This window comes from Melospiza georgiana, chromosome 3 (genome assembly GCF_028018845.1).
Source record: "Melospiza georgiana isolate bMelGeo1 chromosome 3, bMelGeo1.pri, whole genome shotgun sequence".
Classification (NCBI taxonomy): domain Eukaryota; kingdom Metazoa; phylum Chordata; class Aves; order Passeriformes; family Passerellidae; genus Melospiza; species Melospiza georgiana.
The window spans coordinates 105,580,716-105,649,784 of NC_080432.1; the positions used below are offsets into that span (position 1 = coordinate 105,580,716).

General features: G+C 53.9%; 14 protein-coding genes across 14 annotated transcripts; all 14 read right to left on the reverse strand.

Annotated features, from left to right (window-relative positions):
• Nucleotides 1-4,310: 4,310 nt before the first annotated feature.
• Nucleotides 4,311-7,781, reverse strand: LOC131081086 (inositol 1,4,5-trisphosphate receptor-interacting protein-like 1). The gene is given in 5 exon segments (XM_058019948.1): nt 4,311-4,749; nt 4,751-5,647; nt 5,756-5,882; nt 6,700-6,773; nt 7,579-7,781. Coding segments are annotated over 5 exon segments (1,740 nt in total).
• Nucleotides 7,782-10,635: 2,854 nt separating this feature from the next.
• LOC131081087 (inositol 1,4,5-trisphosphate receptor-interacting protein-like 1) lies at nt 10,636-12,244 on the reverse strand. Its single transcript, XM_058019949.1, is given in 3 exon segments — nt 10,636-11,074; nt 11,076-11,972; nt 12,081-12,244. Coding segments are annotated over 3 exon segments (1,500 nt in total).
• A 1,558-nt stretch (nt 12,245-13,802) lies between these two features.
• Nucleotides 13,803-16,366, reverse strand: LOC131081088 (inositol 1,4,5-trisphosphate receptor-interacting protein-like 1). Its single transcript, XM_058019950.1, is given in 4 exon segments — nt 13,803-14,241; nt 14,243-15,139; nt 15,248-15,374; nt 16,267-16,366. Coding segments are annotated over 4 exon segments (1,563 nt in total).
• A 3,830-nt stretch (nt 16,367-20,196) lies between these two features.
• On the reverse strand, nt 20,197-21,499 carry LOC131081089 (inositol 1,4,5-trisphosphate receptor-interacting protein-like 1). The gene is given in 2 exon segments (XM_058019951.1): nt 20,197-20,566; nt 20,568-21,499. Coding segments are annotated over 2 exon segments (1,302 nt in total).
• A 1,785-nt stretch (nt 21,500-23,284) lies between these two features.
• LOC131081090 (inositol 1,4,5-trisphosphate receptor-interacting protein-like 1) lies at nt 23,285-24,659 on the reverse strand. Its single transcript, XM_058019952.1, is given in 2 exon segments — nt 23,285-23,726; nt 23,728-24,659. Coding segments are annotated over 2 exon segments (1,374 nt in total).
• A 1,783-nt stretch (nt 24,660-26,442) lies between these two features.
• Nucleotides 26,443-28,998, reverse strand: LOC131081091 (inositol 1,4,5-trisphosphate receptor-interacting protein-like 1). The gene is given in 4 exon segments (XM_058019953.1): nt 26,443-26,884; nt 26,886-27,748; nt 27,881-28,014; nt 28,770-28,998. Coding segments are annotated over 4 exon segments (1,668 nt in total).
• Nucleotides 28,999-29,599: 601 nt separating this feature from the next.
• LOC131081092 (inositol 1,4,5-trisphosphate receptor-interacting protein-like 1) lies at nt 29,600-32,157 on the reverse strand. Its single transcript, XM_058019954.1, is given in 4 exon segments — nt 29,600-30,041; nt 30,043-30,936; nt 31,045-31,171; nt 31,929-32,157. Coding segments are annotated over 4 exon segments (1,692 nt in total).
• Nucleotides 32,158-32,758: 601 nt separating this feature from the next.
• Nucleotides 32,759-34,133, reverse strand: LOC131081094 (inositol 1,4,5-trisphosphate receptor-interacting protein-like 1). The gene is given in 2 exon segments (XM_058019955.1): nt 32,759-33,200; nt 33,202-34,133. Coding segments are annotated over 2 exon segments (1,374 nt in total).
• A 1,782-nt stretch (nt 34,134-35,915) lies between these two features.
• LOC131081095 (inositol 1,4,5-trisphosphate receptor-interacting protein-like 1) lies at nt 35,916-38,473 on the reverse strand. Its single transcript, XM_058019956.1, is given in 4 exon segments — nt 35,916-36,357; nt 36,359-37,252; nt 37,361-37,487; nt 38,245-38,473. Coding segments are annotated over 4 exon segments (1,692 nt in total).
• Nucleotides 38,474-39,074: 601 nt separating this feature from the next.
• LOC131081096 (inositol 1,4,5-trisphosphate receptor-interacting protein-like 1) lies at nt 39,075-42,538 on the reverse strand. Its single transcript, XM_058019957.1, is given in 5 exon segments — nt 39,075-39,516; nt 39,518-40,411; nt 40,520-40,646; nt 41,626-41,822; nt 42,336-42,538. Coding segments are annotated over 5 exon segments (1,863 nt in total).
• Nucleotides 42,539-45,390: 2,852 nt separating this feature from the next.
• LOC131081097 (inositol 1,4,5-trisphosphate receptor-interacting protein-like 1) lies at nt 45,391-48,854 on the reverse strand. Its single transcript, XM_058019958.1, is given in 5 exon segments — nt 45,391-45,832; nt 45,834-46,727; nt 46,836-46,962; nt 47,942-48,138; nt 48,652-48,854. Coding segments are annotated over 5 exon segments (1,863 nt in total).
• A 2,852-nt stretch (nt 48,855-51,706) lies between these two features.
• On the reverse strand, nt 51,707-53,081 carry LOC131081098 (inositol 1,4,5-trisphosphate receptor-interacting protein-like 1). Its single transcript, XM_058019959.1, is given in 2 exon segments — nt 51,707-52,148; nt 52,150-53,081. Coding segments are annotated over 2 exon segments (1,374 nt in total).
• An 8,172-nt stretch (nt 53,082-61,253) lies between these two features.
• Nucleotides 61,254-62,556, reverse strand: LOC131081099 (inositol 1,4,5-trisphosphate receptor-interacting protein-like 1). The gene is given in 2 exon segments (XM_058019960.1): nt 61,254-61,617; nt 61,619-62,556. Coding segments are annotated over 2 exon segments (1,302 nt in total).
• Nucleotides 62,557-64,411: 1,855 nt separating this feature from the next.
• On the reverse strand, nt 64,412-66,897 carry LOC131081100 (inositol 1,4,5-trisphosphate receptor-interacting protein-like 1). The gene is given in 4 exon segments (XM_058019961.1): nt 64,412-64,778; nt 64,780-65,676; nt 65,785-65,911; nt 66,669-66,897. Coding segments are annotated over 4 exon segments (1,620 nt in total).
• Nucleotides 66,898-69,069: the final 2,172 nt, after the last annotated feature.

A 69,069-nucleotide genomic window follows, 5' to 3' on the forward strand; every position in this document is an offset into this window, starting at 1 on the left:
CAGGCCTGCCCCACCCTCCATCTCTACCGCACCTCTGGGAATCCTAATGGCCCCTGGCAAGCAAAGACCTGACATGCAAATACAGCAGACCCATGGGTCGCATGGACACCCTGGCTCTTCCCTTCACAAAACATGTAGGAGGCCTCAAAGCCTTCCTAATCGCAAAGTGGGTAACATGACCAATGAATGCTTTGTTCCTGGAAGTCTTCTGCTCAAAGATAGAACTGCTTGCCTTGCTGCTGACATGTGTGCTTTTGGGGTCACTCTTGGAACCTGTGTGACACCCCTGGGTGTGTAGTAATGAATGGCCTGGAAGTGACATGGCGCTTCTCCATATCAGCATCTCTCTTCCGGCTGTGCCATGGCCAGAGGACCTTGATTCCCTGGGGACGCTTCGTAAGGATGATGAGCACCTGTGGGGGAGGCGATTTCCAGCAGGCAATTCTCACTGCAGACACAGCACAATAGCACAGCGTTCTGCATGTGCAACAAGTTCATTTCTGCAGTGCCAAAGGCCAGCAGAGCATCTGGGATGGGCCCAACCTTCATTGTCACCCCAGTGAACACAAGGAGTCACAGCAGCGGTGGCTCATGTCTGGTGCCTGCCCAGCCACAGCTGCCAGGGAGTTTTGGAGCCCAGGTGGGATGGCCAGCATGGCATCAGAAGGCAAGGACAACACAGGGCAAAATCATCTTTGAAGCCACCGTGGTCATCAGTGGCTGCTGCACCAGGAAGACAACTGAGAGGAGCAACACGAAGGGATTATTTTGTGTGTTTATTAAAAAACTCTCGTTAATAACAGTGCCTACTCCCACCCAATCACAAATTCACAACTAGTAGAATATACAAATGCACTACTTCTGCTCAAGTTCAAGAACAGCTTGCACAATCCAGATTCTGGAATAGCCCAATTTATTGAAACAAATTAAAAGAAGGATGGGGATTCCTGAAGGCACTAACTACAGGCTATTAACGTATATCTACAGAAAAAGCAGTAACTAGAGTGTCCGAATACCTATGGTACATTCACTAACTACTGGGTCCTCATATATATATATAATAAATGCACTAATTATGGGAGAATAATAAATATAGTAAGAGCATTAATTACAGAGTTCTAATATATACAGCACAAAGTAAATGCACTAACTACGGGAGGTTAATATATACAGGGTCTGTCAAGAGGCCCCACAGGCACAGCTCTGTGCACCACGATCTCTTCCAATGGCTGTGGATGAGCAGTTGTTCAAACCGGTGCTGCAGGCAATTGTAGTCCTGCACGGCCTTCCTTTGGGTATCTGGACTTCTGGCCAGGTGCTCAAGGAGACTGGGTGCTACAGCCACCTGGAAGCCAGAGGGCAAGCTGATCTCCGTAGGAAAGCTCTCATTGCCGATGACAAAGTTGTGAAGCTGTTTTATCTCCAGTGAGCAGCGGAGGGACTTCAGGATAGCCATCTCTCGCTGCCCAAAATCACTCCTGCCCCACCCTGTCAGGGGTACAGTGCTCAGGAGGTGGATCACCACTGTCTTCAGGACACAGCTGGAGAAACCTACACCCATCAGGAAGCCCTTGAGGAGCTGCAGGCTGGGAGACCTGTCTGGAAATGTGCCTGAAGAATTTTGCCTCTGCCACGGCGTAAGTCTCCAGCCACGTTGTGCTTGGGATGCCTACTTCTGTAGGCTGGCTGCTCACAAAGACATCTGAGTCTCCTTGCTGCACGGCAAAGAACATCTCAACCGTGAAGCTTTCCTTGTCTTTGCTCAGCTGAAATTTGCAGGAGCGGCTGGAGGGCTGCAACCTTAAACGCCAGTGGCACGATTCAGGCAACAGCAGCCAGGCGACTCTCACAAACCCATAGAACCAGTGGACAGTTTTCTCCACATCTAGATAGCAGCCGGTGCACAGGGTGTGCAGGAGGCTGGGGTCCTGTTTCCTTCTCAACTCCTCCTCGGGGTGGTGGAGGAAACACAGCATGTCCTCCTCCAGCCTCTCCCTCCTGCAGGTGCACACCCGCTCTACACGGACACAGAAGTTCCTCTGGACCACTCCTGCAGTGTCCAGCTCCAGGTGGAAGGCATGTCCTGGAGGGGGACTCAGGGGAACAAGCAAACGGTACACAACATCTTGTGCATGGGGACTGCAGCCTTCAAAGGCGCTGCCCACTCCCATGGCTGGTTGTGGCACCGGGTAGAAACTGTTGGACAAGCCTTCTCCAAAGACGTGGATGAGTTTGTCCACCAGGTCCACGATCATGGAGAATCCTTTGTCCAGATCCAGAACAGGCAACTCCTGTATGCCCTCCTCTAAAAGGCTTCCAAGCTTCCTTTGCACATTGATACCATCATCTTCTTCTCCGTTAGCCATCTCCTGCTTGTCATCGACATTGCGCTCTTCCACATTTCCAACAACGTTCCGTCTTTCTTCCTCCTCCACCAAGTTGCTGCTGGACCTCTCCTTGTGACTGCGGTTGTCTGGATCACATTGACTTTTCCCATGTCCAAACCACAGCACCAAGAGAAGCACGAGGATTCCGCTCAGAGCCCAGAAGTGCCACCCAGGCAGGGCTCCCCAGGCCCCACCACTCTGCTCCGGCTTCATCTGCTCCAGCTCCTGAATCAGCTGAGTCATCTGCTGCTCCAGATACTCAGCACGCTGCTGCATGCGCTCCAGGGTGGCCTCATCCAGCCCATCCCCGGCCTGCTGCGGGTACTGGGTGAGGCCTTGCACAAGCAAGAGAAGGAATGTAATGGCAAACATGGCCTGGGACACTGAGCAGGGCTTCAGTGGGGATGGGAGGGAGCTACTGATAGGGCAAGTGGGGAGAGGAGCCCCAGGGATCTCAAGGCAGGACAGAGGGGGCCCAGGGGCTGGCAGCCTGCCAGGCCTGTGCCGCTGCCCCAGCACCGGCACAACGGGCCTGGACAAAGGCCCTGCCACCAGGGACTGGCCTCTGGATGCCCGCTGAGAAGCCGCTCCCCGAATACTCGCGTTTCTGCCGTGGGCCTCTCTCCGCGTTCAGCACAGCCTCCTGTCTGCGTGCACGCTCGCCGCTCGCCGAGGCTGCACTGGGGCAGCGTTACCTGCTGCTCCTCCTGGCAGCTGCCCCCATTGTCACACTGCGGCTGTGATGTCACACATGCCAGTGTGCATCCAGGCCAGGCCTGCCCCACCCTCCATCTCTACCGCACCTCTGGGAATCCTAATGGCCCCTGGCAAGCCTAGACCTGACATGCAAATACAGCAGACCCATGGGTCGCATGGACACCCGGGCTCTTCCCTTCACAAAACATGTAGGAGGCCTCAAAGCCTTCCTAATCGCAAAATGGGTGACGTGACCCATGAATGCTTTGTTCCTGGAAGTCTTCTGCTCAGAGATAGAACTGCTTGCCTTGCTGCTGACATGTGTGCTTTTGGGGTCACTCTTGGAACCTGTGTGACACCCCTGGGTGTGTAGTAATGAATGGCCTGGAAGTGACATGGGGCTTCTCCATAGCAGGATCTCTCTTCCGGCTGTGCCACGGCCAGAGGACCTTGATTCCCTGGAGATGCTTCGTAAAGATGATGAGCAGCTGTTGGGGAGGAGATTTCCAGCAGACAATTCTCACTCCCGACACAGCACAATAGCACAGCATTTTGCATGTCCAACAAGTGCATTTCTGCAGTGCCAAAGGCCAGCAGAGCATCTGGGATGGGCCCAACCTTCATTGTCACCCCAGTGAACACAAGGAGTCACAGCAGCGGTGGCTCATGTCTGGTGCCTGCCCAGCCACAGCTGCCAGGGAGTTTTGGAGCCCAGGTGGGATGGCCAGCATGGCATCAGAAGGCAAGGACAACACAGGGCAAAATCATCTTTGAAGCCACCGTGGTCATCAGTGGCTGCTGCACCAGGAAGACAACTGAGAGGAGCAACACGAAGGGATTATTTTGTGTGTTTATTAAAAAACTCTCGTTAATAACAGTGCCTACTCCCACCCAATCACAAATTCACAACTAGTAGAATATACAAATGCACTAGTTCTGCTCAAGGTCAAGAAGAGCTTGCACAATTCAGATTCTGGAATAGCCCAGTTTATTGAAACAAATTCAAAGAAGGATGGGGATTCCTGAAGGCACTAACTACAGGCTGTTAACGTATATCTATAGAAAAACCAGTAACTAGAGTGTCCGAATACCTATGGTACATTCATTAACTACTGGGTCCTAATATATATATATATAATAAATGCATCAATTATGGGAGATTAATGAATATAGTAAGAGCATTAATTACAGAGTTCTAATATATACAGCACAAAGTAAATGCACTAACTACGGGAGGTTAATATATACAGGGTCTGTCAAGAGGCCCCACAGGCACAGCTCTGTGCACCACGATCTCTTCCAATGGCTGTGGATGAGCAGTTGTTCAAACCGGTGCTGCAGGCAATTGTAGTCCTGCACGGCCTTCCTTTGGGTATCTGGATTTCTGGCCAGGTGCTCTAGGAGACTGGGTGCTACAGCCACCTGGAAGCCAGAGGGCAAGCTGATCTCCGTAGGAAAGCTCTCATTGCCGATGACAAAGTTGTGAAGCTGTTTTATCTCCAGTGAGCAGCGGAGGGACTTCAGGATTGCCATCACTCGCTGCCCAAAATCACTCCTGCCCCACCCTGTCAGGGACACAGTGCTCAGGAGGTGGATCACCACTGTCTTCAGGACACAGCTGGAGAAACCTACACCCATCAGGAAGCCCGTGAGGAGCTGCAGGCTGGGAGACCTGTCTGGAAATGTGCCTGAAGAATTTTGCCTCTGCCACGGCGTAAGTCTCCAGCCACGTTGTGCTTGGGATGCCTACTTCTGTAGGCTGGCTGCTCACAAAGACATCTGAGTCTCCTTGTTGCACGGCAAAGAACATCTCAACCGTGAAGCTTTCCTTGTCTTTGCTCAGCTGAAATTTGCAGGAGCGGCTGGAGGGCTGCAACCTTAAACGCCAGTGGCACGATTCAGGCAACAGCAGCCAGGCGACTCTCACAAACCCATAGAACCAGTGGACAGTTTTCTCCACATCTAGATAGCAGCCGGTGCACAGGGTGTGCAGGAGGCTGGGGTCCTGTTTCCTTCTCAGCTCCTCCTCGGGGTGGTGGAGGAAACACAGCATGTCCTCCTCCAGCCTCTCCCTCCTGCAGGTGCACACCCGCTCTACACGGACACAGAAGTTCCTCTGGACCACTCCTGCAGTGTCCAGCTCCAGGTGGAAGGCATGTCCTGGAGGGGGACTCAGGGGAACAAGCAAACGGTACACAACATCTTGTGCATGGGGACTGCAGCCTTCAAAGGTGCTGCCCACTCCCATGGCTGGTTGTGGCACCGGGTAGAAACTGTTGGACAAGCCTTCTCCAAAGACGTGGATGAGTTTGTCCACCAGGTCCACGATCATGGAGAATCCTTTGTCCAGATCCAGAACAGGCAACTCCTGTATGCCCTCCTCTAAAAGGCTTCCAAGCTTCCTTTGCACATTGATACCATCGTCTTCTTCTCCGTTAGCCATCTCCTGCTTGTCATCGACATTGCGCTCTTCCACATTTCCAACAACGTTCCGTCTTTCTTCCTCCTCCACCAAGTTGCTGCGGGACCTCTCCTTGTGGCCACGGTTGTCTGGATCACATTGACTTTTCCCATGTCCAAACCACAGCACCAAGAGAAGCACGAGGATTCCGCTCAGAGCCCAGAAGTGCCACCCAGGCAGGGCTCCCCAGGCCCCACCACTCTGCTCCGGCTTCATCTGCTCCAGCTCCTGAATCAGCTGAGTCATCTGCTGCTCCAGATACTCAGCACGCTGCTGCATGCGCTCCAGGGTGGCCTCATCCAGCCCATCCCCGGCCTGCTGCGGGTACTGGGTGAGGCCTTGCACAAGCAAGAGAAGGAATGTAATGGCAAACATGGCCTGGGACACTGAGCAGGGCTTCAGTGGGGATGGGAGGGAGCTACTGATAGGGCAAGTGGGGAGAGGAGCCTCAGGGATCTCAGGGCAGGACAGAGGGGCCCCAGGGGCTGGCAGCCTGCCAGGCCTGTGCCGCTGCACCAGCACCGGCACAAAGGGCCTGGACAAAGGCCCTGCCACCAGGGACTGGCCTCTGGATGCCCGCTGAGAAGCCGCTCCCCGAATACTCGCGTTTCTGCCGTGGGCCTCTCTCCGCGTTCAGCACAGCCTCCTGTCTGCGTGCACGCTCGCCGCTCGCCGCTCGCCGAGGCTGCACTGGGGCAGCGTTACCTGCTGCTCCTCCTGGCAGCTGCCCCCATTGTCACACTGCGGCTGTGATGTCACACATGCCAGTGTGCATCCAGGCCAGGCCTGCCCCACCCTCCATCTCTACCGCACCTCTGGGAATCCTAATGGCCCCTGGCAAGCAAAGACCTGACATGCAAATACAGCAGACCCATGGGTCGCATGGACACCCTGGCTCTTCCCTTCACAAAACATGTAGGAGGCCTCAAAGCCTTCCTAATCGCAAAGTGGGTAACATGACCAATGAATGCTTTGTTCCTGGAAGTCTTCTGCTCAAAGATAGAACTGCTTGCCTTGCTGCTGACATGTGTGCTTTTGGGGTCACTCTTGGAACCTGTGTGACACCCCTGGGTGTGTAGTAATGAATGGCCTGGAAGTGACATGGCGCTTCTCCATATCAGCATCTCTCTTCCGGCTGTGCCATGGCCAGAGGACCTTGATTCCCTGGGGACGCTTCGTAAGGATGATGAGCACCTGTGGGGGAGGCGATTTCCAGCAGGCAATTCTCACTGCAGACACAGCACAATAGCACAGCGTTCTGCATGTGCAACAAGTTCATTTCTGCAGTGCCAAAGGCCAGCAGAGCATCTGGGATGGGCCCAACCTTCATTGTCACCCCAGTGAACACAAGGAGTCACAGCAGCGGTGGCTCATGTCTGGTGCCTGCCCAGCCACAGCTGCCAGGGAGTTTTGGAGCCCAGGTGGGATGGCCAGCATGGCATCAGAAGGCAAGGACAACACAGGGCAAAATCATCTTTGAAGCCACCGTGGTCATCAGTGGCTGCTGCACCAGGAAGACAACTGAGAGGAGCAACACGAAGGGATTATTTTGTGTGTTTATTAAGAAGCTCTCGTTAATAACATTGCCTACTCCCACCCAATCACAAATTCACAACTAGTAGAATATACAAATGCACTACTTCTGCTCAAGTTCAAGAACAGCTTGCACAATCCAGATTCTGGAATAGCCCAATTTATTGAAACAAATTAAAAGAAGGATGGGGATTCCTGAAGGCACTAACTACAGGCTATTAACGTATATCTACAGAAAAAGCAGTAACTAGAGTGTCCGAATACCTATGGTACATTCACTAACTACTGGGTCCTCATATATATATATAATAAATGCACTAATTATGGGAGAATAATAAATATAGTAAGAGCATTAATTACAGAGTTCTAATATATACAGCACAAAGTAAATGCACTAACTACGGGAGGTTAATATAAACAGGGTCTGTCAAGAGGCCCCACAGGCACAGCTCTGTGCACCACGATCTCTTCCAATGGCTGTGGATGAGCAGTTGTTCAAACCGGTGCTGCAGGCAATTGTAGTCCTGCACGGCCTTCCTTTGGGTATCTGGACTTCTGGCCAGGTGCTCAAGGAGACTGGGTGCTACAGCCACCTGGAAGCCAGAGGGCAAGCTGATCTCCGTAGGAAAGCTCTCATTGCCGATGACAAAGTTGTGAAGCTGTTTTATCTCCAGTGAGCAGCGGAGGGACTTCAGGATAGCCATCTCTCGCTGCCCAAAATCACTCCTGCCCCACCCTGTCAGGGACACAGTGCTCAGGAGGTGGATCACCACTGTCTTCAGGACACAGCTGGAGAAACCTACACCCATCAGGAAGCCCTTGAGGAGCTGCAGGCTGGGAGACCTGTCTGGAAATGTGCCTGAAGAATTTTGCCTCTGCCACGGCGTAAGTCTCCAGCCACGTTGTGCTTGGGATGCCTACTTCTGTAGGCTGGCTGCTCACAAAGACATCTGAGTCTCCTTGCTGCACGGCAAAGAACATCTCAACCGTGAAGCTTTCCTTGTCTTTGCTCAGCTGAAATTTGCAGGAGCGGCTGGAGGGCTGCAACCTTAAACGCCAGTGGCACGATTCAGGCAACAGCAGCCAGGCGACTCTCACAAACCCATAGAACCAGTGGACAGTTTTCTCCACATCTAGATAGCAGCCGGTGCACAGGGTGTGCAGGAGGCTGGGGTCCTGTTTCCTTCTCAACTCCTCCTCGGGGTGGTGGAGGAAACACAGCATGTCCTCCTCCAGCCTCTCCCTCCTGCAGGTGCACACCCGCTCCACACGGACACAGAAGTTCCTCTGGACCACTCCTGCAGTGTCCAGCTCCAGGTGGAAGGCATGTCCTGGAGGGGGACTCAGGGGAACAAGCAAACGGTACACAACATCTTGTGCATGGGGACTGCAGCCTTCAAAGGTGCTGCCCACTCCCATGGCTGGTTGTGGCACCGGGTAGAAACTGTTGGACAAGCCTTCTCCAAAGACGTGGATGAGTTTGTCCACCAGGTCCACGATCATGGAGAATCCTTTGTCCAGATCCAGAACAGGCAACTCCTGTATGCCCTCCTCTAAAAGGCTTCCAAGCTTCCTTTGCACATTGATACCATCATCTTCTTCTCCGTTAGCCATCTCCTGCTTGTCATCGACATTGCGCTCTTCTACATTTCCAACAACGTTCCGTCTTTCTTCCTCCTCCACCAAGTTGCTGCTGGACCTCTCCTTGTGACTGCGGTTGTCTGGATCACATTGACTTTTCCCATGTCCAAACCACAGCACCAAGAGAAGCACGAGGATTCCGCTCAGAGCCCAGAAGTGCCACCCAGGCAGGGCTCCCCAGGCCCCACCACTCTGCTCCGGCTTCATCTGCTCCAGCTCCTGAATCAGCTGAGTCATCTGCTGCTCCAGATACTCAGCACGCTGCTGCATGCGCTCCAGGGTGGCCTCATCCAGCCCATCCCCGGCCTGCTGCGGGTACTGGGTGAGGCCTTGCACAAGCAAGAGAAGGAATGTAATGGCAAACATGGCCTGGGACACTGAGCAGGGGTCCAGTGGGGATGGGAGGGAGCTACTGATAGGGCAAGTGGGGAGAGGAGCCCCAGGGATCTCAAGGCAGGACAGAGGGGGCCCAGGGGCTGGCAGCCTGCCAGGCCTGTGCCGCTGCCCCAGCACCGGCACAACGGGCCTGGACAAAGGCCCTGCCACCAGGGACTGGCCTCTGGATGCCCGCTGAGAAGCCGCTCCCCGAATACTCGCGTTTCTGCCGTGGGCCTCTCTCCGCGTTCAGCACAGCCTCCTGTCTGCGTGCACGCTCGCCGCTCGCCGAGGCTGCACTGGGGCAGCGTTACCTGCTGCTCCTCCTGGCAGCTGCCCCCATTGTCACACTGCGGCTGTGATGTCACACATGCCAGTGTGCATCCAGGCCAGGCCTGCCCCACCCTCCATCTCTACCGCACCTCTGGGAATCCTAATGGCCCCTGGCAAGCAAAGACCTGACATGCAAATACAGCAGACCCATGGGTCGCATGGACACCCAGGCTCTTCCCTTCACAAAACATGTAGGAGGCCTCAAAGCCTTCCTAATCGCAAAATGGGTGACGTGACCCATGAATGCTTTGTTCCTGGAAGTCTTCTGCTCAGAGATAGAACTGCTTGCCTTGCTGCTGACATGTGTGCTTTTGGGGTCACTCTTGGAACCTGTGTGACACCCCTGGGTGTGTAGTAATGAATGGCCTGGAAGTGACATGGGGCTTCTCCATATCAGCATCTCTCTTCCGGCTGTGCCACGGCCAGAGGACCTTGATTCCCTGGAGATGCTTCGTAAAGATGATGAGCAGCTGTTGGGGAGGAGATTTCCAGCAGACAATTCTCACTCCCGACACAGCACAATAGCACAGCATTTTGCATGTCCAACAAGTGCATTTCTGCAGTGCCAAAGGCCAGCAGAGCATCTGGGATGGGCCCAACCTTCATTGTCACCCCAGTGAACACAAGGAGTCACAGCAGCGGTGGCTCATGTCTGGTGCCTGCCCAGCCACAGCTGCCAGGGAGTTTTGGAGCCCAGGTGGGATGGCCAGCATGGCATCAGAAGGCAAGGACAACACAGGGCAAAATCATCATGGAAGCCACCGTGGTCATCAGTGGCTGCTGCACCAGGAAGACAACTGAGAGGAGCAACACGAAGGGATTATTTTGTGTGTTTATTAAAAAACTCTCGTTAATAACAGTGCCTACTCCCACCCAATCACAAATTCACAACTAGTAGAATATACAAATGCACTAGTTCTGCTCAAGGTCAAGAAGAGCTTGCACAATTCAGATTCTGGAATAGCCCAGTTTATTGAAACAAATTCAAAGAAGGATGGGGATTCCTGAAGGCACTAACTACAGGCTGTTAACGTATATCTATAGAAAAACCAGTAACTAGAGTGTCCGAATACCTATGGTACATTCATTAACTACTGGGTCCTAATATATATATATATAATAAATGCATCAATTATGGGAGATTAATGAATATAGTAAGAGCATTAATTACAGAGTTCTAATATATACAGCACAAAGTAAATGCACTAACTACGGGAGGTTAATATATACAGGGTCTGTCAAGAGGCCCCACAGGCACAGCTCTGTGCACCACGATCTCTTCCAATGGCTGTGGATGAGCAGTTGTTCAAACCGGTGCTGCAGGCAATTGTAGTCCTGCACGGCCTTCCTTTGGGTATCTGGATTTCTGGCCAGGTGCTCTAGGAGACTGGGTGCTACAGCCACCTGGAAGCCAGAGGGCAAGCTGATCTCCGTAGGAAAGCTCTCATTGCCGATGACAAAGTGGTGAAGCTGTTTTATCTCCAGTGAGCAGCGGAGGGACTTCAGGATTGCCATCACTCGCTGCCCAAAATCACTCCTGCCCCACCCTGTCAGGGACACAGTGCTCAGGAGGTGGATCACCACTGTCTTCAGGACACAGCTGGAGAAACCTACACCCATCAGGAAGCCCGTGAGGAGCTGCAGGCTGGGAGACCTGTCTGGAAATGTGCCTGAAGAATTTTGCCTCTGCCACGGCGTAAGTCTCCAGCCACGTTGTGCTTGGGATGCCTACTTCTGTAGGCTGGCTGCTCACAAAGACATCTGAGTCTCCTTGTTGCACGGCAAAGAACATCTCAACCGTGAAGCTTTCCTTGTCTTTGCTCAGCTGAAATTTGCAGGAGCGGCTGGAGGGCTGCAACCTTAAACGCCAGTGGCACGATTCAGGCAACAGCAGCCAGGCGACTCTCACAAACCCATAGAACCAGTGGACAGTTTTCTCCACATCTAGATAGCAGCCGGTGCACAGGGTGTGCAGGAGGCTGGGGTCCTGTTTCCTTCTCAGCTCCTCCTCGGGGTGGTGGAGGAAACACAGCATGTCCTCCTCCAGCCTCTCCCTCCTGCAGGTGCACACCCGCTCTACACGGACACAGAAGTTCCTCTGGACCACTCCTGCAGTGTCCAGCTCCAGGTGGAAGGCATGTCCTGGAGGGGGACTCAGGGGAACAAGCAAACGGTACACAACATCTTGTGCATGGGGACTGCAGCCTTCAAAGGTGCTGCCCACTCCCATGGCTGGTTGTGGCACCGGGTAGAAACTGTTGGACAAGCCTTCTCCAAAGACGTGGATGAGTTTGTCCACCAGGTCCACGATCATGGAGAATCCTTTGTCCAGATCCAGAACAGGCAACTCCTGTATGCCCTCCTCTAAAAGGCTTCCAAGCTTCCTTTGCACATTGATACCATCGTCTTCTTCTCCGTTAGCCATCTCCTGCTTGTCATCGACATTGCGCTCTTCCACATTTCCAACAACGTTCCGTCTTTCTTCCTCCTCCACCAAGTTGCTGCGGGACCTCTCCTTGTGGCCACGGTTGTCTGGATCACATTGACTTTTCCCATGTCCAAACCACAGCACCAAGAGAAGCACGAGGATTCCGCTCAGAGCCCAGAAGTGCCACCCAGGCAGGGCTCCCCAGGCCCCACCACTCTGCTCCGGCTTCATCTGCTCCAGCTCCTGAATCAGCTGAGTCATCTGCTGCTCCAGATACTCAGCACGCTGCTGCATGCGCTCCAGGGTGGCCTCATCCAGCCCATCCCCGGCCTGCTGCGGGTACTGGGTGAGGCCTTGCACAAGCAAGAGAAGGAATGTAATGGCAAACATGGCCTGGGACACTGAGCAGGGCTTCAGTGGGGATGGGAGGGAGCTACTGATAGGGCAAGTGGGGAGAGGAGCCTCAGGGATCTCAGGGCAGGACAGAGGGGCCCCAGGGGCTGGCAGCCTGCCAGGCCTGTGCCGCTGCACCAGCACCGGCACAAAGGGCCTGGACAAAGGCCCTGCCACCAGGGACTGGCCTCTGGATGCCCGCTGAGAAGCCGCTCCCCGAATACTCGCGTTTCTGCCGTGGGCCTCTCTCCGCGTTCAGCACAGCCTCCTGTCTGCGTGCACGCTCGCCGCTCGCCGCTCGCCGAGGCTGCACTGGGGCAGCGTTACCTGCTGCTCCTCCTGGCAGCTGCCCCCATTGTCACACTGCGGCTGTGATGTCACACATGCCAGTGTGCATCCAGGCCAGGCCTGCCCCACCCTCCATCTCTACCGCACCTCTGGGAATCCTAATGGCCCCTGGCAAGCAAAGACCTGACATGCAAATACAGCAGACCCATGGGTCGCATGGACACCCTGGCTCTTCCCTTCACAAAACATGTAGGAGGCCTCAAAGCCTTCCTAATCGCAAAATGGGTGACGTGACCCATGAATGCTTTGTTCCTGGAAGTCTTCTGCTCAGAGATAGAACTGCTTGCCTTGCTGCTGACATGTGTGCTTTTGGGGTCACTCTTGGAACCTGTGTGACACCCCTGGGTGTGTAGTAATGAATGGCCTGGAAGTGACATGGGGCTTCTCCATATCAGCATCTCTCTTCCGGCTGTGCCACGGCCAGAGGACCTTGATTCCCTGGAGATGCTTCGTAAAGATGATGAGCAGCTGTTGGGGAGGAGATTTCCAGCAGACAATTCTCACTCCCGACACAGCACAATAGCACAGCATTTTGCATGTCCAACAAGTGCATTTCTGCAGTGCCAAAGGCCAGCAGAGCATCTGGGATGGGCCCAACCTTCATTGTCACCCCAGTGAACACAAGGAGTCACAGCAGCGGTGGCTCATGTCTGGTGCCTGCCCAGCCACAGCTGCCAGGGAGTTTTGGAGCCCAGGTGGGATGGCCAGCATGGCATCAGAAGGCAAGGACAACACAGGGCAAAATCATCTTTGAAGCCACCGTGGTCATCAGTGGCTGCTGCACCAGGAAGACAACTGAGAGGAGCAACACGAAGGGATTATTTTGTGTGTTTATTAAAAAACTCTCGTTAATAACAGTGCCTACTCCCACCCAATCACAAATTCACAACTAGTAGAATATACAAATGCACTAGTTCTGCTCAAGGTCAAGAAGAGCTTGCACAATTCAGATTCTGGAATAGCCCAGTTTATTGAAACAAATTCAAAGAAGGATGGGGATTCCTGAAGGCACTAACTACAGGCTGTTAACGTATATCTATAGAAAAACCAGTAACTAGAGTGTCCGAATACCTATGGTACATTCATTAACTACTGGGTCCTAATATATATATATATAATAAATGCATCAATTATGGGAGATTAATGAATATAGTAAGAGCATTAATTACAGAGTTCTAATATATACAGCACAAAGTAAATGCACTAACTACGGGAGGTTAATATATACAGGGTCTGTCAAGAGGCCCCACAGGCACAGCTCTGTGCACCACGATCTCTTCCAATGGCTGTGGATGAGCAGTTGTTCAAACCGGTGCTGCAGGCAATTGTAGTCCTGCACGGCCTTCCTTTGGGTATCTGGATTTCTGGCCAGGTGCTCTAGGAGACTGGGTGCTACAGCCACCTGGAAGCCAGAGGGCAAGCTGATCTCCGTAGGAAAGCTCTCATTGCCGATGACAAAGTGGTGAAGCTGTTTTATCTCCAGTGAGCAGCGGAGGGACTTCAGGATTGCCATCACTCGCTGCCCAAAATCACTCCTGCCCCACCCTGTCAGGGACACAGTGCTCAGGAGGTGGATCACCACTGTCTTCAGGACACAGCTGGAGAAACCTACACCCATCAGGAAGCCCGTGAGGAGCTGCAGGCTGGGAGACCTGTCTGGAAATGTGCCTGAAGAATTTTGCCTCTGCCACGGCGTAAGTCTCCAGCCACGTTGTGCTTGGGATGCCTACTTCTGTAGGCTGGCTGCTCACAAAGACATCTGAGTCTCCTTGTTGCACGGCAAAGAACATCTCAACCGTGAAGCTTTCCTTGTCTTTGCTCAGCTGAAATTTGCAGGAGCGGCTGGAGGGCTGCAACCTTAAACGCCAGTGGCACGATTCAGGCAACAGCAGCCAGGCGACTCTCACAAACCCATAGAACCAGTGGACAGTTTTCTCCACATCTAGATAGCAGCCGGTGCACAGGGTGTGCAGGAGGCTGGGGTCCTGTTTCCTTCTCAGCTCCTCCTCGGGGTGGTGGAGGAAACACAGCATGTCCTCCTCCAGCCTCTCCCTCCTGCAGGTGCACACCCGCTCTACACGGACACAGAAGTTCCTCTGGACCACTCCTGCAGTGTCCAGCTCCAGGTGGAAGGCATGTCCTGGAGGGGGACTCAGGGGAACAAGCAAACGGTACACAACATCTTGTGCATGGGGACTGCAGCCTTCAAAGGTGCTGCCCACTCCCATGGCTGGTTGTGGCACCGGGTAGAAACTGTTGGACAAGCCTTCTCCAAAGACGTGGATGAGTTTGTCCACCAGGTCCACGATCATGGAGAATCCTTTGTCCAGATCCAGAACAGGCAACTCCTGTATGCCCTCCTCTAAAAGGCTTCCAAGCTTCCTTTGCACATTGATACCATCGTCTTCTTCTCCGTTAGCCATCTCCTGCTTGTCATCGACATTGCGCTCTTCCACATTTCCAACAACGTTCCGTCTTTCTTCCTCCTCCACCAAGTTGCTGCGGGACCTCTCCTTGTGGCCACGGTTGTCTGGATCACATTGACTTTTCCCATGTCCAAACCACAGCACCAAGAGAAGCACGAGGATTCCGCTCAGAGCCCAGAAGTGCCACCCAGGCAGGGCTCCCCAGGCCCCACCACTCTGCTCCGGCTTCATCTGCTCCAGCTCCTGAATCAGCTGAGTCATCTGCTGCTCCAGATACTCAGCACGCTGCTGCATGCGCTCCAGGGTGGCCTCATCCAGCCCATCCCCGGCCTGCTGCGGGTACTGGGTGAGGCCTTGCACAAGCAAGAGAAGGAATGTAATGGCAAACATGGCCTGGGACACTGAGCAGGGCTTCAGTGGGGATGGGAGGGAGCTACTGATAGGGCAAGTGGGGAGAGGAGCCTCAGGGATCTCAGGGCAGGACAGAGGGGCCCCAGGGGCTGGCAGCCTGCCAGGCCTGTGCCGCTGCACCAGCACCGGCACAAAGGGCCTGGACAAAGGCCCTGCCACCAGGGACTGGCCTCTGGATGCCCGCTGAGAAGCCGCTCCCCGAATACTCGCGTTTCTGCCGTGGGCCTCTCTCCGCGTTCAGCACAGCCTCCTGTCTGCGTGCACGCTCGCCGCTCGCCGCTCGCCGAGGCTGCACTGGGGCAGCGTTACCTGCTGCTCCTCCTGGCAGCTGCCCCCATTGTCACACTGCGGCTGTGATGTCACACATGCCAGTGTGCATCCAGGCCAGGCCTGCCCCACCCTCCATCTCTACCGCACCTCTGGGAATCCTAATGGCCCCTGGCAAGCAAAGACCTGACATGCAAATACAGCAGAACCATGGGTCGCATGGACACCCTGGCTCTTCCCTTCACAAAACATGTAGGAGGCCTCAAAGCCTTCCTAATCGCAAAGTGGGTAACATGACCAATGAATGCTTTGTTCCTGGAAGTCTTCTGCTCAAAGATAGAACTGCTTGCCTTGCTGCTGACATGTGTGCTTTTGGGGTCACTCTTGGAACCTGTGTGACACCCCTGGGTGTGTAGTAATGAATGGCCTGGAAGTGACATGGCGCTTCTCCATATCAGCATCTCTCTTCCGGCTGTGCCACGGCCAGAGGACCTTGATTCCCTGGAGACGCTTCGTAAGGATGATGAGCAGCTGTTGGGGAGGAGATTTCCAGCAGGCAATTCTCACTGCCGACACAGCACAATAGCACAGCGTTCTGCATGTCCAACAAGTGCATTCCTGCAGTGCCAAAATCCAGCAGAGCATCTGGGATGGGCCCAACCTTCATTGTCACCCCAGTGAACACAAGGAGTCACAGCAGCGGTGGCTCATGTCTGGTGCCTGCCCAGCCACAGCTGCCAGGGAGTTTTGGAGCCCAGGTGGGATGGCCAGCATGGCATCAGAAGGCAAGGACAACACAGGGCAAAATCATCATGGAAGCCACCGTGGTCATCAGTGGCTGCTGCACCAGGAAGACAACTGAGAGGAGCAACACGAAGGGATTATTTTGTGTGTTTATTAAAAAACTCTCGTTAATAACATTGCCTACTCCCACCCAATCACAAATTCACAACTAGTAGAATATACAAATGCACTACTTCTGCTCAAGTTCAAGAACAGCTTGCACAATCCAGATTCTGGAATAGCCCAATTTATTGAAACAAATTAAAAGAAGGATGGGGATTCCTGAAGGCACTAACTACAGGCTATTAACGTATATCTACAGAAAAAGCAGTAACTAGAGTGTCCGAATACCTATGGTACATTCACTAACTACTGGGTCCTCATATATATATATAATAAATGCACTAATTATGGGAGAATAATAAATATAGTAAGAGCATTAATTACAGAGTTCTAATATATACAGCACAAAGTAAATGCACTAACTATGGGAGGTTAATATATACAGGGTCTGTCAAGAGGCCCCACAGGCACAGCTCTGTGCACCACGATCTCTTTCAATGGCTGTGGATGAGCAGTTGTTCAAACCGGTGCTGCAGGCAATTGTAGTCCTGCACAGCCTTCCTTTGGGTATCTGGACTTCTGGCCAGGTGCTCAAGGAGACTGGGTGCTACAGCCACCTGGAAGCCAGAGGGCAAGCTGATCTCCGTAGGAAAGCTCTCATTGCCGATGACAAAGTTGTGAAGCTGTTTTATCTCCAGTGAGCAGCGGAGGGACTTCAGGATAGCCATCTCTCGCTGCCCAAAATCACTCCTGCCCCACCCTGTCAGGGACACAGTGCTCAGGAGGTGGATCACCACTGTCTTCAGGACACAGCTGGAGAAACCTACACCCATCAGGAAGCCCGTGAGGAGCTGCAGGCTGGGAGACCTGTCTGGAAATGTGCCTGAAGAATTTTGCCTCTGCCACGGCGTAAGTCTCCAGCCACGTTGTGCTTGGGATGCCTACTTCTGTAGGCTGGCTGCTCACAAAGACATCTGAGTCTCCTTGCTGCACGGCAAAGAACATCTCAACCGTGAAGCTTTCCTTGTCTTTGCTCAGCTGAAATTTGCAGGAGCGGCTGGAGGGCTGCAACCTTAAACGCCAGTGGCACGATTCAGGCAACAGCAGCCAGGCGACTCTCACAAACCCATAGAACCAGTGGACAGTTTTCTCCACATCTAGATAGCAGCCGGTGCACAGGGTGTGCAGGAGGCTGGGGTCCTGTTTCCTTCTCAACTCCTCCTCGGGGTGGTGGAGGAAACACAGCATGTCCTCCTCCAGCCTCTCCCTCCTGCAGGTGCACACCCGCTCCACACGGACACAGAAGTTCCTCTGGACCACTCCTGCAGTGTCCAGCTCCAGGTGGAAGGCATGTCCTGGAGGGGGACTCAGGGGAACAAGCAAAGGGTACACAACATCTTGTGCATGGGGACTGCAGCCTTCAAAGGTGCTGCCCACTCCCATGGCTGGTTGTGGCACCGGGTAGAAACTGTTGGACAAGCCTTCTCCAAAGACGTGGATGAGTTTGTCCACCAGGTCCACGATCATGGAGAATCCTTTGTCCAGATCCAGAACAGGCAACTCCTGTATGCCCTCCTCTAAAAGGCTTCCAAGCTTCCTTTGCACATTGATACCATCGTTTTCTTCTCCGTTAGCCATCTCCTGCTTGTCATCGACATTGCGCTCTTCTACATTTCCAACAACGTTCCGTCTTTCTTCCTCCTCCACCAAGTTGCTGCGGGACCTCTCCTTGTGGCCACGGTTGTCTGGATCACATTGACTTTTCCCATGTCCAAACCACAGCACCAAGAGAAGCACGAGGATTCCGCTCAGAGCCCAGAAGTGCCACCCAGGCAGGGCTCCCCAGGCCCCACCACTCTGCTCCGGCTTCATCTGCTCCAGCTCCTGAATCAGCTGAGTCATCTGCTGCTCCAGATACTCAGCACGCTGCTGCATGCGCTCCAGGGTGGCCTCATCCATCCCACCCCCGGCCTGCTGCGGGTACTGGGTGAGGCCTTGCACAAGCAAGAGAAGGAATGTAATGGCAACATGGCCTGGGACACTGAGCAGGGCTTCAGTGGGGATGGGAGGGAGCTACTGATAGGGCAAGTGGGGAGAGGAGCCCCAGGGATCTCAGGGCAGGACAGAGGGGGCCCAGGGGCTGGCAGCCTGCCAGGCCTGTGCCGCTGCCCCAGCACCGGCACAAAGGGCCTGGACAAAGGCCCTGCCACCAGGGACTGGCCTCTGGATGCCCGCTGAGAAGCCGCTCCCCGAATACTCGCGTTTCTGCCGTGGTCCTCTCTCCGCGTTCAGCACAGCCTCCTGTCTGCGTGCACGCTCGCCGCTCGCCGAGGCTGCACTGGGGCAGCGTTACCTGCTGCTCCTCCTGGCAGCTGCCCCCATTGTCACACTGCGGCTGTGATGTCACACATGCCAGTGTGCATCCAGGCCAGGCCTGCCCCACCCTCCATCTCTACCGCACCTCTGGGAATCCTAATGGCCCCTGGCAAGCAAAGACCTGACATGCAAATACAGCAGACCCATGGGTCGCATGGACACCCTGGCTCTTCCCTTCACAAAACATGTAGGAGGCCTCAAAGCCTTCCTAATCGCAAAGTGGGTAACATGACCAATGAATGCTTTGTTCCTGGAAGTCTTCTGCTCAAAGATAGAACTGCTTGCCTTGCTGCTGACATGTGTGCTTTTGGGGTCACTCTTGGAACCTGTGTGACACCCCTGGGTGTGTAGTAATGAATGGCCTGGAAGTGACATGGGGCTTCTCCATAGCAGGATCTCTCTTCCGGCTGTGCCACGGCCAGAGGACCTTGATTCCCTGGAGATGCTTCGTAAGGATGATGAGCAGCTGTTGGGGAGGAGATTTCCAGCAGGCAATTCTCACTCCCGACACAGCACAATAGCACAGCATTTTGCATGTCCAACAAGTGCATTTCTGCAGTGCCAAAGGCCAGCAGAGCATCTGGGATGGGCCCAACCTTCATTGTCACCCCAGTGAACACAAGGAGTCACAGCAGCGGTGGCTCATGTCTGGTGCCTGCCCAGCCACAGCTGCCAGGGAGTTTTGGAGCCCAGGTGGGATGGCCAGCATGGCATCAGAAGGCAAGGACAACACAGGGCAAAATCATCATGGAAGCCACCGTGGTCATCAGTGGCTGCTGCACCAGGAAGACAACTGAGAGGAGCAACACGAAGGGATTATTTTGTGTGTTTATTAAAAAACTCTCGTTAATAACAGTGCCTACTCCCACCCAATCACAAATTCACAACTAGTAGAATATACAAATGCACTAGTTCTGCTCAAGGTCAAGAAGAGCTTGCACAATCCAGATTCTGGAATACCCCAATTTATTGAAACAAATTCAAAGAAGGATGGGGATTCCTGAAGGCACTAACTACAGGCTGTTAACGTATATCTACAGAAAAAGCAGTAACTAGAGTGTCCAAATACCTATGGTACATTCACTAACTACTGGGTCCTCATATATATATATAATCAATGCACTAATTATGGGAGATTAATAAATATGGTAAGAGCATTAATTACAGAGTTCTAATATATACAGCACAAAGTAAATGCACTAACTACGGGAGGTTAATATATACAGGGTCTGTCAAGAGGCCCCACAGGCACAGCTCTGTGCACCACGATCTCTTTCAATGGCTGTGGATGAGCAGTTGTTCAAACCGGTCCAGTAGGCAATTGTAGTCCTGCACAGCCTTCCTTTGGGTATCCGGACTGCTAGCCAGGTGCTCAAGGAGACTGGGTGCTACAGCCACCTGGAAGCCAGAGGGCAAGCTGATCTCCGTAGGAAAGCTCTCATTGCCGATGACAAAGTTGTGAAGCTGTTTTATCTCCAGTGAGCAGCGGAGGGACTTCAGGATAGCCATCACTCGCTGCCCAAAATCACTCCTGCCCCACCCTGTCAGGGGTACAGTGCTCAGGAGGTGGATCACCACTGTCTTCAGGACATAGCTGGAGAAACCTACACCCATCAGGAAGCCCGTGAGGAGCTGCAGGCTGGGAGACCTGTCTGGAAATGTGCCTGAAGAATTTTGCCTCTGCCACGGCGTAAGTCTCCAGCCACGTTGTGCTTGGGATGCCTACTTCTGTAGGCTGGCTGCTCACAAAGACATCTGAGTCTCCTTGCTGCACGGCAAAGAACATCTCAACCGTGAAGCTTTCCTTGTCTTTGCTCAGCTGAAATTTGCAGGAGCGGCTGGAAGGCTGCAACCTTAAACGCCAGTGGCACGATTCAGGCAACAGCAGCCAGGCGACTCTCACAAACCCATAGAACCAGTGGACAGTTTTCTCCACATCTAGATAGCAGCCGGTGCACAGGGTGTGCAGGAGGCTGGGGTCCTGTTTCCTTCTCAGCTCCTCCTCGGGGTGGTGGAGGAAACACAGCATGTCCTCCTCCAGCCTCTCCCTCCTGCAGGTGCACACCTGCTCCACACGGACACAGAAGTTCCTCTGGACCACTCCTGCAGTGTCCAGCTCCAGGTGGAAGGCATGTCCTGGAGGGGGACTCAGGGGAACAAGCAAACGGTACACAACATCTTGTGCATGGGGACTGCAGCCTTCAAAGGCGCTGCCCACTCCCATGGCTGGTTGTGGCACCGGGTAGAAACTGTTGGACAAGCCTTCTCCAAAGACGTGGATGAGTTTGTCCACCAGGTCCGCGATCATGGAGAATCCTTTGTCCAGATCCAGAACAGGCAACTCCTGTATGCGCTCCTCTAAAAGGCTTCCAAGCTTCCTTTGCACATTGATACCATCGTCTTCTTCTCCGTTTGCCATCTCCTGCTTGTCATCGACATTGCCCTCTTCCACATTTCCAACAACGTTCCGTCTTTCTTCCTCCTCCACCAAGTTGCTGCGGGACCTCTCCTTGTGGCCGCGGTTGTCTGGATCACATTGACTTTTCCCATGTCCAAACCACAGCACCAAGAGAAGCATGAGGATTCCGCTCAGAGCCCAGAAGTGCCACCCAGGCAGGGCTCCCCAGGCCCCACCACTCTGCTCCGGCTTCATCTGCTCCAGCTCCTGAATCAGCTGAGTCATCTGCTGCTCCAGATACTCAGCACGCTGCTGCATGCGCTCCAGGGTGGCCTCATCCAGCCCATCCCCGGCCTGCTGCGGGTACTGGGTGAGGCCTTGCACAAGCAAGAGAAATAATGTAATGGCAAACATGGCCTGGGACACTGAGCAGGGGTCCAGTGGGGATGGGAGGGAGCTACTGATAGGGCAAGTGGGGAGAGGAGCCCCAGGGATCTCAGGGCAGGACAGAGGGGGCCCAGAGGCTGGCAGCCTGCCAGGCCTGTGCCGCTGCCCCAGCACCGGCACAAAGGGCCTGGACAAAGGCCCTGCCACCAGGGACTGGCCTCTGGATGCCCGCTGAGAAGCCGCTCCCCGAATACTCGCGTTTCTGCCGTGGGCCTCTCTCCGCGTTCAGCAAGGCCTCCTGTCTGCGTGCACGCTCGCCGCTCGCCGAGGCTGCACTGGGGCAGCGTTACCTGCTGCTCCTCCTGGCAGCTGCCCCCATTGTCACACTGCGGCTGTGATGTCACACATGCCAGTGTGCATCCAGGCCAGGCCTGCCCCACCCTCCATCTCTACCGCACCTCTGGGAATCCTAATGGCCCCTGGCAAGCAAAGACCTGACATGCAAATACAGCAGACCCATGGGTCGCATGGACACCCTGGCTCTTCCCTTCACAAAACATGTAGGAGGCCTCAAAGCCTTCCTAATCGCAAAATGGGCGACGTGACCCATGAATGCTTTGTTCCTGGAAGTCTTCTGCTCAGAGATAGAACTGCTTGCCTTGCTGCTGACATGTGTGCTTTTGGGATCACTCTTGGAACCTGTGTGACACCCCTGGGTGTGTAGTAATGAATGGCCTGGAAGTGACATGGGGCTTCTCCATAGCAGGATCTCTCTTCCGGCTGTGCCACGGCCAGAGGACCTTGATTCCCTGGGGACGCTTCGCAAGGATGATGAGTAGATGTTGGGGAGGAGATTTCCAGCAGGCAATTCTCACTGCCGACACAGCACAATAGCACAGCGTTCTGCATGTCCAACAAGTGCATTCCTGCAGTGCCAAAGCCCAGCAGAGCATCTGGGATGGGCCCAACCTTCATTGTCACCCCAGTGAACACAAGGAGACACAGCAGCGGTGGCTCATGTCTGGTGCCTGCCCAGCCACAGCTGCCAGGGAGTTTTGGAGCCCAGGTGGGATGGCCAGCATGGCATCAGAAGGCAAGGACAACACAGGGCATAATCATCTTTGAAGCCACCATGGTCATCAGTGGCTGCTGCACCAGGAAGACAACTGAGAGGAGCAACACGAAGGGATTATTTTGTGTGTTTATTAAAAAACTCTCGTTAATAACAGTGCCTACTCCCACCCAATCACAAATTCACAACTAGTAGAATTTACAAATGCACTAGTGCTGCTCAAGTTCAAGAAGAGCTTGCACAATCCAGATTCTGGAATAGCCCACTTTATTGAAACAAATTAAAAGAAGGATGGGGATTTCTGAAGACAATAACTAGAGGCTATTAACATATATCTACAGAAAAAGCAGTAACTAGAGTGTCCGAATACCTATGGTACATTCACTAACTACTGGGTCCTCATATATATATATATAATCAATGCACTAATTATGGGAGATTAATAAATATGGTAAGAGCATTAATTACAGAGTTCTAATATATACAGCACAAAGTAAATGCACTAACTACGGGAGGTTAATATATACAGGGTCTGTCAAGAGGCCCCACAGGCACAGCTCTGTGCACCACGATCTCTTCCAATGGCTGTGGATGAGCAGTTGTTCAAACCGGTGCTGCAGGCAATTGTAGTCCTGCACGGCCTTCCTTTGGGTATCTGGACTTCTGGCCAGGTGCTCAAGGAGACTGGGTGCTACAGCCACCTGGAAGCCAGAGGGCAAGCTGATCTCCGTAGGAAAGCTCTCATTGCCAATGAAAAAGTGGTGAAGCTGTTTTATCTCCAGTGAGCAGCGGAGGGACTTCAGGATAGCCATCACTCGCTGCCCAAAATCACTCCTGCCCCACCCTGTCAGGGGTACAGTGCTCAGGAGGTGGATCACCACTGTCTTCAGGACACAGCTGGAGAAACCTACACCCATCAGGAAGCCTGTGAGGAACTGCAGGCTGGGAGACCTGTCTGGAAATGTGCCTGAAGAATTTTGCCTCTGCCACGGCATAAGTCTCCAGCCACGTTGTGCTTGGGATGCATACTTCTGTAGGCTGGCTGCTCACAAAGACATCTGAGTCTCCTTGCCGCACGGCAAAGAACATCTCAACCGTGAAGCTTTCCTTGTCTTTGCTCAGCTGAAATTTGCAGGAGCGGCTGGAGGGCTGCAACCTTAAACGCCAGTGGCACGATTCAGGCAACAGCAGCCAGGCGACTCTCACAAACCCATAGAACCAGTGGACAGTTTTCTCCACATCTAGATAGCAGCCGGTGCACAGGGTGTGCAGGAGGCTGGGGTCCTGTTTCCTTCTCAGCTCCTCCTCGGGGTGGTGGAGGAAACACAGCATGTCCTCCTCCAGCCTCTCCCTCCTGCAGGTGCACACCTGCTCCACACGGACACAGAAGTTCCTCTGGACCACTCCTGCAGTGTCCAGCTCCAGGTGGAAGGCATGTCCTGGAGGGGGACTCAGGGGAACAAGCAAACGGTACGCAACATCTTGTGCATGGGGACTGCAGCCTTCAAAGGCGCTGCCCACTCCCATGGCTGGTTGTGGCACCGGGTAGAAACTGTTGGACAAGCCTTCTCCAAAGACGTGGATGAGTTTGTCCACCAGGTCCACGATCATGGAGAATCCTTTGTCCAGATCCAGAACAGGCAACTCCTGTATGCGCTCCTCTAAAAGGCTTCCAAGCTTCCTTTGCACATTGATACCATCGTCTTCTTCTCCGTTAGCCATCTCCTGCTTGTCATCGACATTGCCCTCTTCCACATTTCCAACAACGTTCCATGTTCCTTCCTCCTCCACCAAGTTGCTGCTGGACCTCTCCTTTTTGCCACGGTTGTCTGGATCACATCGAGTTTTCCCATGTCCAAACCACAGCACCAAGAGAAGCATGAGGATTCCGCTCAGAGCCCAGAAGTGCCACCCAGGCAGGGCTCCCCAGGCCCCACCACTCTGCTCCGGCTTCATCTGCTCCAGCTCCTGAATCAGCTGAGTCATCTGCTGCTCCAGATACTCAGCACGCTGCTGCATGCGCTCCAGGGTGGCCTCATCCAGCCCATCCCCGGCCTGCTGCGGGTACTGGGTGAGGCCTTGCACAAGCAAGAGAAGGAATGTAATGGCAAACATGGCCTGGGACACTGAGCAGGGGTCCAGTGGGGATGGGAGGGAGCTACTGATAGGGCAAGTGGGGAGAGGAGCCCCAGGGATCTCAGGGCAGGACAGAGGGGGCCCAGGGGCTGGCAGCCTGCCAGGCCTGTGCTGCTGCCCCAGCACCGGCACAAAGGGCCTGGACAAAGGCCCTGCCACCAGGGACTGGCCTCTGGATGCCCGCTGAGAAGCCGCTCCCCGAATACTCGCGTTTCTGCCGTGGGCCTCTCTCCGCGTTCAGCACAGCCTCCTGTCTGCGTGCACGCTCGCCGCTCGCCGAGGCTGCACTGGGGCAGCGTTACCTGCTGCTCCTCCTGGCAGCTGCCCCCATTGTCACACTGCGGCTGTGATGTCACACATGCCAGTGTGCATCCAGGCCAGGCCTGCCCCACCCTCCATCTCTACCGCACCTCTGGGAATCCTAATGGCCCCTGGCAAGCATAGACCTGACATGCAAATACAGCAGACCCATGGGTCGCATGGACACCCGGGCTCTTCCCTTCACAAAACATATAGGAGGCCTCAAAGCCTTCCTAATCGCAAAATGGGTGACGTGACCCATGAATGCTTTGTTCCTGGAAGTCTTCTGCTCAGAGATAGAACTGCTTGCCTTGCTGCTGACATGTGTGCTTTTGGGATCACTCTTGGAACCTGTGTGACACCCCTGGGTGTGTAGTAATGAATGGCCTGGAAGTGACATGGGGCTTCTAAATAGCAGGATCTCTCTTCCGGCTGTGCCACGGGCAGAGGACCTTGATTCCCTGGGGATGCTTCGTAAGGATGTTGAGTAGCTGTTGGGGAGGAGATTTCCAGCAGGCAATTCTCACTGCCGACACAGCACAATAGCACAGCGTTCTGCATGTCCAACAAGTGCATTCCTGCAGTGCCAAAGCCCAGCAGAGCATCTGGGATGGGCACAACCTTCATTGTCACCCCAGTGAACACAAGGAGTCACAGCAGCGGTGGCTCATGTCTGGTGCCTGCCCAGCCACAGCTGCCAGGGAGTTTTGGAGCCCAGGTGGGATGGCCAGCATGGCATCAGAAGGCAAGGACAACACAGGGCAAAATCATCATGGAAGCCACCGTGGTCATCAGTGGCTGCTGCACCAGGAAGACAACTGAGAGGAGCAACACGAAGGGATTATTTTGTGTGTTTATTAAAAAACTCTCGTTAATAACAGTGCCTACTCCCACCCAATCACAAATTCACAACTAGTAGAATATACAAATGCACTAGTGCTGCTCAAGTTCAAGAAGAGCTTGCACAATCCAGATTCTGGAATAGCCCAATTTATTGAAACAAATTAAAAGAAGGATGGGGATTCCTGAAGGCACTAACTACAGGCTATTAACATATATCTACAGAAAAAGCAGTAACTAGAGTGTCCGAATACCTATGGTGCATTCACTAACTACTGGGTCCTCATATATATATATAATCAATGCACTAATTATGGGAGATTAATGCATATAGTAAGAGCATTAATTACAGAGTTCTAATATATACAGCACAAAGTAAATGCACTAACTACGGGAGGTTAATATATACAGGGTCTGTCAAGAGGCCCCACAGGCACAGCTCTGTGCACCACGATCTCTTCCAATGGCTGTGGATGAGCAGTTGTTCAAACCGGTGCTGCAGGCAATTGTAGTCCTGCACGGCCTTCCTTTGGGTATCTGGACTTCTGGCCAGGTGCTCTAGGAGACTGGGTGCTACAGCCACCTGGAAGCCAGAGGGCAAGCTGATCTCCATAGGAAAGCTCTCATTGTCGATGACAAAGTGGTGAAGCTGTTTTATCTCCAGTGAGCAGCGGAGGGACTTCAGGATAGCCATCACACGCTGCCCAAAATCACTCCTGCCCCACCCTGTCAGGGGTACAGTGCTCAGGAGGTGGATCACCACTGTCTTCAGGACACAGCTGGAGAAACCTACACCCATCAGGAAGCCCGTGAGGAGCTGCAGGCTGGGAGACCTGTCTGGAAATGTGCCTGAAGAATTTTGCCTCTGCCACGGCGTAAGTCTCCAGCCACGTTGTGCTTGGGATGCCTACTTCTGTAGGCTGGCTGCTCACAAAGACATCTGAGTCTCCTTGTTGCACGGCAAAGAACATCTCAACCGTGAAGCTTTCCTTGTCTTTGCTCAGCTGAAATTTGCAGGAGCGGCTGGAGGGCTGCAACCTTAAACGCCAGTGGCACGATTCAGGCAACAGCAGCCAGGCGACTCTCACAAACCCATAGAACCAGTGGACAGTTTTCTCCACATCTAGATAGCAGCCGGTGCACAGGGTGTGCAGGAGGCTGGGGTCCTGTTTCCTTCTCAGCTCCTCCTCGGGGTGGTGGAGGAAACACAGCATGTCCTCCTCCAGCCTCTCCCTCCTGCAGGTGCACACCCGCTCTACACGGACACAGAAGTTCCTCTGGACCACTCCTGCAGTGTCCAGCTCCAGGTGGAAGGCATGTCCTGGAGGGGGACTCAGGGGAACAAGCAAACGGTACACAACATCTTGTGCATGGGGACTGCAGCCTTCAAAGGCGCTGCCCACTCCCATGGCTGGTTGTGGCACCGGGTAGAAACTGTTGGACAAGCCTTCTCCAAAGACGTGGATGAGTTTGTCCACCAGGTCCGAGATCATGGAGAATCCTTTGTCCAGATCCAGAACAGGCAACTCCTGTATGCCCTCCTCTAAAAGGCTTCCAAGCTTCCTTTGCACATTGATACCATCGTCTTCTTCTCCATTTGCCATCTCCTGCTTGTCATCGACATTGCCCTCTTCCACATTAACAACAACGTTCCGTCTTTCTTCCTCCTCCACCAAGTTGCTGCGGGACCTCTCCTTGTGGCCACGGTTGTCTGGATCACATTGACTTTTCCCATGTCCAAACCACAGCACCAAGAGAAGCATGAGGATTCCGCTCAGAGCCCAGAACTGCCACCCAGGCAGGGCTCCCCAGGCCCCACCACTCTGCTCCGGCTTCATCTGCTCCAGCTCCTGAATCAGCTGAGTCATCTGCTGCTCCAGATACTCAGCACGCTGCTGCATGCGCTCCAGGGTGGCCTCGTCCAGCCCATCCCCGGCCTGCTGCGGGTACTGGGTGAGGCCTTGCACAAGCAAGGAAGGAATGTAATGGCAAACATGGCCTGGGGCTCTGAGCAGGGCTTCAGTGGGGATGGGAGGGAGCTACTGATAGGGCAAGTGGGGAGAGGAGCCTCAGGGATCTCAGAGCCGGACAGAGGGGGCCCAGGGGCTGGCAGCCTGCCAGGCCTGTGCCGCTGCCCCAGCACCGGCACAAAGGGCCTGGACAAAGGCCCTGCCACCAGGGACTGGCCTCTGGATGCCCGCTGAGAAGCCGCTCCCCGAATACTCGCGTTTCTGCCGTGGGCCTCTCTCCGCGTTCAGCACAGCCTCCTGTCCGCGTGCACGCTCGCCGCTCGCCGAGGCTGCACTGGGGCAGCGTTACCTGCTGCTCCTCCTGGCAGCTGCCCCCATTGTCACACTGCGGCTGTGATGTCACACATGCCAGTGTGCATCCAGGCCAGGCCTGCCCCACCCTCCATCTCTACCGCACCTCTGGGAATCCTAATGGCCCCTGGCAAGCAAAGACCTGACATGCAAATACAGCAGACCCATGGGTCGCATGGACACCCGGGCTCTTCCCTTCACAAAACATGTAGGAGGCCTCAAAGCCTTCCTAATCGCAAAATGGGTGACGTGACCCATGAATGCTTTGTTCCTGGAAGTCTTCTGCTCAGAGATAGAACTGCGTGCCTTGCTGCTGACATGTGTGCTTTTGGGGTCACTCTTGGAACCTGTGTGACACCCCTGGGTGTGTAGTAATGAATGGCCTGGAAGTGACATGGGGCTTCTCCATAGCAGGATCTCTCTTCCGGCTGTGCCACGGCCAGAGGACCTTGATTCCCTGGAGATGCTTCGTAAGGATGATGAGCAGCTGTTGGGGAGGAGATTTCCAGCAGGCAATTCTCACTGCCGACACAGCACAATAGCACAGCGTTCTGCATGTCCAACAAGTGTATTTCTGCAGTGCCAAAGCCCAGCAGAGCATCTGGGATGGGCCCAACCTTCATTGTCACCCCAGTGAACACAAGGAGTCACAGCAGCCGTGGCTCATGTCTGGTGCCTGCCCAGCCACAGCTGCCAGGGAGTTTTGGAGCCCAGGTGGGATGGCCAGCATGGCATCAGAAGGCAAGGACAACACAGGGCAAAATCATCTTTGAAGCCACCATGGTCATCAGTGGCTGCTGCACCAGGAAGACAACTGAGAGGAGCAACACGAAGGGATTATTTTGTGTGTTTATTAAAAAACTCTCGTTAATAACAGTGCCTACTCCCACCCAATCACAAATTCACAACTAGTAGAATATACAAATGCACTACTTCTGCTCAAGTTCAAGAACAGCTTGCACAATCCAGATTCTGAAATAGCCCAATTTATTGAAACAAATTAAAAGAAGGATGGGGATTCCTGAAGGCACTAACTACAGGCTATTAACATATATCTACAGAAAAAGCAGTAACTAGAGTGTCCGAATACCTATGGTACATTCACTAACTACTGGGTCCTCATATATATATATAATAAATGCACTAATTATGGGAGATTAATGCATATAGTAAGAGCATTAATTACAGAGTTCTAATATATACAGCACAAAGTAAATGCACTAACTACGGGAGGTTAATATATACAGGGTCTGTCAAGAGGCGACACAGGCACAGCTCTGTGCATGACGATCTCTTCCAATGGCTGTGGATGAGCAGTTGTTCAAACCGGTGCTGCAGGCAATTGTAGTCCTGCACGGCCTTCCTTTGGGTATCTGGACTTCTGGCCAGGTGCTCAAGGAGACTGGGTGCTACAGCCACCTGGAAGCCAGAGGGCAAGCTGATCTCCATAGGAAAGCTCTCATTGTCGATGACAAAGTGGTGAAGCTGTTTTATCTCCAGTGAGCAGCGGAGGGACTTCAGGATAGCCATCACACGCTGCCCAAAATCACTCCTGCCCCACCCTGTCAGGGACACAGTGCTCAGGAGGTGGATCACCACTGTCTTCAGGACACAGCTGGAGAAACCTACACCCTTCAGGAAGCCCGTGAGGAGCTGCAGGCTGGGAGACCTGTCTGGAAATGTGCCTGAAGAATTTTGCCTCTGCCACGGCGTAAGTCTCCAGCCACGTTGTGCTTGGGATGCCTACTTCTGTAGGCTGGCTGCTCACAAAGACATCTGAGTCTCCTTGCCGCACGGCAAAGAACATCTCAACCGTGAAGCTTTCCTTGTCTTTGCTCAGCTGAAATTTGCAGGAGCGGCTGGAGGGCTGCAACCTTAAACGCCAGTGGCACGATTCAGGCAACAGCAGCCAGGCGACTCTCACAAACCCATAGAACCAGTGGACAGTTTTCTCCACATCCAGATAGCAGCCGGTGCACAGGGTGTGCAGGAGGCTGGGGTCCTGTTTCCTTCTCAGCTCCTCCTCGGGGTGGTGGAGGAAACACAGCATGTCCTCCTCCAGCCTCTCCCTCCTGCAGGTGCACACCTGCTCCACACGGACACAGAAGTTCCTCTGGACCACTCCTGCAGTGTCCAGCTCCAGGTGGAAGGCATGTCCTGGAGGGGGACTCAGGGGAACAAGCAAACGGTACACAACATCTTGTGCATGGGGACTGCAGCCTTCAAAGGCGCTGCCCACTCCCATGGCTGGTTGTGGCACCGGGTAGAAACTGTTGGACAAGCCTTCTCCAAAGACGTGGATGAGTTTGTCCACCAGGTCCACGATCATGGAGAATCCTTTGTCCAGATCCAGAACAGGCAACTCCTGTATGCCCTCCTCTAAAAGGCTTCCAAGCTTCCTTTGCACATTGATACCATCGTCTTCTTCTCCGTTTGCCATCTCCTGCTTGTCATCGACATTGCCCTCTTCCACATTTCCAACAACGTTCCGTCTTTCTTCCTCCTCCACCAAGTTGCTGCGGGACCTCTCCTTGTGGCCACGGTTGTCTGGATCACATTGACTTTTCCCATGTCCAAACCACAGCACCAAGAGAAGCACGAGGATTCCGCTCAGAGCCCAGAAGTGCCACCCAGGCAGGGCTCCCCAGGCCCCACCACTCTGCTCCGGCTTCATCTGCTCCAGCTCCTGAATCAGCTGAGTCATCTGCTGCTCCAGATACTCAGCATGCTGCTGCATGCGCTCCAGGGTGGCCTCATCCAGCCCATCCCCGGCCTGCTGCGGGTACTGGGTGAGGCCTTGCACAAGCAAGAGAAGGAATGTAATGGCAAACATGGCCTGGGACACTGAGCAGGGGTCCAGTGGGGATGGGAGGGAGCTACTGATAGGGCAAGTGGGGAGAGGAGCCTCAGGGATCTCAGGGCAGGACAGAGGGGGCCCAGGGGCTGGCAGCCTGCCAGGCCTGTGCCGCTGCCCCAGCACTGGCACAAAGGGCCTGGACAAAGGCCCTGCCACCAGGGACTGGCCTCTGGATGCCCGCTGAGAAGCCGCTCCCCGAATACTCGCGTTTCTGCCGTGGGCCTCTCTCCGCCTTCAGCACAGCCTCCTGTCTGCGTGCACGCTCGCCGCTCGCCGAGGCTGCACTGGGGCAGCGTTACCTGCTGCTCCTCCTGGCAGCTGCCCCCATTGTCACACTGCGGCTGTGATGTCACACATGCCAGTGTGCATCCAGGCCAGGCCTGCCCCACCATCCATCTCTACCGCACCTCTGGGAATCCTAATGGCCCCTGGCAAGCAAAGACCTGACATGCAAATACAGCAGACCCATGGGTCGCAATGGACACCCGGGCTCTTCCCTTCACAAAACATGTAGGAGGCCTCAAAGCCTTCCTAATCGCAAAATGGGTGACGTGACCCATGAATGCTTTGTTCCTGGAAGTCTTCTGCTCAGAGATAGAACTGCTTGCCTTGCTGCTGACATGTGTGCTTTTGGGGTCACTCTTGGAAGCTGTGTGACACCCCTGGGTGTGTAGTAATGAATGGCCTGGAAGTGACATGGGGCTTCTCCATAGCAGGATCTCTCTTCCGGCTGTGCCACGGCCAGAGGACCTTGATTCCCTGGCGACGCTTCGTAAGGATGATGAGCAGCTGTTGGGGAGGAGATTTCCAGCAGGCAATTCTCACTGCCGACACAGCACAATAGCACAGCGTTCTGCATGTGCAACAAGTGCATTTCTGCAGTGCCAAAGCCCAGCAGAGCATCTGGGATGGGCACAACTTTCATTGTCACCCCAGTGAACACAAGGAGTCACATCAACGGTGGCTCATGTCTGGTGCCTGCCCAGCCACAGCTGCCAGGGAGTTTTGGAGCCCAGGTGGGATGGCCAGCATGGCATCAGAAGGCAAGGGCAACACAGGGCAAAATCATCTTTGAAGCCACCGTGGTCATCAGTGGCTGCTGCACCAGGAAGACAACTGAGAGGAGCAGCAGGAAGGGATTATTTTGTGTGTTTATTAAAAAACTCTCGTTAATAACAGTGCCTACTCCCACCCAATCACAAATTCACAACTAGTAGAATATACAAATGCACTAGTGCTGCTCAAGTTCAAGAAGAGCTTGCACAATCCAGATTCTGGAATAGCCCAATTTATTGAAACAAATTAAAAGAAGGATGGGGATTCCTGAAGGCACTAACTACAGGCTATTAACATATATCTACAGAAAAAGCAGTAACTAGAGTGTCCGAATACCTATGGTGCATTCACTAACTACTGGGTCCTCATATATATATATAATCAATGCACTAATTATGGGAGATTAATGCATATAGTAAGAGCATTAATTACAGAGTTCTAATATATACAGCACAAAGTAAATGCACTAACTACGGGAGGTTAATATATACAGGGTCTGTCAAGAGGCCCCACAGGCACAGCTCTGTGCACCACGATCTCTTCCAATGGCTGTGGATGAGCAGTTGTTCAAACCGGTGCTGCAGGCAATTGTAGTCCTGCACGGCCTTCCTTTGGGTATCTGGACTTCTGGCCAGGTGCTCTAGGAGACTGGGTGCTACAGCCACCTGGAAGCCAGAGGGCAAGCTGATCTCCATAGGAAAGCTCTCATTGTCGATGACAAAGTGGTGAAGCTGTTTTATCTCCAGTGAGCAGCGGAGGGACTTCAGGATAGCCATCACACGCTGCCCAAAATCACTCCTGCCCCACCCTGTCAGGGGTACAGTGCTCAGGAGGTGGATCACCACTGTCTTCAGGACACAGCTGGAGAAACCTACACCCATCAGGAAGCCCGTGAGGAGCTGCAGGCTGGGAGACCTGTCTGGAAATGTGCCTGAAGAATTTTGCCTCTGCCACGGCGTAAGTCTCCAGCCACGTTGTGCTTGGGATGCCTACTTCTGTAGGCTGGCTGCTCACAAAGACATCTGAGTCTCCTTGTTGCACGGCAAAGAACATCTCAACCGTGAAGCTTTCCTTGTCTTTGCTCAGCTGAAATTTGCAGGAGCGGCTGGAGGGCTGCAACCTTAAACGCCAGTGGCACGATTCAGGCAACAGCAGCCAGGCGACTCTCACAAACCCATAGAACCAGTGGACAGTTTTCTCCACATCTAGATAGCAGCCGGTGCACAGGGTGTGCAGGAGGCTGGGGTCCTGTTTCCTTCTCAGCTCCTCCTCGGGGTGGTGGAGGAAACACAGCATGTCCTCCTCCAGCCTCTCCCTCCTGCAGGTGCACACCCGCTCTACACGGACACAGAAGTTCCTCTGGACCACTCCTGCAGTGTCCAGCTCCAGGTGGAAGGCATGTCCTGGAGGGGGACTCAGGGGAACAAGCAAACGGTACACAACATCTTGTGCATGGGGACTGCAGCCTTCAAAGGCGCTGCCCACTCCCATGGCTGGTTGTGGCACCGGGTAGAAACTGTTGGACAAGCCTTCTCCAAAGACGTGGATGAGTTTGTCCACCAGGTCCGAGATCATGGAGAATCCTTTGTCCAGATCCAGAACAGGCAACTCCTGTATGCCCTCCTCTAAAAGGCTTCCAAGCTTCCTTTGCACATTGATACCATCGTCTTCTTCTCCATTTGCCATCTCCTGCTTGTCATCGACATTGCCCTCTTCCACATTAACAACAACGTTCCGTCTTTCTTCCTCCTCCACCAAGTTGCTGCGGGACCTCTCCTTGTGGCCACGGTTGTCTGGATCACATTGACTTTTCCCATGTCCAAACCACAGCACCAAGAGAAGCATGAGGATTCCGCTCAGAGCCCAGAACTGCCACCCAGGCAGGGCTCCCCAGGCCCCACCACTCTGCTCCGGCTTCATCTGCTCCAGCTCCTGAATCAGCTGAGTCATCTGCTGCTCCAGATACTCAGCACGCTGCTGCATGCGCTCCAGGGTGGCCTCGTCCAGCCCATCCCCGGCCTGCTGCGGGTACTGGGTGAGGCCTTGCACAAGCAAGGAAGGAATGTAATGGCAAACATGGCCTGGGGCTCTGAGCATGGCTTCAGTGGGGATGGGAGGGAGCTACTGATAGGGCAAGTGGGGAGAGGAGCCTCAGGGATCTCAGAGCCGGACAGAGGGGGCCCAGGGGCTGGCAGCCTGCCAGGCCTGTGCCGCTGCCCCAGCACCGGCACAAAGGGCCTGGACAAAGGCCCTGCCACCAGGGACTGGCCTCTGGATGCCCGCTGAGAAGCCGCTCCCCGAATACTCGCGTTTCTGCCGTGGGCCTCTCTCCGCGTTCAGCACAGCCTCCTGTCCGCGTGCACGCTCGCCGCTCGCCGAGGCTGCACTGGGGCAGCGTTACCTGCTGCTCCTCCTGGCAGCTGCCCCCATTGTCACACTGCGGCTGTGATGTCACACATGCCAGTGTGCATCCAGGCCAGGCCTGCCCCACCCTCCATCTCTACCGCACCTCTGGGAATCCTAATGGCCCCTGGCAAGCAAAGACCTGACATGCAAATACAGCAGACCCATGGGTCGCATGGACACCCGGGCTCTTCCCTTCACAAAACATGTAGGAGGCCTCAAAGCCTTCCTAATCGCAAAATGGGTGACGTGACCCATGAATGCTTTGTTCCTGGAAGTCTTCTGCTCAGAGATAGAACTGCGTGCCTTGCTGCTGACATGTGTGCTTTTGGGGTCACTCTTGGAACCTGTGTGACACCCCTGGGTGTGTAGTAATGAATGGCCTGGAAGTGACATGGGGCTTCTCCATAGCAGGATCTCTCTTCCGGCTGTGCCACGGCCAGAGGACCTTGATTCCCTGGAGATGCTTCGTAAGGATGATGAGCAGCTGTTGGGGAGGAGATTTCCAGCAGGCAATTCTCACTGCCGACACAGCACAATAGCACAGCGTTCTGCATGTCCAACAAGTGTATTTCTGCAGTGCCAAAGCCCAGCAGAGCATCTGGGATGGGCCCAACCTTCATTGTCACCCCAGTGAACACAAGGAGTCACAGCAGCCGTGGCTCATGTCTGGTGCCTGCCCAGCCACAGCTGCCAGGGAGTTTTGGAGCCCAGGTGGGATGGCCAGCATGGCATCAGAAGGCAAGGACAACACAGGGCAAAATCATCTTTGAAGCCACCATGGTCATCAGTGGCTGCTGCACCAGGAAGACAACTGAGAGGAGCAACACGAAGGGATTATTTTGTGTGTTTATTAAAAAACTCTCGTTAATAACAGTGCCTACTCCCACCCAATCACAAATTCACAACTAGTAGAATATACAAATGCACTACTTCTGCTCAAGTTCAAGAACAGCTTGCACAATCCAGATTCTGAAATAGCCCAATTTATTGAAACAAATTAAAAGAAGGATGGGGATTCCTGAAGGCACTAACTACAGGCTATTAACATATATCTACAGAAAAAGCAGTAACTAGAGTGTCCGAATACCTATGGTACATTCACTAACTACTGGGTCCTCATATATATATATAATAAATGCACTAATTATGGGAGATTAATGCATATAGTAAGAGCATTAATTACAGAGTTCTAATATATACAGCACAAAGTAAATGCACTAACTACGGGAGGTTAATATATACAGGGTCTGTCAAGAGGCGACACAGGCACAGCTCTGTGCATGACGATCTCTTCCAATGGCTGTGGATGAGCAGTTGTTCAAACCGGTGCTGCAGGCAATTGTAGTCCTGCACGGCCTTCCTTTGGGTATCTGGACTTCTGGCCAGGTGCTCAAGGAGACTGGGTGCTACAGCCACCTGGAAGCCAGAGGGCAAGCTGATCTCCATAGGAAAGCTCTCATTGTCGATGACAAAGTGGTGAAGCTGTTTTATCTCCAGTGAGCAGCGGAGGGACTTCAGGATAGCCATCACACGCTGCCCAAAATCACTCCTGCCCCACCCTGTCAGGGACACAGTGCTCAGGAGGTGGATCACCACTGTCTTCAGGACACAGCTGGAGAAACCTACACCCTTCAGGAAGCCCGTGAGGAGCTGCAGGCTGGGAGACCTGTCTGGAAATGTGCCTGAAGAATTTTGCCTCTGCCACGGCGTAAGTCTCCAGCCACGTTGTGCTTGGGATGCCTACTTCTGTAGGCTGGCTGCTCACAAAGACATCTGAGTCTCCTTGCCGCACGGCAAAGAACATCTCAACCGTGAAGCTTTCCTTGTCTTTGCTCAGCTGAAATTTGCAGGAGCGGCTGGAGGGCTGCAACCTTAAACGCCAGTGGCACGATTCAGGCAACAGCAGCCAGGCGACTCTCACAAACCCATAGAACCAGTGGACAGTTTTCTCCACATCCAGATAGCAGCCGGTGCACAGGGTGTGCAGGAGGCTGGGGTCCTGTTTCCTTCTCAGCTCCTCCTCGGGGTGGTGGAGGAAACACAGCATGTCCTCCTCCAGCCTCTCCCTCCTGCAGGTGCACACCTGCTCCACACGGACACAGAAGTTCCTCTGGACCACTCCTGCAGTGTCCAGCTCCAGGTGGAAGGCATGTCCTGGAGGGGGACTCAGGGGAACAAGCAAACGGTACACAACATCTTGTGCATGGGGACTGCAGCCTTCAAAGGCGCTGCCCACTCCCATGGCTGGTTGTGGCACCGGGTAGAAACTGTTGGACAAGCCTTCTCCAAAGACGTGGATGAGTTTGTCCACCAGGTCCACGATCATGGAGAATCCTTTGTCCAGATCCAGAACAGGCAACTCCTGTATGCCCTCCTCTAAAAGGCTTCCAAGCTTCCTTTGCACATTGATACCATCGTCTTCTTCTCCGTTTGCCATCTCCTGCTTGTCATCGACATTGCCCTCTTCCACATTTCCAACAACGTTCCGTCTTTCTTCCTCCTCCACCAAGTTGCTGCGGGACCTCTCCTTGTGGCCACGGTTGTCTGGATCACATTGACTTTTCCCATGTCCAAACCACAGCACCAAGAGAAGCACGAGGATTCCGCTCAGAGCCCAGAAGTGCCACCCAGGCAGGGCTCCCCAGGCCCCACCACTCTGCTCCGGCTTCATCTGCTCCAGCTCCTGAATCAGCTGAGTCATCTGCTGCTCCAGATACTCAGCATGCTGCTGCATGCGCTCCAGGGTGGCCTCATCCAGCCCATCCCCGGCCTGCTGCGGGTACTGGGTGAGGCCTTGCACAAGCAAGAGAAGGAATGTAATGGCAAACATGGCCTGGGACACTGAGCAGGGGTCCAGTGGGGATGGGAGGGAGCTACTGATAGGGCAAGTGGGGAGAGGAGCCTCAGGGATCTCAGGGCAGGACAGAGGGGGCCCAGGGGCTGGCAGCCTGCCAGGCCTGTGCCGCTGCCCCAGCACTGGCACAAAGGGCCTGGACAAAGGCCCTGCCACCAGGGACTGGCCTCTGGATGCCCGCTGAGAAGCCGCTCCCCGAATACTCGCGTTTCTGCCGTGGGCCTCTCTCCGCCTTCAGCACAGCCTCCTGTCTGCGTGCACGCTCGCCGCTCGCCGAGGCTGCACTGGGGCAGCGTTACCTGCTGCTCCTCCTGGCAGCTGCCCCCATTGTCACACTGCGGCTGTGATGTCACACATGCCAGTGTGCATCCAGGCCAGGCCTGCCCCACCATCCATCTCTACCGCACCTCTGGGAATCCTAATGGCCCCTGGCAAGCAAAGACCTGACATGCAAATACAGCAGACCCATGGGTCGCAATGGACACCCGGGCTCTTCCCTTCACAAAACATGTAGGAGGCCTCAAAGCCTTCCTAATCGCAAAATGGGTGACGTGACCCATGAATGCTTTGTTCCTGGAAGTCTTCTGCTCAGAGATAGAACTGCTTGCCTTGCTGCTGACATGTGTGCTTTTGGGGTCACTCTTGGAAGCTGTGTGACACCCCTGGGTGTGTAGTAATGAATGGCCTGGAAGTGACATGGGGCTTCTCCATAGCAGGATCTCTCTTCCGGCTGTGCCACGGCCAGAGGACCTTGATTCCCTGGCGACGCTTCGTAAGGATGATGAGCAGCTGTTGGGGAGGAGATTTCCAGCAGGCAATTCTCACTGCCGACACAGCACAATAGCACAGCGTTCTGCATGTGCAACAAGTGCATTTCTGCAGTGCCAAAGCCCAGCAGAGCATCTGGGATGGGCACAACTTTCATTGTCACCCCAGTGAACACAAGGAGTCACATCAACGGTGGCTCATGTCTGGTGCCTGCCCAGCCACAGCTGCCAGGGAGTTTTGGAGCCCAGGTGGGATGGCCAGCATGGCATCAGAAGGCAAGGGCAACACAGGGCAAAATCATCTTTGAAGCCACCGTGGTCATCAGTGGCTGCTGCACCAGGAAGACAACTGAGAGGAGCAGCAGGAAGGGATTATTTTGTGTGTTTATTAAAAAACTCTCGTTAATAACAGTGCCTACTCCCACCCAATCACAAATTCACAACTAGTAGAATTTACAAATGCACTACTTCTGCTCAAGTTCAAGAACAGCTTGCACAATCCAGATTCTGAAATAGCACAATTTATTGAAACAAATTAAAAGAAGGATGGGGATTCCTGAAGGCACTAACTACAGGCTATTAACGTATATCTACAGAAAAAGCAGTAACTAGAGTGTCCGAATACCTATGGTACATTCACTAACTACTGGGTCCTCATATATATATATAATAAATGCACTAATTATGGGAGATTAATGCATATAGTAAGAGCATTAATTACAGAGTTCTAATATATACAGCACAAAGTAAATGCACTAACTACGGGAGGTTAATATATACAGGGTCTGTCAAGAGGCGACACAGGCACAGCTCTGTGCATGACGATCTCTTCCAATGGCTGTGGATGAGCAGTTGTTCAAACCGGTGCTGCAGGCAATTGTAGTCCTGCACGGCCTTCCTTTGGGTATCTGGACTTCTGGCCAGGTGCTCAAGGAGACTGGGTGCTACAGCCACCTGGAAGCCAGAGGGCAAGCTGATCTCCATAGGAAAGCTCTCATTGCCGATGACAAAGTGGTGAAGCTGTTTTATCTCCAGTGAGCAGCGGAGGGACTTCAGGATAGCCATCACACGCTGCCCAAAATCACTCCTGCCCCACCCTGTCAGGGGTACAGTGCTCAGGAGGTGGATCACCACTGTCTTCAGGACACAGCTGGAGAAACCTACACCCTTCAGGAAGCCCGTGAGGAGCTGCAGGCTGGGAGACCTGTCTGGAAATGTGCCTGAAGAATTTTGCCTCTGCCACGGCGTAAGTCTCCAGCCACGTTGTGCTTGGGATGCATACTTCTGTAGGCTGGCTGCTCACAAAGACATCTGAGTCTCCTTGCCGCACGGCAAAGAACATCTCAACCGTGAAGCTTTCCTTGTCTTTGCTCAGCTGAAATTTGCAGGAGCGGCTGGAGGGCTGCAACCTTAAACGCCAGTGGCACGATTCAGGCAACAGCAGCCAGGCGACTCTCACAAACCCATAGAACCAGTGGACAGTTTTCTCCACATCCAGATAGCAGCCAGTGCACAGGGTGTGCAGGAGGCTGGGGTCCTGTTTCCTTCTCAGCTCCTCCTCGGGGTGGTGGAGGAAACACAGCATGTCCTCCTCCAGCCTCTCCCTCCTGCAGGTGCACACCTGCTCCACACGGACACAGAAGTTCCTCTGGACCACTCCTGCAGTGTCCAGCTCCAGGTGGAAGGCATGTCCTGGAGGGGGACTCAGGGGAACAAGCAAACGGTACACAACATCTTGTGCATGGGGACTGCAGCCTTCAAAGGCGCTGCCCACTCCCATGGCTGCTTGTGGCACCGGGTAGAAACTGTTGGACAAGCCTTCTCCAAAGACGTGGATGAGTTTGTCCACCAGGTCCGCGATCATGGAGAATCCTTTGTCCAGATCCAGAACAGGCAACTCCTGTATGCGCTCCTCTAAAAGGCTTCCAAGCTTCCTTTGCACATTGATACCATCATCTTCTTCTCCATTTGCCATCTCCTGCTTGTCATCGACACTGCCCTCTTCCACATTTCCAACAACGTTCCGTCTTTCTTCCTCCTCCACCAAGTTGCTGCGGGACCTCTCCTTGTGGCCACGGTTGTCTGGATCACATTGACTTTTCCCATGTCCAAACCACAGCACCAAGAGAAGCATGAGGATTCCGCTCAGAGCCCAGAACTGCCACCCAGGCAGGGCTCCCCAGGCCCCACCACTCTGCTCCGGCTTCATCTGCTCCAGCTCCTGAATCAGCTGAGTCATCTGCTGCTCCAGATACTCAGCACGCTGCTGCATGCGCTCCAGGGTGGCCTCATCCAGCCCATCCCCGGCCTGCTGCGGGTACTGGGTGAGGCCTTGCACAAGCAAGAGAAAGAATGTAATGGCAAACATGGCCTGGGACACTGAGCAGGGGTCCAGTGGGGATGGGAGGGAGCTACTGATAGGGCAAGTGGGGAGAGGAGCCTCAGGGATCTCAGGGCAGGACAGAGGGGGCCCAGGGGCTGGCAGCCTGCCAGGCCTGTGCCGCTGCCCCAGCACCGGCACAAAGGGCCTGGACAAAGGCCCTGCCACCAGGGACTTGCCTCTGGATGCCCGCTGAGAAGCCGCTCCCCGAATACTCGCGTTTCTGCCGTGGGCCTCTCTCCGCGTTCAGCACAGCCTCCTGTCTGCGTGCACGCTCGCCGCTCACCGAGGCTGCACTGGGGCAGCGTTACCTGCTGCTCCTCCTGGCAGCTGCCCCCATTGTCACACTGCGGCTGTGATGTCACACATGCCAGTGTGCATCCAGGCCAGGCCTGCCCCACCATCCATCTCTACCGCACCTCTGGGAATCCTAATGGCCCCTGGCAAGCAAAGACCTGACATGCAAATACAGCAGACCCATGGGTTGCATGGACACCCTGACTCTTCCCTTCACAAAACATGTAGGAGGCCTCAAAGCCCTCCTAATCACAAAATGGGTGACGTGACCCATGAATGCTTTGTTCCTGGAAGTCTTCTGCTCAGAGATAGAACTGATTGCCTTGCTGCTGACATGTGCGCTTTTGGGGTCACTCTTGGAACCTGTGTGACACCCCAGGGTGTGTAGTAATGAATGGCCTGGAAGTGACATGGGGCTTCTCCATAGCAGGATCTCTCTTCCGGCTGTGCCACGGCCAGGGGACCTTGATTCCCTGGAGAAGCTTCGTAAGGATGATGAGCAGCTGTTGGGGAGGAGATTTCCAGCAGGCAATTCTCACTGCCGACACAGCACAATAGCACAGCATTCTGCATGTCCAACAAGTGCATTTCTGCAGTGCCAAAGCCCAGCAGAGCATCTGGGATGGGCACAACCTTCATTGTCAACCCAGTGAACACAAGGTGTCACAGCAGCGGTGGCTCTTGTTTGCTCCCTGCCCAGCCACAGCTGCCAGGGAGTTTTGGAGCCCAGGTGGGATGGCCAGCATGGCATCAGAAGGCAAGGACAATACAGGGCAAAATCATCTTTGAAGCCACCGTTGTCATCAGTGGCTGCTGCACCAGGAAGACAACTGAGAGGAGCAACACAAAGGGATTATTTTGTGTGTTTATTAAAAAAGTCTTATTAATAACATTGCCTACTCCCAACCAATCACAAATTCACAACTAGTAGAATATACAAATGCACTACTTCTGCTCAAGTTCAAGAACAGCTTGCACAATCCATATTCTGGGATAGCCCAATTTATTGAAACAAATTAAAAGAAGGATGGAGATTCCTGAAGGCACTAACTACAGGCTGTTAACGTATATCTATAGAAAAAGCAGTAACTAGAGTGTCCGAATACCTATGGTACATTCACTAACTACTGGGCCCTCATATATATATATAATCAATGCACTAATTATGGGAGATTAATGCATATAGTAAGAGCATTAATTACAGAGTTCTAATATATACAGCACAAAGTAAATGCACTAACTACGGGAGGTTAATATATACAGGGTCTGTCAAGAGGCGACACAGGCACAGCTCTGTGCATGACGATCTCTTCCAATGGCTGTGGATGAGCAGTTGTTCAAACCGGTGCTGCAGGCAATTGTAGTCCTGCACGGCCTTCCTTTGGGTATCTGGACTTCTGGCCAGGTGCTCTAGGAGACTGGGTGCTACAGCCACCTGGAAGCCAGAGGGCAAGCTGATCTCCATAGGAAAGATCTCATTGTCGATGACAAAGTGGTGAAGCTGTTTTATCTCCAGTGAGCAGCGGAGGGACTTCAGGATAGCCATCACACGCTGCCCAAAATCACTCCTGCCCCACCCTGTCAGGGGTACAGTGCTCAGGAGGTGGATCACCACTGTCTTCAGGACACAGCTGGAGAAACCTACACCCATCAGGAAGGCCGTGAGGAGCTGCAGGCTGGGAGACCTGTCTGGAAATGTGCCTGAAGAATTTTGCCTCTGCCACGGCGTAAGTCTCCAGCCACGTTGTGCTTGGGATGCCTACTTCTGTAGGCTGGCTGCTCACAAAGACATCTGAGTCTCCTTGCCGCACGGCAAAGAACATCTCAACCGTGAAGCTTTCCTTGTCTTTGCTCAGCTGAAATTTGCAGGAGCGGCTGGAGGGCTGCAACCTTAAACGCCAGTGGCACGATTCAGGCAACAGCAGCCAGGCGACTCTCACAAACCCATAGAACCAGTGGACAGTTTTCTCCACATCTAGATAGCAGCCGGTGCACAGGGTGTGCAGGAGGCTGGGGTCCTGTTTCCTTCTCAGCTCCTCCTCGGAGTGGTGGAGGAAAAACAGCATGTCCTCCTCCAGCCTCTCCCTCCTGCAGGTGCACACCTGCTCCACACGGACACAGAAGTTCCTCTGGACCACTCCTGCAGTGTCCAGCTCCAGGTGGAAGGCATGTCCTGGAGGGGGACTCAGGGGAACAAGCAAACGGTACACAACATCTTGTGCATGGGGACTGCAGCCTTCAAAGGCGCTGCCCACTCCCATGGCTGCTTGTGGCACCGGGTAGAAACTGTTGGACAAGCCTTCTCCAAAGACGTGGATGAGTTTGTCCACCAGGTCCGCGATCATGGAGAATCCTTTGTCCAGATCCAGAACAGGCAACTCCTGTATGCCCTCCTCTAAAAGGCTTCCAAGCTTCCTTTGCACATTGATACCATCATCTTCTTCTCCATTTGCCATCTCCTGCTTGTCATCGACACTGCCCTCTTCCACATTTCCAACAACGTTCCGTCTTTCTTCCTCCTCCACCAAGTTGCTGCGGGACCTCTCCTTGTGGCCACGGTTGTCTGGATCACATTGACTTTTCCCATGTCCAAACCACAGCACCAAGAGAAGCATGAGGATTCCGCTCAGAGCCCAGAACTGCCACCCAGGCAGGGCTCCCCAGGCCCCACCACTCTGCTCCGGCTTCATCTGCTCCAGCTCCTGAATCAGCTGAGTCATCTGCTGCTCCAGATACTCAGCACGCTGCTGCATGCGCTCCAGGGTGGCCTCATCCAGCCCATCCCCGGCCTGCTGCGGGTACTGGGTGAGGCCTTGCACAAGCAAGAGAAAGAATGTAATGGCAAACATGGCCTGGGACACTGAGCAGGGGTCCAGTGGGGATGGGAGGGAGCTACTGATAGGGCAAGTGGGGAGAGGAGCCTCAGGGATCTCAGGGCAGGACAGAGGGGGCCCAGGGGCTGGCAGCCTGCCAGGCCTGTGCCGCTGCCCCAGCACCGGCACAAAGGGCCTGGACAAAGGCCCTGCCACCAGGGACTGGCCTCTGGATGCCCGCTGAGAAGCCGCTCCCCGAATACTCGCGTTTCTGCCGTGGGCCTCTCTCCGCGTTCAGCACAGCCTCCTGTCTGCGTGCACGCTCGCCGCTCACCGAGGCTGCACTGGGGCAGCGTTACCTGCTGCTCCTCCTGGCAGCTGCCCCCATTGTCACACTGCGGCTGTGATGTCACACATGCCAGTGTGCATCCAGGCCAGGCCTGCCCCACCATCCATCTCTACCGCACCTCTGGGAATCCTAATGGCCCCTGGCAAGCAAAGACCTGACATGCAAATACAGCAGACCCATGGGTTGCATGGACACCCTGACTCTTCCCTTCACAAAACATGTAGGAGGCCTCAAAGCCCTCCTAATCACAAAATGGGTGACGTGACCCATGAATGCTTTGTTCCTGGAAGTCTTCTGCTCAGAGATAGAACTGCTTGCCTTGCTGCTGACATGTGCGCTTTTGGGGTCACTCTTGGAACCTGTGTGACACCCCAGGGTGTGTAGTAATGAATGGCCTGGAAGTGACATGGGGCTTCTCCATAGCAGGATCTCTCTTCCGGCTGTGCCACGGCCAGAGGACCTTGATTCCCTGGAGAAGCTTCGTAAGGATGATGAGCAGCTGTTGGGGAGGAGATTTCCAGCAGGCAATTCTCACTGCCGACACAGCACAATAGCACAGCGTTCTGCATGTCCAACAAGTGTATTTCTGCAGTGCCAAAGCCCAGCAGAGCATCTGGGATGGGCCCAACCTTCATTGTCACCCCAGTGAACACAAGGAGTCACAGCAGCCGTGGCTCATGTCTGGTGCCTGCCCAGCCACAGCTGCCAGGGAGTTTTGGAGCCCAGGTGGGATGGCCAGCATGGCATCAGAAGGCAAGGACAACACAGGGCAAAATCATCTTTGAAGCCACCATGGTCATCAGTGGCTGCTGCACCAGGAAGACAACTGAGAGGAGCAACACGAAGGGATTATTTTGTGTGTTTATTAAAAAACTCTCGTTAATAACAGTGCCTACTCCCACCCAATCACAAATTCACAACTAGTAGAATATACAAATGCACTACTTCTGCTCAAGTTCAAGAACAGCTTGCACAATCCAGATTCTGAAATAGCCCAATTTATTGAAACAAATTAAAAGAAGGATGGGGATTCCTGAAGGCACTAACTACAGGCTATTAACATATATCTACAGAAAAAGCAGTAACTAGAGTGTCCGAATACCTATGGTACATTCACTAACTACTGGGTCCTCATATATATATATAATAAATGCACTAATTATGGGAGATTAATGCATATAGTAAGAGCATTAATTACAGAGTTCTAATATATACAGCACAAAGTAAATGCACTAACTACGGGAGGTTAATATATACAGGGTCTGTCAAGAGGCGACACAGGCACAGCTCTGTGCATGACGATCTCTTCCAATGGCTGTGGATGAGCAGTTGTTCAAACCGGTGCTGCAGGCAATTGTAGTCCTGCACGGCCTTCCTTTGGGTATCTGGACTTCTGGCCAGGTGCTCAAGGAGACTGGGTGCTACAGCCACCTGGAAGCCAGAGGGCAAGCTGATCTCCATAGGAAAGCTCTCATTGCCGATGACAAAGTGGTGAAGCTGTTTTATCTCCAGTGAGCAGCGGAGGGACTTCAGGATAGCCATCACACGCTGCCCAAAATCACTCCTGCCCCACCCTGTCAGGGGTACAGTGCTCAGGAGGTGGATCACCACTGTCTTCAGGACACAGCTGGAGAAACCTACACCCTTCAGGAAGCCCGTGAGGAGCTGCAGGCTGGGAGACCTGTCTGGAAATGTGCCTGAAGAATTTTGCCTCTGCCACGGCGTAAGTCTCCAGCCACGTTGTGCTTGGGATGCATACTTCTGTAGGCTGGCTGCTCACAAAGACATCTGAGTCTCCTTGCCGCACGGCAAAGAACATCTCAACCGTGAAGCTTTCCTTGTCTTTGCTCAGCTGAAATTTGCAGGAGCGGCTGGAGGGCTGCAACCTTAAACGCCAGTGGCACGATTCAGGCAACAGCAGCCAGGCGACTCTCACAAACCCATAGAACCAGTGGACAGTTTTCTCCACATCCAGATAGCAGCCAGTGCACAGGGTGTGCAGGAGGCTGGGGTCCTGTTTCCTTCTCAGCTCCTCCTCGGGGTGGTGGAGGAAACACAGCATGTCCTCCTCCAGCCTCTCCCTCCTGCAGGTGCACACCTGCTCCACACGGACACAGAAGTTCCTCTGGACCACTCCTGCAGTGTCCAGCTCCAGGTGGAAGGCATGTCCTGGAGGGGGACTCAGGGGAACAAGCAAACGGTACACAACATCTTGTGCATGGGGACTGCAGCCTTCAAAGGCGCTGCCCACTCCCATGGCTGGTTGTGGCACCGGGTAGAAACTGTTGGACAAGCCTTCTCCAAAGACGTGGATGAGTTTGTCCACCAGGTCCGCGATCATGGAGAATCCTTTGTCCAGATCCAGAACAGGCAACTCCTGTATGCGCTCCTCTAAAAGGCTTCCAAGCTTCCTTTGCACATTGATACCATCATCTTCTTCTCCATTTGCCATCTCCTGCTTGTCATCGACACTGCCCTCTTCCACATTTCCAACAACGTTCCGTCTTTCTTCCTCCTCCACCAAGTTGCTGCGGGACCTCTCCTTGTGGCCACGGTTGTCTGGATCACATTGACTTTTCCCATGTCCAAACCACAGCACCAAGAGAAGCATGAGGATTCCGCTCAGAGCCCAGAACTGCCACCCAGGCAGGGCTCCCCAGGCCCCACCACTCTGCTCCGGCTTCATCTGCTCCAGCTCCTGAATCAGCTGAGTCATCTGCTGCTCCAGATACTCAGCACGCTGCTGCATGCGCTCCAGGGTGGCCTCATCCAGCCCATCCCCGGCCTGCTGCGGGTACTGGGTGAGGCCTTGCACAAGCAAGAGAAAGAATGTAATGGCAAACATGGCCTGGGACACTGAGCAGGGGTCCAGTGGGGATGGGAGGGAGCTACTGATAGGGCAAGTGGGGAGAGGAGCCTCAGGGATCTCAGGGCAGGACAGAGGGGGCCCAGGGGCTGGCAGCCTGCCAGGCCTGTGCCGCTGCCCCAGCACCGGCACAAAGGGCCTGGACAAAGGCCCTGCCACCAGGGACTTGCCTCTGGATGCCCGCTGAGAAGCCGCTCCCCGAATACTCGCGTTTCTGCCGTGGGCCTCTCTCCGCGTTCAGCACAGCCTCCTGTCTGCGTGCACGCTCGCCGCTCACCGAGGCTGCACTGGGGCAGCGTTACCTGCTGCTCCTCCTGGCAGCTGCCCCCATTGTCACACTGCGGCTGTGATGTCACACATGCCAGTGTGCATCCAGGCCAGGCCTGCCCCACCATCCATCTCTACCGCACCTCTGGGAATCCTAATGGCCCCTGGCAAGCAAAGACCTGACATGCAAATACAGCAGACCCATGGGTTGCATGGACACCCTGACTCTTCCCTTCACAAAACATGTAGGAGGCCTCAAAGCCCTCCTAATCACAAAATGGGTGACGTGACCCATGAATGCTTTGTTCCTGGAAGTCTTCTGCTCAGAGATAGAACTGATTGCCTTGCTGCTGACATGTGCGCTTTTGGGGTCACTCTTGGAACCTGTGTGACACCCCAGGGTGTGTAGTAATGAATGGCCTGGAAGTGACATGGGGCTTCTCCATAGCAGGATCTCTCTTCCGGCTGTGCCACGGCCAGAGGACCTTGATTCCCTGGAGAAGCTTCGTAAGGATGATGAGCAGCTGTTGGGGAGGAGATTTCCAGCAGGCAATTCTCACTGCCGACACAGCACAATAGCACAGCATTCTGCATGTCCAACAAGTGCATTTCTGCAGTGCCAAAGCCCAGCAGAGCATCTGGGATGGGCACAACCTTCATTGTCAACCCAGTGAACACAAGGTGTCACAGCAGCGGTGGCTCTTGTTTGCTCCCTGCCCAGCCACAGCTGCCAGGGAGTTTTGGAGCCCAGGTGGGATGGCCAGCATGGCATCAGAAGGCAAGGACAATACAGGGCAAAATCATCTTTGAAGCCACCGTTGTCATCAGTGGCTGCTGCACCAGGAAGACAACTGAGAGGAGCAACACAAAGGGATTATTTTGTGTGTTTATTAAAAAAGTCTTATTAATAACATTGCCTACTCCCAACCAATCACAAATTCACAACTAGTAGAATATACAAATGCACTACTTCTGCTCAAGTTCAAGAACAGCTTGCACAATCCATATTCTGGGATAGCCCAATTTATTGAAACAAATTAAAAGAAGGATGGAGATTCCTGAAGGCACTAACTACAGGCTGTTAACGTATATCTATAGAAAAAGCAGTAACTAGAGTGTCCGAATACCTATGGTACATTCACTAACTACTGGGCCCTCATATATATATATAATCAATGCACTAATTATGGGAGATTAATGCATATAGTAAGAGCATTAATTACAGAGTTCTAATATATACAGCACAAAGTAAATGCACTAACTACGGGAGGTTAATATATACAGGGTCTGTCAAGAGGCGACACAGGCACAGCTCTGTGCATGACGATCTCTTCCAATGGCTGTGGATGAGCAGTTGTTCAAACCGGTGCTGCAGGCAATTGTAGTCCTGCACGGCCTTCCTTTGGGTATCTGGACTTCTGGCCAGGTGCTCTAGGAGACTGGGTGCTACAGCCACCTGGAAGCCAGAGGGCAAGCTGATCTCCATAGGAAAGATCTCATTGTCGATGACAAAGTGGTGAAGCTGTTTTATCTCCAGTGAGCAGCGGAGGGACTTCAGGATAGCCATCACACGCTGCCCAAAATCACTCCTGCCCCACCCTGTCAGGGGTACAGTGCTCAGGAGGTGGATCACCACTGTCTTCAGGACACAGCTGGAGAAACCTACACCCATCAGGAAGGCCGTGAGGAGCTGCAGGCTGGGAGACCTGTCTGGAAATGTGCCTGAAGAATTTTGCCTCTGCCACGGCGTAAGTCTCCAGCCACGTTGTGCTTGGGATGCCTACTTCTGTAGGCTGGCTGCTCACAAAGACATCTGAGTCTCCTTGCCGCACGGCAAAGAACATCTCAACCGTGAAGCTTTCCTTGTCTTTGCTCAGCTGAAATTTGCAGGAGCGGCTGGAGGGCTGCAACCTTAAACGCCAGTGGCACGATTCAGGCAACAGCAGCCAGGCGACTCTCACAAACCCATAGAACCAGTGGACAGTTTTCTCCACATCCAGATAGCAGCCGGTGCACAGGGTGTGCAGGAGGCTGGGGTCCTGTTTCCTTCTCAGCTCCTCCTCGGAGTGGTGGAGGAAAAACAGCATGTCCTCCTCCAGCCTCTCCCTCCTGCAGGTGCACACCTGCTCCACACGGACACAGAAGTTCCTCTGGACCACTCCTGCAGTGTCCAGCTCCAGGTGGAAGGCATGTCCTGGAGGGGGACTCAGGGGAACAAGCAAACGGTACACAACATCTTGTGCATGGGGACTGCAGCCTTCAAAGGCGCTGCCCACTCCCATGGCTGCTTGTGGCACCGGGTAGAAACTGTTGGACAAGCCTTCTCCAAAGACGTGGATGAGTTTGTCCACCAGGTCCGCGATCATGGAGAATCCTTTGTCCAGATCCAGAACAGGCAACTCCTGTATGCCCTCCTCTAAAAGGCTTCCAAGCTTCCTTTGCACATTGATACCATCATCTTCTTCTCCATTTGCCATCTCCTGCTTGTCATCGACACTGCCCTCTTCCACATTTCCAACAACGTTCCGTCTTTCTTCCTCCTCCACCAAGTTGCTGCGGGACCTCTCCTTGTGGCCACGGTTGTCTGGATCACATTGACTTTTCCCATGTCCAAACCACAGCACCAAGAGAAGCATGAGGATTCCGCTCAGAGCCCAGAACTGCCACCCAGGCAGGGCTCCCCAGGCCCCACCACTCTGCTCCGGCTTCATCTGCTCCAGCTCCTGAATCAGCTGAGTCATCTGCTGCTCCAGATACTCAGCACGCTGCTGCATGCGCTCCAGGGTGGCCTCATCCAGCCCATCCCCGGCCTGCTGCGGGTACTGGGTGAGGCCTTGCACAAGCAAGAGAAAGAATGTAATGGCAAACATGGCCTGGGACACTGAGCAGGGGTCCAGTGGGGATGGGAGGGAGCTACTGATAGGGCAAGTGGGGAGAGGAGCCTCAGGGATCTCAGGGCAGGACAGAGGGGGCCCAGGGGCTGGCAGCCTGCCAGGCCTGTGCCGCTGCCCCAGCACCGGCACAAAGGGCCTGGACAAAGGCCCTGCCACCAGGGACTGGCCTCTGGATGCCCGCTGAGAAGCCGCTCCCCGAATACTCGCGTTTCTGCCGTGGGCCTCTCTCCGCGTTCAGCACAGCCTCCTGTCTGCGTGCACGCTCGCCGCTCACCGAGGCTGCACTGGGGCAGCGTTACCTGCTGCTCCTCCTGGCAGCTGCCCCCATTGTCACACTGCGGCTGTGATGTCACACATGCCAGTGTGCATCCAGGCCAGGCCTGCCCCACCATCCATCTCTACCGCACCTCTGGGAATCCTAATGGCCCCTGGCAAGCAAAGACCTGACATGCAAATACAGCAGACCCATGGGTTGCATGGACACCCTGACTCTTCCCTTCACAAAACATGTAGGAGGCCTCAAAGCCCTCCTAATCACAAAATGGGTGACGTGACCCATGAATGCTTTGTTCCTGGAAGTCTTCTGCTCAGAGATAGAACTGCTTGCCTTGCTGCTGACATGTGCGCTTTTGGGGTCACTCTTGGAACCTGTGTGACACCCCAGGGTGTGTAGTAATGAATGGCCTGGAAGTGACATGGGGCTTCTCCATAGCAGGATCTCTCTTCCGGCTGTGCCACGGCCAGAGGACCTTGATTCCCTGGAGAAGCTTCGTAAGGATGATGAGCAGCTGTTGGGGAGGAGATTTCCAGCAGGCAATTCTCACTGCCGACACAGCACAATAGCACAGCGTTCTGCATGTCCAACAAGTGTATTTCTGCAGTGCCAAAGCCCAGCAGAGCATCTGGGATGGGCCCAACCTTCATTGTCACCCCAGTGAACACAAGGAGTCACAGCAGCCGTGGCTCATGTCTGGTGCCTGCCCAGCCACAGCTGCCAGGGAGTTTTGGAGCCCAGGTGGGATGGCCAGCATGGCATCAGAAGGCAAGGACAACACAGGGCAAAATCATCTTTGAAGCCACCATGGTCATCAGTGGCTGCTGCACCAGGAAGACAACTGAGAGGAGCAACACGAAGGGATTATTTTGTGTGTTTATTAAAAAACTCTCGTTAATAACAGTGCCTACTCCCACCCAATCACAAATTCACAACTAGTAGAATATACAAATGCACTACTTCTGCTCAAGTTCAAGAACAGCTTGCACAATCCAGATTCTGAAATAGCCCAATTTATTGAAACAAATTAAAAGAAGGATGGGGATTCCTGAAGGCACTAACTACAGGCTATTAACATATATCTACAGAAAAAGCAGTAACTAGAGTGTCCGAATACCTATGGTACATTCACTAACTACTGGGTCCTCATATATATATATAATAAATGCACTAATTATGGGAGATTAATGCATATAGTAAGAGCATTAATTACAGAGTTCTAATATATACAGCACAAAGTAAATGCACTAACTACGGGAGGTTAATATATACAGGGTCTGTCAAGAGGCGACACAGGCACAGCTCTGTGCATGACGATCTCTTCCAATGGCTGTGGATGAGCAGTTGTTCAAACCGGTGCTGCAGGCAATTGTAGTCCTGCACGGCCTTCCTTTGGGTATCTGGACTTCTGGCCAGGTGCTCAAGGAGACTGGGTGCTACAGCCACCTGGAAGCCAGAGGGCAAGCTGATCTCCATAGGAAAGCTCTCATTGTCGATGACAAAGTGGTGAAGCTGTTTTATCTCCAGTGAGCAGCGGAGGGACTTCAGGATAGCCATCACACGCTGCCCAAAATCACTCCTGCCCCACCCTGTCAGGGGTACAGTGCTCAGGAGGTGGATCACCACTGTCTTCAGGACACAGCTGGAGAAACCTACACCCTTCAGGAAGCCCGTGAGGAGCTGCAGGCTGGGAGACCTGTCTGGAAATGTGCCTGAAGAATTTTGCCTCTGCCACGGCGTAAGTCTCCAGCCACGTTGTGCTTGGGATGCCTACTTCTGTAGGCTGGCTGCTCACAAAGACATCTGAGTCTCCTTGCCGCACGGCAAAGAACATCTCAACCGTGAAGCTTTCCTTGTCTTTGCTCAGCTGAAATTTGCAGGAGCGGCTGGAGGGCTGCAACCTTAAACGCCAGTGGCACGATTCAGGCAACAGCAGCCAGGCGACTCTCACAAACCCATAGAACCAGTGGACAGTTTTCTCCACATCCAGATAGCAGCCGGTGCACAGGGTGTGCAGGAGGCTGGGGTCCTGTTTCCTTCTCAGCTCCTCCTCGGGGTGGTGGAGGAAACACAGCATGTCCTCCTCCAGCCTCTCCCTCCTGCAGGTGCACACCTGCTCCACACGGACACAGAAGTTCCTCTGGACCACTCCTGCAGTGTCCAGCTCCAGGTGGAAGGCATGTCCTGGAGGGGGACTCAGGGGAACAAGCAAACGGTACACAACATCTTGTGCATGGGGACTGCAGCCTTCAAAGGCGCTGCCCACTCCCATGGCTGGTTGTGGCACCGGGTAGAAACTGTTGGACAAGCCTTCTCCAAAGACGTGGATGAGTTTGTCCACCAGGTCCACGATCATGGAGAATCCTTTGTCCAGATCCAGAACAGGCAACTCCTGTATGCCCTCCTCTAAAAGGCTTCCAAGCTTCCTTTGCACATTGATACCATCGTCTTCTTCTCCGTTTGCCATCTCCTGCTTGTCATCGACATTGCCCTCTTCCACATTTCCAACAACGTTCCGTCTTTCTTCCTCCTCCACCAAGTTGCTGCGGGACCTCTCCTTGTGGCCACGGTTGTCTGGATCACATTGACTTTTCCCATGTCCAAACCACAGCACCAAGAGAAGCATGAGGATTCCGCTCAGAGCCCAGAAGTGCCACCCAGGCAGGGCTCCCCAGGCCCCACCACTCTGCTCCGGCTTCATCTGCTCCAGCTCCTGAATCAGCTGAGTCATCTGCTGCTCCAGATACTCAGCACGCTGCTGCATGCGCTCCAGGGTGGCCTCATCCAGCCCATCCCCGGCCTGCTGCGGGTACTGGGTGAGGCCTTGCACAAGCAAGAGAAGGAATGTAATGGCAAACATGGCCTGGGACACTGAGCAGGGGTCCAGTGGGGATGGGAGGGAGCTACTGATAGGGCAAGTGGGGAGAGGAGCCTCAGGGATCTCAGGGCAGGACAGAGGGGGCCCAGGGGCTGGCAGCCTGCCAGGCCTGTGCCGCTGCCCCAGCACTGGCACAAAGGGCCTGGACAAAGGCCCTGCCACCAGGGACTGGCCTCTGGATGCCCGCTGAGAAGCCGCTCCCCGAATACTCGCGTTTCTGCCGTGGGCCTCTCTCCGCCTTCAGCACAGCCTCCTGTCTGCGTGCACGCTCGCCGCTCGCCGAGGCTGCACTGGGGCAGCGTTACCTGCTGCTCCTCCTGGCAGCTGCCCCCATTGTCACACTGCGGCTGTGATGTCACACATGCCAGTGTGCATCCAGGCCAGGCCTGCCCCACCGTCCATCTCTACCGCACCTCTGGGAATCCTAATGGCCCCTGGCAAGCAAAGACCTGACATGCAAATACAGCAGAACCATGGGTCGCAATGGACACCCGGGCTCTTCCCTTCACAAAACATGTAGGAGGCCTCAAAGCCTTCCTAATCGCAAAATGGGTGACGTGACCCATGAATGCTTTGTTCCTGGAAGTCTTCTGCTCAGAGATAGAACTGCTTGCCTTGCTGCTGACATGTGTGCTTTTGGGATCACTCTTGGAACCTGTGTGACACCCCTGGGTGTGTAGTAATGAATGGCCTGGAAGTGACATGGGGCTTCTCCATAGCAGGATCTCTCTTCCGGCTGTGCCACGGCCAGAGGACCTTGATTCCCTGGAGAAGCTTCGTAAGGATGATGAGCAGCTGTTGGGGAGGAGATTTCCAGCAGGCAATTCTCACTGCCGACACAGCACAATAGCACAGCGTTCTGCATGTCCAACAAGTGCATTTCTGCAGTGCCAAAGCCCAGCAGAGCATCTGGGATGGGCCCAACCTTCATTGTCACCCCAGTGAACACAAGGAGTCACAGCAGCGGTGGCTCATGTCTGGTGCCTGCCCAGCCACAGCTGCCAGGGAGTTTTGGAGCCCAGGTGGGATGGCCAGCATGGCATCAGAAGGCAAGGACAACACAGGGCAAAATCATCTTTGAAGCCACCGTGGTCATCAGTGGCTGCTGCACCAGGAAGACAACTGAGAGGAGCAACACGAAGGGATTATTTTGTGTGTTTATTAAAAAAGTCTCGTTAATAACAGTGCCTACTCCCACCCAATCACAAATTCACAACTAGTAGAATATACAAATGCACTACTTCTGCTCAAGTTCAAGAACAGCTTGCACAATCCAGATTCTGGAATAGCCCAATTTATTGAAACAAATTCAAAGAAGGATGGGGATTCCTGAAGGCACTAACTACAGGCTATTAACATATATCTACAGAAAAAGCAGTAACTAGAGTGTCCGAATACCTATGGTACATTCACTAACTACTGGGTCCTCATATATATATATAATCAATGCACTAATTATGGGAGATTAATGCATATAGTAAGAGCATTAATTACAGAGTTCTAATATATACAGCACAAAGTAAATGCACTAACTACGGGAGGTTAATATATACAGGGTCTGTCAAGAGGCCCCACAGGCACAGCTCTGTGCACCACGATCTCTTCCAATGGCTGTGGATGAGCAGTTGTTCAAACCGGTGCTGCAGGCAATTGTAGTCCTGCACGGCCTTCCTTTGGGTATCTGGACTTCTGGCCAGGTGCTCTAGGAGACTGGGTGCTACAGACACCTGGAAGCCAGAGGGCAAGCTGATCTCCATAGGAAAGCTCTCACTGTCGATGACAAAGTGGTGAAGCTGTTTTATCTCCAGTGAGCAGCGGAGGGACTTCAGGATAGCCATCACACGCTGCCCAAAATCACTCCTGCCCCACCCTGTCAGGGGTACAGTGCTCAGGAGGTGGATCACCACTGTCTTCAGGACACAGCTGGAGAAACCTACACCCATCAGGAAGCCCGTGAGGAGCTGCAGGCTGGGAGACCTGTCTGGAAATGTGCCTGAAGAATTTTGCCTCTGCCACGGCGTAAGTCTCCAGCCACATTGTGCTTGGGATGCCTACTTCTGTAGGCTGGCTGCTCACAAAGACATCTGAGTCTCCTTGCCGCACGGCAAAGAACATCTCAACCGTGAAGCTTTCCTTGTCTTTGCTCAGCTGAAATTTGCAGGAGCGGCTGGAGGGCTGCAACCTTAAACGCCAGTGGCACGATTCAGGCAACAGCAGCCAGGCGACTCTCACAAACCCATAGAACCAGTGGACAGTTTTCTCCACATCTAGATAGCAGCCGGTGCACAGGGTGTGCAGGAGGCTGGGGTCCTGTTTCCTTCTCAGCTCCTCCTCGGGGTGGTGGAGGAAACACAGCATGTCCTCCTCCAGCCTCTCCCTCCTGCAGGTGCACACCCGCTCCACACGGACACAGAAGTTCCTCTGGACCACTCCTGCAGTGTCCAGCTCCAGGTGGAAGGCATGTCCTGGAGGGGGACTCAGGGGAACAAGCAAACGGTACACAACATCTTGTGCATGGGGACTGCAGCCTTCAAAGGCGCTGCCCACTCCCATGGCTGGTTGTGGCACCGGGTAGAAACTGTTGGACAAGCCTTCTCCAAAGACGTGGATGAGTTTGTCCACCAGGTCCACGATCATGGAGAATCCTTTGTCCAGATCCAGAACAGGCAACTCCTGTATGCCCTCCTCTAAAAGGCTTCCAAGCTTCCTTTGCACATTGATACCATCGTCTTCTTCTCCGTTAGCCATCTCCTGCTTGTCATCGACATTGCCCTCTTCCACATTTCCAACAACGTTCCGTCTTTCTTCCTCCTCCACCAAGTTGCTGCGGGACCTCTCCTTGTGGCCACGGTTGTCTGGATCACATCGACTTTTCCCATGTCCAAACCACAGCACCAAGAGAAGCACGAGGATTCCGCTCAGAGCCCAGAAGTGCCACCCAGGCAGGGCTCCCCAGGCCCCACCACTCTGCTCCGGCTTCATCTGCTCCAGCTCCTGAATCAGCTGAGTCATCTGCTGCTCCAGATACTCAGCACGCTGCTGCATGCGCTCCAGGGTGGCCTCATCCAGCCCATCCCCGGCCTGCTGCGGGTACTGGGTGAGGCCTTGCACAAGCAAGAGAAGGAATGTAATGGCAAACATGGCCTGGGACACTGAGCAGGGCTTCAGTGGGGATGGGAGGGAGCTACTGATAGGGCAAGTGGGGAGAGGAGCCCCAGGGATCTCAGGGCAGGAGAGCGGGGGCCCAGGGGCTGGCAGCCTGCCAGGCCTGTGCCGCTGCCCCAGCACCGGCACAAAGGGCCTGGACAAAGGCCCTGCCACCAGGGACTGGCCTCTGGATGCCCGCTGAGAAGCCGCTCCCCGAATACTCGCGTTTCTGCCGTGGGCCTCTCTCCGCGTTCAGCACAGCCTCCTGTCTGCGTGCACGCTCGCCGCTCGCCGAGGCTGCACTGGGGCAGCGTTACCTGCTGCTCCTCCTGGCAGCTGCCCCCATTGTCACACTGCGGCTGTGATGTCACACATGCCAGTGTGCATCCAGGCCAGGCCTGCCCCACCCTCCATCTCTACCGCACCTCTGGGAATCCTAATGGCCCCTGGCAAGCAAAGACCTGACATGCAAATACAGCAGACCCATGGGTCGCATGGACACCCAGGCTCTTCCCTTCACAAAACATGTAGGAGGCCTCAAAGCCTTCCTAATCGCAAAATGGGTGACGTGACCCATGAATGCTTTGTTCCTGGAAGTCTTCTGCTCAGAGATAGAACTGCTTGCCTTGCTGCTGACATGTGTGCTTTTGGGATCACTCTTGGAACCTGTGTGACACCCCTGGGTGTGTAGTAATGAATGGCCTGGAAGTGACATGGGGCTTCTCCATAGCAGGATCTCTCTTCCGGCTGTGCCACGGCCAGAGGACCTTGATTCCCTGGAGAAGCTTCGTAAGGATGATGAGCAGCTGTTGGGGAGGAGATTTCCAGCAGGCAATTCTCACTGCCGACACAGCACAATAGCACAGCGTTCTGCATGTCCAACAAGTGCATTTCTGCAGTGCCAAAGCCCAGCAGAGCATCTGGGATGGGCCCAACCTTCATTGTCACCCCAGTGAACACAAGGAGTCACAGCAGCGGTGGCTCATGTCTGGTGCCTGCCCAGCCACAGCTGCCAGGGAGTTTTGGAGCCCAGGTGGGATGGCCAGCATGGCATCAGAAGGCAAGGACAACACAGGGCAAAATCATCTTTGAAGCCACCGTGGTCATCAGTGGCTGCTGCACCAGGAAGACAACTGAGAGGAGCAACACGAAGGGATTATTTTGTGTGTTTATTAAAAAAGTCTCGTTAATAACAGTGCCTACTCCCACCCAATCACAAATTCACAACTAGTAGAATATACAAATGCACTACTTCTGCTCAAGTTCAAGAACAGCTTGCACAATCCAGATTCTGGAATAGCCCAATTTATTGAAACAAATTCAAAGAAGGATGGGGATTCCTGAAGGCACTAACTACAGGCTATTAACATATATCTACAGAAAAAGCAGTAACTAGAGTGTCCGAATACCTATGGTACATTCACTAACTACTGGGTCCTCATATATATATATAATCAATGCACTAATTATGGGAGATTAATGCATATAGTAAGAGCATTAATTACAGAGTTCTAATATATACAGCACAAAGTAAATGCACTAACTACGGGAGGTTAATATATACAGGGTCTGTCAAGAGGCCCCACAGGCACAGCTCTGTGCACCACGATCTCTTTCAATGGCTGTGGATCAGCAGTTGTTCAAACCGGTGCTGCAGGCAATTGTAGTCCTGCACGGCCTTCCTTTGGGTATCTGGACTTCTGGCCAGGTGCTCTAGGAGACTGGGTGCTACAGCCACCTGGAAGCCAGAGGGCAAGCTGATCTCCATAGGAAAGCTCTCACTGTCGATGACAAAGTGGTGAAGCTGTTTTATCTCCAGTGAGCAGCGGAGGGACTTCAGGATAGCCATCACACGCTGCCCAAAATCACTCCTGCCCCACCCTGTCAGGGGTACAGTGCTCAGGAGGTGGATCACCACTGTCTTCAGGACACAGCTGGAGAAACCTACACCCATCAGGAAGCCCGTGAGGAGCTGCAGGCTGGGAGACCTGTCTGGAAATGTGCCTGAAGAATTTTGCCTCTGCCACGGCGTAAGTCTCCAGCCACATTGTGCTTGGGATGCCTACTTCTGTAGGCTGGCTGCTCACAAAGACATCTGAGTCTCCTTGCCGCACGGCAAAGAACATCTCAACCGTGAAGCTTTCCTTGTCTTTGCTCAGCTGAAATTTGCAGGAGCGGCTGGAGGGCTGCAACCTTAAACGCCAGTGGCACGATTCAGGCAACAGCAGCCAGGCGACTCTCACAAACCCATAGAACCAGTGGACAGTTTTCTCCACATCTAGATAGCAGCCGGTGCACAGGGTGTGCAGGAGGCTGGGGTCCTGTTTCCTTCTCAGCTCCTCCTCGGGGTGGTGGAGGAAACACAGCATGTCCTCCTCCAGCCTCTCCCTCCTGCAGGTGCACACCCGCTCCACACGGACACAGAAGTTCCTCTGGACCACTCCTGCAGTGTCCAGCTCCAGGTGGAAGGCATGTCCTGGAGGGGGACTCAGGGGAACAAGCAAACGGTACACAACATCTTGTGCATGGGGACTGCAGCCTTCAAAGGCGCTGCCCACTCCCATGGCTGGTTGTGGCACCGGGTAGAAACTGTTGGACAAGCCTTCTCCAAAGACGTGGATGAGTTTGTCCACCAGGTCCACGATCATGGAGAATCCTTTGTCCAGATCCAGAACAGGCAACTCCTGTATGCCCTCCTCTAAAAGGCTTCCAAGCTTCCTTTGCACATTGATACCATCGTCTTCTTCTCCGTTAGCCATCTCCTGCTTGTCATCGACATTGCCCTCTTCCACATTTCCAACAACGTTCCGTCTTTCTTCCTCCTCCACCAAGTTGCTGCGGGACCTCTCCTTGTGGCCACGGTTGTCTGGATCACATCGACTTTTCCCATGTCCAAACCACAGCACCAAGAGAAGCATGAGGATTCCGCTCAGAGCCCAGAAGTGCCACCCAGGCAGGGCTCCCCAGGCCCCACCACTCTGCTCCGGCTTCATCTGCTCCAGCTCCTGAATCAGCTGAGTCATCTGCTGCTCCAGATACTCAGCACGCTGCTGCATGCGCTCCAGGGTGGCCTCATCCAGCCCATCCCCGGCCTGCTGCGGGTACTGGGTGAGGCCTTGCACAAGCAAGAGAAGGAATGTAATGGCAAACATGGCCTGGGACACTGAGCAGGGCTTCAGTGGGGATGGGAGGGAGCTACTGATAGGGCAAGTGGGGAGAGGAGCCCCAGGGATCTCAGGGCAGGACAGCGGGGGCCCAGGGGCTGGCAGCCTGCCAGGCCTGTGCCGCTGCCCCAGCACCGGCACAAAGGGCCTGGACAAAGGCCCTGCCACCAGGGACTGGCCTCTGGATGCCCGCTGAGAAGCCGCTCCCCGAATACTCGCGTTTCTGCCGTGGGCCTCTCTCCGCGTTCAGCACAGCCTCCTGTCTGCGTGCACGCTCGCCGCTCGCCGAGGCTGCACTGGGGCAGCGTTACCTGCTGCTCCTCCTGGCAGCTGCCCCCATTGTCACACTGCGGCTGTGATGTCACACATGCCAGTGTGCATCCAGGCCAGGCCTGCCCCACCCTCCATCTCTACCGCACCTCTGGGAATCCTAATGGCCCCTGGCAAGCAAAGACCTGACATGCAAATACAGCAGACCCATGGGTCGCATGGACACCCTGGCTCTTCCCTTCACAAAACATGTAGGAGGCCTCAAAGCCTTCCTAATCGCAAAATGGGTGACGTGACCCATGAATGCTTTGTTCCTGGAAGTCTTCTGCTCAGAGATAGAACTGCTTGCCTTGCTGCTGACATGTGTGCTTTTGGGATCACTCTTGGAACCTGTGTGACACCCCTGGGTGTGTAGTAATGAATGGCCTGGAAGTGACATGGGGCTTCTCCATAGCAGGATCTCTCTTCCGGCTGTGCCACGGCCAGAGGACCTTGATTCCCTGGAGAAGCTTCGTAAGGATGATGAGCAGCTGTTGGGGAGGAGATTTCCAGCAGGCAATTCTCACTGCCGACACAGCACAATAGCACAGCGTTCTGCATGTCCAACAAGTGCATTTCTGCAGTGCCAAAGCCCAGCAGAGCATCTGGGATGGGCCCAACCTTCATTGTCACCCCAGTGAACACAAGGAGTCACAGCAGCGGTGGCTCATGTCTGGTGCCTGCCCAGCCACAGCTGCCAGGGAGTTTTGGAGCCCAGGTGGGATGGCCAGCATGGCATCAGAAGGCAAGGACAACACAGGGCAAAATCATCTTTGAAGCCACCGTGGTCATCAGTGGCTGCTGCACCAGGAAGACAACTGAGAGGAGCAACACGAAGGGATTATTTTGTGTGTTTATTAAAAAAGTCTCGTTAATAACAGTGCCTACTCCCACCCAATCACAAATTCACAACTAGTAGAATATACAAATGCACTACTTCTGCTCAAGTTCAAGAACAGCTTGCACAATCCAGATTCTGGAATAGCCCAATTTATTGAAACAAATTCAAAGAAGGATGGGGATTCCTGAAGGCACTAACTACAGGCTATTAACATATATCTACAGAAAAAGCAGTAACTAGAGTGTCCGAATACCTATGGTACATTCACTAACTACTGGGTCCTCATATATATATATAATCAATGCACTAATTATGGGAGATTAATGCATATAGTAAGAGCATTAATTACAGAGTTCTAATATATACAGCACAAAGTAAATGCACTAACTACGGGAGGTTAATATATACAGGGTCTGTCAAGAGGCCCCACAGGCACAGCTCTGTGCACCACGATCTCTTTCAATGGCTGTGGATCAGCAGTTGTTCAAACCGGTGCTGCAGGCAATTGTAGTCCTGCACGGCCTTCCTTTGGGTATCTGGACTTCTGGCCAGGTGCTCAAGGAGACTGGGTGCTACAGACACCTGGAAGCCAGAGGGCAAGCTGATCTCCATAGGAAAGCTCTCACTGTCGATGACAAAGTGGTGAAGCTGTTTTATCTCCAGTGAGCAGCGGAGGGACTTCAGGATAGCCATCACACGCTGCCCAAAATCACTCCTGCCCCACCCTGTCAGGGGTACAGTGCTCAGGAGGTGGATCACCACTGTCTTCAGGACACAGCTGGAGAAACCTACACCCATCAGGAAGCCCGTGAGGAGCTGCAGGCTGGGAGACCTGTCTGGAAATGTGCCTGAAGAATTTTGCCTCTGCCACGGCATAAGTCTCCAGCCACATTGTGCTTGGGATGCCTACTTCTGTAGGCTGGCTGCTCACAAAGACATCTGAGTCTCCTTGCCGCACGGCAAAGAACATCTCAACCGTGAAGCTTTCCTTGTCTTTGCTCAGCTGAAATTTGCAGGAGCGGCTGGAGGGCTGCAACCTTAAACGCCAGTGGCACGATTCAGGCAACAGCAGCCAGGCGACTCTCACAAACCCATAGAACCAGTGGACAGTTTTCTCCACATCTAGATAGCAGCCGGTGCACAGGGTGTGCAGGAGGCTGGGGTCCTGTTTCCTTCTCAGCTCCTCCTCGGGGTGGTGGAGGAAACACAGCATGTCCTCCTCCAGCCTCTCCCTCCTGCAGGTGCACACCCGCTCCACACGGACACAGAAGTTCCTCTGGACCACTCCTGCAGTGTCCAGCTCCAGGTGGAAGGCATGTCCTGGAGGGGGACTCAGGGGAACAAGCAAACGGTACACAACATCTTGTGCATGGGGACTGCAGCCTTCAAAGGCGCTGCCTACTCCCATGGCTGGTTGTGGCACCGGGTAGAAACTGTTGGACAAGCCTTCTCCAAAGACGTGGATGAGTTTGTCCACCAGGTCCACGATCATGGAGAATCCTTTGTCCAGATCCAGAACAGGCAACTCCTGTATGCCCTCCTCTAAAAGGCTTCCAAGCTTCCTTTGCACATTGATACCATCGTCTTCTTCTCCGTTTGCCATCTCCTGCTTGTCATCGACATTGCCCTCTTCCACATTTCCAACAACGTTCCGTCTTTCTTCCTCCTCCACCAAGTTGCTGCTGGACCTCTCCTTGTGGCCACGGTTGTCTGGATCACATTGACTTTTCCCATGTCCAAACCACAGCACCAAGAGAAGCATGAGGATTCCGCTCAGAGCCCAGAACTGCCACCCAGGCAGGGCTCCCCAGGCCCCACCACTCTGCTCCGGCTTCATCTGCTCCAGCTCCTGAATCAGCTGAGTCATCTGCTGCTCCAGATACTCAGCACGCTGCTGCATGCGCTCCAGGGTGGCCTCATCCAGCCCATCCCCGGCCTGCTGCGGGTACTGGGTGAGGCCTTGCACAAGCAAGAGAAGGAATGTAATGGCAAACATGGCCTGGGACACTGAGCAGGGCTTCAGTGGGGATGGGAGGGAGCTACTGATAGGGCAAGTGGGGAGAGGAGCCCCAGGGATCTCAGGGCAGGACAGCGGGGGCCCAGGGGCTGGCAGCCTGCCAGGCCTGTGCCGCTGCCCCAGCACCGGCACAAAGGGCCTGGACAAAGGCCCTGCCACCAGGGACTGGCCTCTGGATGCCCGCTGAGAAGCCGCTCCCCGAATACTCGCGTTTCTGCCGTGGGCCTCTCTCCGCGTTCAGCACAGCCTCCTGTCTGCGTGCACGCTCGCCGCTCGCCGAGGCTGCACTGGGGCAGCGTTACCTGCTGCTCCTCCTGGCAGCTGCCCCCATTGTCACACTGCGGCTGTGATGTCACACATGCCAGTGTGCATCCAGGCCAGGCCTGCCCCACCCTCCATCTCTACCGCACCTCTGGGAATCCTAATGGCCCCTGGCAAGCAAAGACCTGACATGCAAATACAGCAGACCCATGGGTCGCATGGACACCCTGGCTCTTCCCTTCACAAAACATGTAGGAGGCCTCAAAGCCTTCCTAATCGCAAAATGGGTGACGTGACCCATGAATGCTTTGTTCCTGGAAGTCTTCTGCTCAGAGATAGAACTGCTTGCCTTGCTGCTGACATGTGTGCTTTTGGGATCACTCTTGGAACCTGTGTGACACCCCTGGGTGTGTAGTAATGAATGGCCTGGAAGTGACATGGGGCTTCTCCATAGCAGGATCTCTCTTCCGGCTGTGCCACGGCCAGAGGACCTTGATTCCCTGGAGAAGCTTCGTAAGGATGATGAGCAGCTGTTGGGGAGGAGATTTCCAGCAGGCAATTCTCACTGCCGACACAGCACAATAGCACAGCGTTCTGCATGTCCAACAAGTGCATTTCTGCAGTGCCAAAGCCCAGCAGAGCATCTGGGATGGGCCCAACCTTCATTGTCACCCCAGTGAACACAAGGAGTCACAGCAGCGGTGGCTCATGTCTGGTGCCTGCCCAGCCACAGCTGCCAGGGAGTTTTGGAGCCCAGGTGGGATGGCCAGCATGGCATCAGAAGGCAAGGACAACACAGGGCAAAATCATCTTTGAAGCCACCGTGGTCATCAGTGGCTGCTGCACCAGGAAGACAACTGAGAGGAGCAACACGAAGGGATTATTTTGTGTGTTTATTAAAAAAGTCTCGTTAATAACAGTGCCTACTCCCACCCAATCACAAATTCACAACTAGTAGAATATACAAATGCACTACTTCTGCTCAAGTTCAAGAACAGCTTGCACAATCCAGATTCTGGAATAGCCCAATTTATTGAAACAAATTCAAAGAAGGATGGGGATTCCTGAAGGCACTAACTACAGGCTATTAACATATATCTACAGAAAAAGCAGTAACTAGAGTGTCCGAATACCTATGGTACATTCACTAACTACTGGGTCCTCATATATATATATAATCAATGCACTAATTATGGGAGATTAATGCATATAGTAAGAGCATTAATTACAGAGTTCTAATATATACAGCACAAAGTAAATGCACTAACTACGGGAGGTTAATATATACAGGGTCTGTCAAGAGGCCCCACAGGCACAGCTCTGTGCACCACGATCTCTTTCAATGGCTGTGGATCAGCAGTTGTTCAAACCGGTGCTGCAGGCAATTGTAGTCCTGCACGGCCTTCCTTTGGGTATCTGGACTTCTGGCCAGGTGCTCAAGGAGACTGGGTGCTACAGACACCTGGAAGCCAGAGGGCAAGCTGATCTCCATAGGAAAGCTCTCACTGTCGATGACAAAGTGGTGAAGCTGTTTTATCTCCAGTGAGCAGCGGAGGGACTTCAGGATAGCCATCACACGCTGCCCAAAATCACTCCTGCCCCACCCTGTCAGGGGTACAGTGCTCAGGAGGTGGATCACCACTGTCTTCAGGACACAGCTGGAGAAACCTACACCCATCAGGAAGCCCGTGAGGAGCTGCAGGCTGGGAGACCTGTCTGGAAATGTGCCTGAAGAATTTTGCCTCTGCCACGGCATAAGTCTCCAGCCACATTGTGCTTGGGATGCCTACTTCTGTAGGCTGGCTGCTCACAAAGACATCTGAGTCTCCTTGCCGCACGGCAAAGAACATCTCAACCGTGAAGCTTTCCTTGTCTTTGCTCAGCTGAAATTTGCAGGAGCGGCTGGAGGGCTGCAACCTTAAACGCCAGTGGCACGATTCAGGCAACAGCAGCCAGGCGACTCTCACAAACCCATAGAACCAGTGGACAGTTTTCTCCACATCTAGATAGCAGCCGGTGCACAGGGTGTGCAGGAGGCTGGGGTCCTGTTTCCTTCTCAGCTCCTCCTCGGGGTGGTGGAGGAAACACAGCATGTCCTCCTCCAGCCTCTCCCTCCTGCAGGTGCACACCCGCTCCACACGGACACAGAAGTTCCTCTGGACCACTCCTGCAGTGTCCAGCTCCAGGTGGAAGGCATGTCCTGGAGGGGGACTCAGGGGAACAAGCAAACGGTACACAACATCTTGTGCATGGGGACTGCAGCCTTCAAAGGCGCTGCCTACTCCCATGGCTGGTTGTGGCACCGGGTAGAAACTGTTGGACAAGCCTTCTCCAAAGACGTGGATGAGTTTGTCCACCAGGTCCACGATCATGGAGAATCCTTTGTCCAGATCCAGAACAGGCAACTCCTGTATGCCCTCCTCTAAAAGGCTTCCAAGCTTCCTTTGCACATTGATACCATCGTCTTCTTCTCCGTTTGCCATCTCCTGCTTGTCATCGACATTGCCCTCTTCCACATTTCCAACAACGTTCCGTCTTTCTTCCTCCTCCACCAAGTTGCTGCTGGACCTCTCCTTGTGGCCACGGTTGTCTGGATCACATCGACTTTTCCCATGTCCAAACCACAGCACCAAGAGAAGCACGAGGATTCCGCTCAGAGCCCAGAACTGCCACCCAGGCAGGGCTCCCCAGGCCCCACCACTCTGCTCCGGCTTCATCTGCTCCAGCTCCTGAATCAGCTGAGTCATCTGCTGCTCCAGATACTCAGCACGCTGCTGCATGCGCTCCAGGGTGGCCTCATCCAGCCCATCCCCGGCCTGCTGCGGGTACTGGGTGAGGCCTTGCACAAGCAAGAGAAGGAATGTAATGGCAAACATGGCCTGGGACACTGAGCAGAGGTCCAGTGGGGATGGGAGGGAGCTACTGATAGGGCAAGTGGGGAGAGGAGCCCCAGGGATCTCAGGGCAGGACAGAGGAGGCCCAGGGGCTGGCAGCCTGCCAGGCCTGTGCCGCTGCCCCAGCACCGGCACAAAGGGCCTGGACAAAGGCCCTGCCACCAGGGACTGGCCTCTGGATGCCCGCTGAGAAGCCGCTCCCCGAATACTCGCGTTTCTGCCGTGGGCCTCTCTCCGCGTTCAGCACAGCCTCCTGTCTGCGTGCACGCTCGCCGCTCGCCGAGGCTGCACTGGGGCAGCGTTACCTGCTGCTCCTCCTGGCAGCTGCCCCCATTGTCACACTGCGGCTGTGATGTCACACATGCCAGTGTGCATCCAGGCCAGGCCTGCCCCACCCTCCATCTCTACCGCACCTCTGGGAATCCTAATGGCCCCTGGCAAGCAAAGACCTGACATGCAAATACAGCAGAACCATGGGTCGCAATGGACACCCAGGCTCTTCCCTTCACAAAACATGTAGGAGGCCTCAAAGCCTTCCTAATCGCAAAATGGGTGACGTGACCCATGAATGCTTTGTTCCTGGAAGTCTTCTGCTCAGAGATAGAACTGCTTGCCTTGCTGCTGACATGTGTGCTTTTGGGATCACTCTTGGAACCTGTGTGACACCCCTGGGTGTGTAGTAATGAATGGCCTGGAAGTGACATGGGGCTTCTCCATAGCAGGATCTCTCTTCCGGCTGTGCCACGGCCAGAGGACCTTGATTCCCTGGAGAAGCTTCGTAAGGATGATGAGCAGCTGTTGGGGAGGAGATTTCCAGCAGGCAATTCTCACTGCCGACACAGCACAATAGCACAGCGTTCTGCATGTCCAACAAGTGCATTTCTGCAGTGCCAAAGCCCAGCAGAGCATCTGGGATGGGCCCAACCTTCATTGTCACCCCAGTGAACACAAGGAGTCACAGCAGCGGTGGCTCATGTCTGGTGCCTGCCCAGCCACAGCTGCCAGGGAGTTTTGGAGCCCAGGTGGGATGGCCAGCATGGCATCAGAAGGCAAGGACAACACAGGGCAAAATCATCTTTGAAGCCACCGTGGTCATCAGTGGCTGCTGCACCAGGAAGACAACTGAGAGGAGCAACACGAAGGGATTATTTTGTGTGTTTATTAAAAAAGTCTCGTTAATAACAGTGCCTACTCCCACCCAATCACAAATTCACAACTAGTAGAATATACAAATGCACTACTTCTGCTCAAGTTCAAGAACAGCTTGCACAATCCAGATTCTGGAATAGCCCAATTTATTGAAACAAATTCAAAGAAGGATGGGGATTCCTGAAGGCACTAACTACAGGCTATTAACATATATCTACAGAAAAAGCAGTAACTAGAGTGTCCGAATACCTATGGTACATTCACTAACTACTGGGTCCTCATATATATATATAATCAATGCACTAATTATGGGAGATTAATGCATATAGTAAGAGCATTAATTACAGAGTTCTAATATATACAGCACAAAGTAAATGCACTAACTACGGGAGGTTAATATATACAGGGTCTGTCAAGAGGCCCCACAGGCACAGCTCTGTGCACCACGATCTCTTTCAATGGCTGTGGATCAGCAGTTGTTCAAACCGGTGCTGCAGGCAATTGTAGTCCTGCACGGCCTTCCTTTGGGTATCTGGACTTCTGGCCAGGTGCTCTAGGAGACTGGGTGCTACAGACACCTGGAAGCCAGAGGGCAAGCTGATCTCCATAGGAAAGCTCTCACTGTCGATGACAAAGTGGTGAAGCTGTTTTATCTCCAGTGAGCAGCGGAGGGACTTCAGGATAGCCATCACACGCTGCCCAAAATCACTCCTGCCCCACCCTGTCAGGGGTACAGTGCTCAGGAGGTGGATCACCACTGTCTTCAGGACACAGCTGGAGAAACCTACACCCATCAGGAAGCCCGTGAGGAGCTGCAGGCTGGGAGACCTGTCTGGAAATGTGCCTGAAGAATTTTGCCTCTGCCACGGCATAAGTCTCCAGCCACATTGTGCTTGGGATGCCTACTTCTGTAGGCTGGCTGCTCACAAAGACATCTGAGTCTCCTTGCCGCACGGCAAAGAACATCTCAACCGTGAAGCTTTCCTTGTCTTTGCTCAGCTGAAATTTGCAGGAGCGGCTGGAGGGCTGCAACCTTAAACGCCAGTGGCACGATTCAGGCAACAGCAGCCAGGCGACTCTCACAAACCCATAGAACCAGTGGACAGTTTTCTCCACATCTAGATAGCAGCCGGTGCACAGGGTGTGCAGGAGGCTGGGGTCCTGTTTCCTTCTCAGCTCCTCCTCGGGGTGGTGGAGGAAACACAGCATGTCCTCCTCCAGCCTCTCCCTCCTGCAGGTGCACACCCGCTCCACACGGACACAGAAGTTCCTCTGGACCACTCCTGCAGTGTCCAGCTCCAGGTGGAAGGCATGTCCTGGAGGGGGACTCAGGGGAACAAGCAAACGGTACACAACATCTTGTGCATGGGGACTGCAGCCTTCAAAGGCGCTGCCCACTCCCATGGCTGGTTGTGGCACCGGGTAGAAACTGTTGGACAAGCCTTCTCCAAAGACGTGGATGAGTTTGTCCACCAGGTCCACGATCATGGAGAATCCTTTGTCCAGATCCAGAACAGGCAACTCCTGTATGCCCTCCTCTAAAAGGCTTCCAAGCTTCCTTTGCACATTGATACCATCGTCTTCTTCTCCGTTAGCCATCTCCTGCTTGTCATCGACATTGCCCTCTTCCACATTTCCAACAACGTTCCGTCTTTCTTCCTCCTCCACCAAGTTGCTGCGGGACCTCTCCTTGTGGCCACGGTTGTCTGGATCACATCGACTTTTCCCATGTCCAAACCACAGCACCAAGAGAAGCATGAGGATTCCGCTCAGAGCCCAGAAGTGCCACCCAGGCAGGGCTCCCCAGGCCCCACCACTCTGCTCCGGCTTCATCTGCTCCAGCTCCTGAATCAGCTGAGTCATCTGCTGCTCCAGATACTCAGCACGCTGCTGCATGCGCTCCAGGGTGGCCTCATCCAGCCCATCCCCGGCCTGCTGCGGGTACTGGGTGAGG